The sequence below is a fragment of the Papilio machaon genome, chromosome 20, assembly GCF_912999745.1.
Source record: "Papilio machaon chromosome 20, ilPapMach1.1, whole genome shotgun sequence".
NCBI classification, from domain to species: domain Eukaryota; kingdom Metazoa; phylum Arthropoda; class Insecta; order Lepidoptera; family Papilionidae; genus Papilio; species Papilio machaon.
In genome coordinates this window covers 4,133,571-4,186,995 of record NC_060005.1, presented here as the reverse complement: position 1 = coordinate 4,186,995, position 53,425 = coordinate 4,133,571, and the positions used below count along the sequence as shown (strand labels likewise).

Below are 53,425 nucleotides of genomic sequence, written 5' to 3'. Positions count from 1 at the left end.
AGCATTTTGTTAACGAGGAACGAGTGGGCTATATTTTATACGGATACTTTAAAACAGTGTTTCTATATGCGACATCGCTTCACTGTACAAACATAATAAAGCTTAAAAGCGATGCATAAACCTCTGTGTAGAAAGTGAAGCGCTTTGGATAGACACGAAAAACTTTTGATTGCGTTTTTTGTACCTTTGTATCTGCGAGGAGGGAACATGTGCTGAAAAACATAAAATTAAACTACACTTCTGTGTGGAAATATTTGTTCCACAGCTTAATTTGAGTCTGGTGTAGATGGAACCTCAAATAGCTTCGTTTTTGATTGTCGTAGTACAAATTAGAAATGACACAAATATTAGATAGAATTGTTCTTTAATGATTGTTACCACGGGAATTAAAAAAAAACAATAAACTCGATTATTTAACCAATGAATCGTTATTTTTAGATTTGTACTTAAAGAATGCAAGGTTTAACATAAAATTAAATTTTACTCACGAAAATCTCACGAATTTTTTTCAAATCATGTCAAACATTGACTATACCGATAAAAATATATATTAAACTAGTCGTCACCCGCGACTCTGTCCGCGCGGATTTAAAAAAAAAACTTATTTAGTAGCCTATGTGTTCTTCCAGATTATGTTCTACATCTATGCCCTGAGATCCATTCTCCCTGAAATTTGGCAGCGGTGCTAGAGATACCTACAAACAAACATCCATCCAAACACTCGCATTCATAATACTAGTAAGATATGTTCTGTTTAATATTACCTTTTACGTCGTAAATTATCTTGTTCATGGAACAAGACAAGGATAATATTGTAATTACGCGTTTAACAAAGTGATTAAATTGTACAAAACGGGGCGAGTACCTTAATTACTCCCTCAAGTGTGTCGTCGGCATATTATTAACGTAGGTTGAACCAAAGAGGATGTTTTCAAATACCGTAAAAACTGGCAATTTTTTTTAATTAAAAAAATAAAATATGAAAGCAAAGCTTTGATAATTACTCCTTGGTAATAACTCATTAACTCATCAATCTAGGACATTGCTTGAACTGAAAATAAAATAGTGTAATGAAATATTTTGCAGACTTTAGCCAGTCTAGTGAGCTAAGCGGAACTAGCTGAGACCAACAATAACTTAATTAAACACTTCCATCGGGGGCTTGCTTTAAACTCAGTTTTACTTTTAGCAGCGTAATTATTTTTACAATAAAATACAAAGTGGCATAATATTATTTTAAATTTTACAACAGTCGCTTAGCACTGATATCCCAAAACTTACCCTAAGGTATTCTCTTAGTGATCTCTTCTAAATTTTTCTGGGTAAAAATCAAACATTTTTTATATTACGACGCTGCGATCGATTTTTCTTGTTTGTAAAGTGTGTTTAGGTTTAAAACCTAATCAATAATAAAACTAAATTAAGTTTATCGAAAAGTAAATTTGGTTACTTTACGTAGCCTACTATAGTTCTGTCAGGAAATATACAAAACTTTTTTAAATTAGGCACAGAAAATGTCATAAAAACAGAGTTACCGCAGGTCCAAGTATACCTCCTACGAAAAATTAAACATGCTGTATAATGTCATTTCACTGTCATCTTTACTATCTTACTAATATTATAAATGAGATTGTTTAGATGGTTGGATGGAAGTTTGTTTGAAGGTATCTCCGGAACGGCTCAGCGGATCTTGATGAAATTTGACACAGATATAGAACATAGTATGTTAGAGCACATAGGCTACGTATTACTTTTTTTAATTCCGTGCGGAGTCGCGGGAGACAGCTAGGTTGCCATAAAACCATAAAAGTCATAAATATTGTTTTGAATTTCTAGTCCAAAACAATTCCATAGGCTTCTTTTTAACAAAACTAATTAATTATCATAAGATCCGTCCAAATGGATCCATTTAATTAATATTTTATTCAAAAATATTACTTAGATATTCATTTTATTCTCATTTTATTTTTATTTTATTTTATGTTCACTTTGATTTCCTTACCGAGAATTATTTGGCACGAAATATGTATGTACTTTAAATCATTTAACTGGATCCGTTCTCATTGTTTTTTCTTGCCTTTACCTTTTCTAAAATATTTACTTATAAATATTTTAATAAAATGTTTATGTAAATAGTTTCAATTTAAAATAGCTTGAGCTAATTTCATATATAAAAGAAATTTATAAAAATTTCGCGTAACTTATAAAATATACCCATAGATAAAAAGGCATAAGGAAAAAAGTTTTCGAGCCGTAGATCTTATCTGAAATGGGCAACGGACTAAAAATGTCTTGAAGATTTATTCAAATACTCCAAGACTTAAGTTATGATCATGCTTTATGTTATGATGAATGACTTCACAGAATTCGAGGGAATTTTATTTACTTTTAATTTTAATATACTCGTAGTAGTTATTGGAGACAATTTCTTAAATTTAAATTGTGACTAGCTGTCGCCCGCGACTCCGTCCCCGCGGAAATTAAAAACATAATAAGTAGCCTATGTGTTCTTTCAGACTATGATCTACATCTATGCTAAATTTCATCGAGATCCGTTGAGCCGTTCTCGAGATACCTTCAAACAAACATCCATCCATTCATCCATCCATCCAAACATTCGCCTTTATAATATTAGTATCATGTGTGAATATATAATTTATCAAAAGGTCAGGTTTATTTATTCTAAGATTTAATCCATTTTTTCATCTTTAGTAAAATAATCGGAATACAACAATTTCATGAAATGATTGGCTATATCATTATATATTTTATTTCAATTGACCACTTCATTAAGTGGTCAATTCCAAAATGTAGCTACGGCATTTATATCAATTCACTAAATACACTCGTCAGACTAGTGAAAACGAGGTCTAAGTCATCAGCCGCAATCAAGAGCACTCCAGGCGGGTGCGAATTAAATCCAGACAGATTTCCACTAAAGCGGCTAGAACATTCATTAGAACGGGAAGACAGTGTGCCGTAGTTATGGCGATATACTCTTCCACTGCCTAAAGGCTTAGCCAATGAATCGTTATGAAAGATGTAGAGACGTAATATAAAATATGAGAGATTTTTCTAAATGAACTTATGCACACACTTAACCCATTTGCGTTTCAAGCTTTTTATGTTGAAGCTACGCTCATTCATTGCATACTAATTAATGAACAAATTAGGGTAAAATTATTCAAAATTAAATATTTTTTATGACAATGTACAGTTCAAGTGGCCGGGATATTTTTCTCGCCTATGGAGGTTTCTCGCTTATCCAGATTCGATTGTATACCTTGGGTTTCGATTACAATGACACATTTTATTATACATATGTAGTCTCATAGACATGCCATAAAATAATTTCGACTTATTATTCGCGTTCGCTCCTCATGACTTTATACTTTTCCCTAGTGTATAGTGATTTGTTTTAATCAGTGATGTGTCCAAAAAATTACGTTGCGTGCCATTAGTTCGCCAACCCTGTTCGAGCTGAATTCAAAATTTTGAAATCTTCCCAATATAATAAATACGAACGTTTACACGGATGGCAGGATGGATAAATGTTTGTTAGAAGGTATCTCTGAGACGGCTCAACGGATCTTGATTAAATTTGGCACAGATGTAGAACATAGCTTGCGAGAACACATAGGCAACTTACTTTTTTATTTTTGCATAGACGGAGTCATGGGCGACAGCCAGAGAATCATTTCAAAAGCATATTTCGTAAAAATGAAAAACAAAACTGATATTTCCTTTTACTTTTAAATTGAATTAAGTCAAAGTCAGGGGCATTAATTGTATAGATATATTTTTGAATACTTTTTAATTAAAAGTTAGAGTACTTCTGAGTTTTCATTCATCATATTGCGAATATAAATACAGTCTAAGAAAATTTACGAGAACATTTCGCGTATATAAACTCTCAAATATTACTCAAGTGGATAATTTTGCATATTTCTAATTAATTTTATTGAAAATGAAAGGAATTATTCGTGTATTTCGTTTATGAGAATTTTGTATAATATTTATAACTGTGTAAGCATTCTTATTTAAGGTTATGTTGAAGTAATCTTACTAATATTATAAATGCGAATGTTTAGATGGATGGATGTTTGTTTGAAGATATCTCCGAAACGGCTCAACGGATTTTGATGAAATTTGGCACAGATATAGAACATCGTCTGGAAGAACACATAGATATTATTTAGCTTGTTTAGCATTATAAACTAGAACCTTAGAATTCAACAGATAAAAGGATGGTTTTGTGGAAACGTATGGTAGAGTGAAATTGCTTGTTGGATCGGTTGGTCATAATGATCGCTAACCTCAACTAAATGGCGACAAACGAAGAAGTCGTTGTATATTGTTTGCGAAGCTATTTTGATAAAAGTTCAAAATCTGTTGTGTTAGTAGAGCTGGGAAAGTAATCCGTCCTTTGTCCGCATTCCAACGACCACTTTGACCCGAACTTTTCTTATCTAAACTATTCGCTGGACACGTCCTTTCAGAAAACTTTTTTGATATAGGTACGTAAAGTGCCGTCGATTACTTCATAAGAATATTGAAAGAATAATCTCCTATTTGTCAAATCACATTACTTTTGTAAACAAATTTGTCATAACCATTTAGATTTAGTTATACAGCCTTTTTATAGCTTGTTTATGATTTATTTTATATTTAATAAGAATTCAGTAAGCGCACACTAAGTATTACAATGTAAAATGCTCCGTAAAATTAAATGTATTCCTCGATGCGACACTACCGCCACAGCTATTCCCTGCGGCGGAAACTCATTCCGCTTATCGGACAACTTCATAACATTAATCTAAATGTAGTTTAAAATTTTGGGGGCTAGTAAATTTAATGAGTTTTAAAATCTCCTAGACGAAAAAAATAGCAGAAAACATATTCCACCAAATTTCTTCATGTTTTTTTATATTCTCTCTCCGCTTCGTTAACAATAATAGATAACATCTAAAGCCAAATCTTTGATTAAGTTTTTATTGTGTTTGTATATATTACTTTATTACTACGATACTTTGCTACAACCCAGCTTGTATTACAAATCCGAAATGACGTCAAACGTGTAAAAGTCACAGTGTAAGTAGAAAGAATTATTAAAATGTGACGAAGTACTTTTACTTATATTTGGTTATATTAATAAGAACTTATTTCTGTTTACATAAAAGATTATAATATTCTGTTTATGTAATAGTTTCAGTATATAAATAGATAGCACTAGAAGATTAGTTCAGGGCGTAACAGGCGGGCGTTATTCAAGTCGTTAACCGGGCAAATGCATTGTGTAGAGCGTGTCGAGTCGGTGGAGAAACGCGTCGGACAGTGTTGGTGCCCAAGTAAATTACATTTATCTATGTGAACACAGTTTTGGCAAAGGCTCGGCTTCTCTAGTTAGCATAATTAGATAATTACTACAAACGGAGTTGACACTACAATGTTGGATCTGTTTTACTATTTAAACTGAATACCTAGTTCTTATTGTCTTTTATCTTTACTACTTACTTTACTTTAATCTTTACTTTAAAAATGTTTCTGATGTTATTTGAAATTGAAATTATGTTGGTGTTTCTTACTAGACTTTACTTTTTTCATACCTGAAGTTTAAATAGCGAGGTAGAGTGAGTGCTACTCGATTTGTATTCCCCCCTGGAGTGTCGTTGTTTTTTATGATTTTGGAAGTCTTAGTCCCTTTTAAATCGTACAATGATATATAACATGCTAACTGCCATACTCAGGACTGTTTAATGGTTACTTAAAGCGTATTTTAAAGTAGATCTGTCATACAAAATTACAACTCTAAGGAACGAGCACCATTTTTACTAAATAATATAACTAACTTATAAATGTTTTCGTCATCATCAGCTCACTGTACGTCCCTTAGTGGGATCGTAGCCTACTATAAGTTAGAGGTGACTAGACCATAGTCAACTTAGTAAACATATTCAACTTTTACTAGATTGTATGTATTAACTACTTGATTTACTACTACTAGTGGACTATTAAGGCGATCACACGCAGTAGTTAATCGTGCTGAGCGTGGTTAAATCTGTGAAACGGTTGGAGCTGGCGACGCGCCACGGCTCCTCAATAACGCCCCCCACTTTAAACTTATTGAGCTATAAAAATACGCCGTCAATTCTTATTCAATTGCGATTTCTTTAAATCTTTCTTCTCATATTCATGCCACTTTATCCCTGTGTGAATGTGCTTAACCAATCTGGTCAATTTTATCTGTCATATGATGTTAATTGGACAAAATGAATCTACGGGATTTTATTAAAAAAACATAGCATAGCTTCCTAATTAGTGTCGGCTTAAAAATTAAGATCTTCTACGAAATAAAAGTAGTATGAATATTGAACAAAAATATATATATACATTGGTGATTTATTAAGATCATTTAGAATTAAATAGCAAAAAAAAAAAATAGAAACATAAATTCGCGCGAGAAGGTTTGCTATCGCCAGTACAACTTTGGGTCCTTCAAAAAGCGCGTACCTTTTCCACAAAGGTCAGCAACGCATCTGCAGTTCCTGTAATCTTGCGGATGTCCATGGACATTTATTTTAGATTCATCTCTCATTTTAATATGAATAGTTTCTTCAACAAAATAAACGTTAAGTTGGCATTAATGAATGAAATAGTTATAAAGAACAAATTAAATAACTCAAGTAATTTTATTTACAAGAGTTGGTGCTCATTATCGCGGAATCGTAGCTTCATAGTATTTAACCTGACAAGTGGCTCATTAAAATTGAATTAATATTAAATTAATAAAAAAGATTGAAAAAAATCTAAGTGGCATGACATTTAGACAGTAAGTTAAGTAAAGGTTAGTAATTTTTGCTACGCTTTATTTTACACTCAACTTCTAGTAGTAAAGATTTGTATATTACTAGCTGTCGCCCACGACTTTGTCCGCGCGGCATTAAAAAAAAGTTTTAAAGTAGCCTATGTGTTCTTCCAGACTATGTTCTACAACCGTACCAAATTTCATCAAGATCCGTTGAGCCGTTCTGTAGATACCTTCAAACAAACATCCATTCATCCATTCATCGATCCATCCATCCGTCCATCCATCCATCTATCTAAACATTCGCATTTATAATATCAGTAAGATTAACTATCAATTTTAATTAAACAATTAAAATTCAAAATATTTTTTTTTTCTCCACAAAAGCCATGTATACCTATAGTATTTGACGTTACCGTGTTTACTTAATTTCCTCGTTGGTTTGAAACGAGGTATACGCAATTACACATCTGTGCTCTGTCATGTATAATTGAGAGAGGTTATAATGTGAGAAATTGTCGGGTTAACGTGCCCAGTGAAACACTTTGAATGAATAAACCAACATGTTGTTTTATTTCAGTTTTAAACATTTGAGTTGAGAGAAAATTAAAGAAAATTCGAAAATTCTAATCGTGCAATTCCATTACTGTAATACTCATACAAGAATAAGCGGGATAAAAATATGTTTAATAAAATATTTTTGTAGTGGAAACCAACGGTAATTGAAATTCTAACAATTCAAAAATCATCGAGTTTATTGAGACTTAATTCGTTGTTATCAGTTGTCTGTTCAACTGTCTGTGAAAATCAAAGTGGTTTTCGAAAACGCGTTTCGACGTTTCAATGCTGGAGGACGCGCTGAGCGCTTGTCTTATCTTATTAGACCGACACAGAAGGGATTTCGAACCTGCCTAATGCTGTTTTAGAAATTAATTTATCTTTGTTTTACTTTACATAGTATTAGGACGAGAAGGATGAGCAATATTTTTATCTGTTCTCACTATTTTGTGGGACCAAAGCAAACCAAGTTTGTGGGACTACAATTGTGATTGACTGTAGTCCCACAAACTTGATTAGCCGGCGATAGCGGCGCTGTTATCACGGTCAGATCTATCGGAAAAGACGCTTACGCGTAGAATATGATACGCAAATCAATATATGACAATGCCAACTCTCAGTATTCTAATAATCACTATAAAAGTGAGACTTTATACAGTCTCATTTATAAAGTGATAAAAGTGAGACATTAGTCACACTTTTAGAGTATCGCAGATACGTCTGTCGCACTATATTCAATTTAATATTCATTGCGAGAAGATTTAAAATTCGTAAGCGTAGATAAAAAGAAAAGCTTTAGCTCCCACAGCACGTCGCCTGTCTGAATGTGACCGGACAGCGGACCGCAAATTGAATTTATTTGATTTTAAATCTTATCCGTTTTGGCAAGATGAACGGAAGCATTGAACGAAGAATTGTTAAGCGTTTTAGATTCAACATTTAAAAAAAATATAAGAGTACATGTATTTATCATGAGTTTCATTGTCGTAACATATATCCAGTATATATTATTGTTCAGCATTGTTAAAGATTTACAAGTCTTATTTTTTAATTCTTCTTTTACAGGTCTTAATTTTGAAATAATTCTGTTTCCTTAAAAATAAGACCTTAATAATTGAAAAAATGACCTCAAGTCAGATTTTCTTTAAATAATAAAGTCAGGATAAAGATCATAACCTCAAAGTAATGGTGGCAATAAACTTGTAACAGGAAAGCTTTATGTAAATTGAGCGGACCCTGGCTTTTAAGTTTTATGACATAATCCTTCCACCTCGGCTTCATAGCATCTTCAATAACGGGACAATAATTTATAACTTCAATGTATATAAATCGAGTCTATTAAAGCATGAATAATATACAGCCAAGTAGACCTACACCTAGTCCTAGATGTGGGGGCTTTGTTACTCTACGTTTCTCTAAAATAACTTTCCTTGTAATGTTTCTAGGACGGCTATTTTATAGTGTGAAATTGTGACTACTTTTATTACCTTGATCGTTTTAAAGCGTAATTTTGAATAATTTAACTATTATGTTATATTTAATTTTACAACATTCCTCCCAAGTAGGGTTGGCGAGAGGCAGGCGGCCAGTCGTAAAAAATTAAGCCAATACTTTAAGGTTTATAAAACCTTGTGTGCCGATCCCACGTCAATGGAATGAAGCGAGGGAGATGATGATTGCTTTAGAGGTGAAATAGCAAACCATACTATGCATTGATACTTTTATAAAATAGTGAAAAATAAATATACCTAATCAAGTATAACTTTTCTAATACGTAGTATTTTTTAAGTCAATTTAAGATCATTAGTAGGTATGTATAATATAATTAATAATGATACTGAATAGATTTAATCACGGATATAAAATCAGAAATTATTTTGATGGACTCAGTAACGAGTCCGTTAACGATATTTAATTTCATTCTCAGAAATATTAAATTAATACATTTGTAGCAATGATTACACAGAAATGTAATTGGCACAAAAGTTTATTAATAATCAAAGTTATTAATTAAGCTTTTCAAATTAATTATTTAAAATTCGATGAGTAATGTCTGTTGACAACTGTAATAATAATAAAAAATACGAGTAAGTACTATATCAACAATAAGTAACTGTGTACAATAACAACTGTGAATTTGTAAAGGTGATTTCATTAGTCAATATGAACAGTGTCTTGGCAATAGTTCAATATCTCGTTTACATAATAAAGCAGTAATTTTACATAAATACTATATACAGTCATCGGCATCCAAAGTGTATTATGTAACTATTATTCTTGTAGTTTTACTCCAGAACGTCTCAACGGATCTTAATGAGGTTTGGCATGGTTGTAGAACATAGTCTGGAAGAATACATAGGCTACTTCTAGAGATTTTTAATGACGTGCGGACAGAGTCGCGGGCGACAGCTGGTCGTTTATAAATTGGGAGCTAAAAATGTTATTACAGCTTAATGCAATTCGCAAATAGTAAAAATCTTACTTGGCAGTAGGGAAACATACAGGAATTACGAGTGGAACGTATCTCGAGCGATTTGTCAGACTTATGTTCGTAGGGTGTGCTCAGGTGTTACTTCATTGGCCTCATATTTTATCAAAAGATATTATAATGACATACAATTTGGGAAACTAATTCTATCTATGCATATATGTACTCACAGTGTACATATACATATGTAGGTTTATATTTCAGAACGAAAAATAAGTTGGCCGAAAGTTCATTAAATTAAAAATAAAATATAAGATAAAAATAGTATAAAAGGGGTTTTGACAAAACAAAAGGAATGTCAAATTATTATGATTGTTGTAATGTTATAAATAGAAGATTATGAAGACGGAACGACGATGTAAAATATAAAGAATTAGTGAATAATTAATAAGAAGTTTTACGATGACGATATTTTTTTAAATTTTTTTTTATAAGAGAAGGGGGCAAACGAGCAGCGGGAACACCAAGGTGTTCATCGACGCCCATGGACATCTGCAATACCAGAGGGATCGCAAATGCGTTGCCGGCCTTTAAGAAGGTGATACGCTCGCTTCTTGAAGGACCCTAAGTCGTAGCGGTTTGGAAATACCGCCGAATACTGATACTGGCTGAGGCAACCAGGGGTAATACGAGCCACCCCCTACAAATATATTTGATATTTATATGTTTAACTTAAAAAGTGTACAACTATTATGTTTGCCTTATGTAATCATGGATTCTATTCAAAACATGATAAGTTATAGTGGAGTTTTATCATAAGAAATATAATATCTTTTTTATTTTTCTTGGCATAGTATTGCATGCCAAGTTCTCCAAGTTTAACTTACCTTTTCTAAAAAAATAGAGAAATAGTAACGTTACTTTTAAACATGTTTTAATTTTAATTGCTTTTTTAAATGTAATACATTTAACTGGGTAAAGAGCGTACAGGCGCTTTGAGTTGAATCCAACGAAAAGAATATTTAAACATGAAAAGAAAATTTAAAAAATGCAGTTAAAAATATTTAGCACTCATCAAAAAACTTTGAAATGTACCTGTCTTTAAAAAAAACTGAAGCAGGGTATTTTTTACTCGTTTTAGGACGGATCGTCGCGTCGATAAAAAATTCGAGATTTTTTAGATTTAACTATAATTTGGGATAAAAATGTGAATGTTTTATTAAAATTTACTATAAAATTTACTGAATGTCTCAAGTTAATAAAATATTTAAAAACATATAACAAATGTTGGTTTACGCGTTTATCAAAAATAAAACCCAACCGCCAGATCCTAAGTACTTTAGTGGAAGCGAGTAAATCCTCCTTTTGCGGGAGCATTTTCACGTCATGAATGTTTTCTTATTATTTTGTTTACTGCAAAAATTGAATAAAAATATCATTTTCAATAAGTTTTTAGAGGTATTTTTTAAAAGTACGAAGACTGGTACACATAAACGTAACATAGTGCTTTTTCTTTTTTTACAACACGTCCTGTGTTTGTGTTCGGGCAATGGTATCCAAAGGTATAAGTGTATTCGCAGATGTTTCGTACACATATTTGCAATATTTTACTGTGTTACTTCTTACTAATATTATGAATGCGATAGATTGGATAGATAAAAGTAACTACGGCCGATCAGATCTGGACAAAAATTTTTATTACAAATATATTACAAACTGGAATGACAAAGGTTATCTTTAATCCAGGGAAAATTTAGGCTTTTTGTGTAATAAATTACTTTTGCTTTTCAAAATTAGTCTGTAGCAAAACAAATAGGTACTTTTTAATTCCACGCAGACGTAGTTGCAGACAGCAGCTAGTTTTATCTATATATAGTTAGCCGTAAGTTAAAAAAATCACAATGTATGCTGTGACTAATTAGTGGAATATTCTCACCATTTCTCTAGCATTATAATATAGTGTTCAAGCACGCAGGTGTTTATAAATTTTGTGCATTATCTCCGTCGAGGAGTTTGAGGGATAATGTTGTAATTACGCCCGAAAGAGGAGGTGATTAAATTTTACCGAGTAAGCTAAGAGCCTTTATTACCTTGAAAAGTAAGTCACAATACGCTGCATTATTAACATTTCATTAAGCGTGACACTTAATAAAGATATTATGTTTTGTGCGTAAAATGTAACGTTTTTTTTTTCATGCATATATTTCGATATATATTAGTATATACAAAAAGCTGCCTAACTATAATCCAATTCAATTAAAATATGAAATTATTACAGACATGTCTAAACAATTTTATTTTTATAACTCTGTAATTACAGATATATTAAAAACAGACATGACACTGAAACTTTCCAAAATAAATTTATAGACAATAAATTACAAGATTGGACATAACAATTACATATGTAAACTAGCTGTCGCCCGCAACTCCGTCCGCGCAGTTAAAAAAAAAATGGGGGGGGGGGGTTATGAAAAAAAGATTTTGGCCGATTCTCATACCTACTGAATATGCTCACAAAATTTCATGAGAATCGGTCAAGCCGTTTCGGAGGAGTACGGTGACGAAAACTGTGACGCGAGAATTTTATATATTAGATAGAATTTCTCGTTTCCATTGAATTCGACTAAACATTATTTAGTTGTTTTGTATTCCATCCCTATATAATACAAGGGTATATATGGTAGGAATAAATGCTTGGCAGCAATTGTTATCCTTCACCGTAGAAAAAGAGATGACAACTTATTATTCATTTAACTAATGAATTATCAAAATCATCGACTTTTAACAGTGGTAGATCCCGCAACAACAATATTTGTTGGGTGCCCGAATAGACTGGGTCGACCGATGAAATATCACGACCACATAGAAGACAGGCGTGAATTGGAAGTAATTCCGTGTTTCGTCTGATGAGTGTGGTGCCGGAGGCCTAATTTTAGTCCACGTTCCCTTCCCCCCCCCTTTTTTATAATGAAAAGGATGAGAAGGGGAAGTGGATTTAACGGAAAAGGGTTTGTATGCGTCCCCTTCTCAATCGATTAAAGGTCGGTACACATGTGCAATTGCGGATGTCTATGGACAGCGGTCGCTTTGCTATTTAGGCGGACTCAGGTGATCGCTTGCTCGTTTGTCACCTTATGATATAAAAAAGTCAACTTGCTTTCCTCCTTATGGAGGGTCGGCACAGTATGTACTACTCTTTTATACAATTCTATCAGACGTCATATATGTATTCAGTCCCTTCTTACGCATATCTTGTTGAAAATAATCTATCCATGCTTTCTTTGGTCTCCCTATGGAGCCAACCAAATTCAATTTCATTAAATTGAATCAAAGAAATATATTAACATGAAAAAAGGAAATATCGGAGAGCCAGACATATTATATTAGCAATGCAAAAACAACTTGAATTAATAACTTCGCACCCGACGAATAACAAAGAGCCAAAACAGAGGTCTCATTGAAACGCTTTCTAGAATTAACATTATTTTTTAAGAGTACTTTAATAAAGGCAAAGTTAAAATAGAAGAGGTGATTTGGACGTCGAAAATTATAGTCATCCATTCCAATGTCGTGTCGATAATATCAATGTCAATGTCGTGTCCCATATTCTGTGAGTTTGTCGTGTTCTGAACTGTCATATTCTGTATTTAAACATACTGTGATCCTTTAATTCTCTTCGAAGATTTCATATAATGTAAATAACTATAAACAACATGGTGTTGCGGATGTTCATGGGTGTCGTTGATCACATCGGTGTTCCCGCCGCTTGTTTGCCTCCTTCTCATATATAACACTAACACACAAAAAAAACTCTTATGAGACTGTAATGACTATAGATTCTTTCTTTGTGACAGTGTGACAGGGCTATATTTTTTCACCGAAGTTGGAATTAATTTGAACCTTTTTGGAATATTCACAATTTTTTTTAAATATTATTTTTTCATAATGGAATAGAAACTAAATCATCACCAGAATCGAATAATTAAAGAAAATAAAACGTTATTAATGTGATTGAATTGTATTAAACTAACAGATAGTAAACAATAGCAACAGCAATCGTTTTAACTGATTGGAGACATTCTTTTGTTATTATTAAAAAAATATACGAGTATATTCGTAATATAATATAGTAGTTTTTTCTTTCCGTGTCTGTGAGAATAAATAAAAAAGTGGGCGCGTCGTAAACGCTGTAAAATTATACGTCTTTATCTAAACAAATACATATTATACATAATATTCTTTAATTCTTACAAAACTTTGGTAAACCGTTTTTTTTTTATATCATAAGGTGGCAAACGAGCAAACGGCCACCTTGATTCGCCGAAATAGCGAGGCGACCGTTGCCCATAGACATCCGCAAATGCAGATGCGTTGCCTACCTTTAATCAACAGAGAAGGGGACGCACAGAAAGAGGATATTTCTGCTTCTTATGCGTCCCCTCTTCCGACAAATCCCCTTCCCCTTCCTATCCTTTCCTAATAGGAAAAGGGTGGGAAGGGAAATATGACTAAAATTAGGCCTCCGGTACCACACTCATCAGACGAAACGCGGAATTGCTTCCACTTCACGCCTGTCTTCTGTGTGGTTGTGGTATTTCACTGGTCGAACCGGCCAATTCGTGCACCCAACAAATATTGTTGTTGCAGGATCTACCACTTTTAACCGTTACCGTGTCAATAACACGAAACCAGCATGCAACCCAAAAAAAAATTCGTTTGTGTTTAGTTTGTGTGTAGTCGTATATATGTGTGTAGTAGGAATAAAAAGTTTAATTTAAAAACTAAAATATTTGTTCCATATTTTTAGAATCTTAGGACACAGCTTTTTTAGACGTTAGAATGTCTTTCTAAAGTTTAATAAAAATCTATCCAGTGGTTTAGGAAAGCATAAGGAAAAACCAACATTTTTACATTATAATTAAAACATAATGCTTTTGGAAAATAATTTCAATAAGTACATAATGTTGTATTTTATTAAATTAATTCTGTGACAAAATACGAATTCCCTGAAGTAGCTAATCGTATTCAATTAAACACATTTTATTCGAAGCTTTGTCGTTCCATCATTTTAATTATGTTTTGATTTACATACATATTACGAGTACGAGTACTGTTTTGTTTAATTAAATAGGAGAAATTGTTATTAATTAATCTAGAAAAGAATAAATATAACTCAAAATTATTACATTTCAATCGTCTATCGTATCTATTAGTATAATGTACTTTTAATAAAACAAGCTGTCGCCCGCGACTCTATCCGCGCGGCATTAAAAAAAACTATAAGTAGCATATGTGTTCTTCCAGACTATATTCTATAACCATGCCAAATTTTATCAAGATCCGTTGAGCTGTTCTGGAGATACCTTCAAACAGACATCCATCCAACATTCGCATTTATAATATAAGTAAGATAACGGTTGCAGTACTTGAATAAGTTAAAAAGCTGTGTAGGCTTTTGTTTTCATTGCAAAAACTTTTAATAAGCGGTTTTAACAGATACTAAAATTGTATACAGCTTTGTCCGTGGAAATTTTCGTTAAGTTTTAAAACGGCGCTGCGTTTGAATGTTGTTTCTGCGTTATTTTTTTAATTTCCCTTTTTTGTGTTAGTTGTTACATACGTAAGCTACACGTTTACGGATTTAAAACCTTTCATATTTTTAACTCTGCTTTTAATACGACACACACTAGATTACTCTAAATAATATTCCCGGTTTTTTAAATATATAAATATTCATGTTACTGGTCTACGCTTAACTTTTTCATTATTACGAACGTCTAGCAGTCTCCTACGACTTTGTCCGCGAGTTCTACCGAACGACACTAACATAAATAATGTTAGATTTCATTTTTCTATTTCTTTTTTATATTATAACCGGCCACGTGATTCGCCGAAGCTAAGCGACCACTGCCCATAGACATCTGCAGTTACAGATATGTTGCCTACCTTTAATCGACGCATGCACAGACAAAAGAGAATATTACACTTTTCTATAGATCACGTCACTGCCCCTTCCTATCCATTCTTTATAAGATAATGGTAGGAATGATAAGGGACCTATAATTACGCTTCCGGCAGTACACTCATCGGACGAAGCGCGGAATTGGTTCCACTTCACGCCTGTCTTCTACTTGGTCGTGGCATTGCACCGGGTGAGGCCCATTTGTGCAACAGATGTTATTGTTGCTGGCGTCTACCATTGTTTGTAACTTGTAACACTATTTTAAGACGTAAACTGAGATCAACCAAAAGATGTGATGTGATAATAGAATGAGTGCTTAAATAAATCAATAATTCGGAATTTGCGATATATTTAATAAGGAAAATCTGATTTGGTTTTCAGGCGATACACTCCGCTTCTGGAAATAAAAAAAAAACTCTTTAAATAATCATCTTATGTTATCATTAACAAGCCGAAAATTTTGCTCTACTATATCTTATAGTCAAAGATGGCCAACAAGTAAGTGGCCATGTAATGTCGCTTAAATAGCGAATGATAAATATAATTTAGCTTACCCGCTTTTTATTAATTTATCATTTCCAAAATTCAAAGTAGATCCATAACACATATCAAGTGTGAACTGCAAAAGCGACGCGCATTGGTAGCCGACCAAATTATCAAACATGAGTGAACTAGCAAAGACTTTCGAAGCTCGTTCATGACTGCAAATATCTGTGAGACAGCCAGGTTGATCGAAACCACCATTCGCGTAGAAATCAGTTCTACCGACGGCTTCGAGGATTCCAAAAAATCCAGCATTTGTATGAAGGGCCTCGACGTATATTGCGTCAGTTTCACTCAAGCGCTTGCTATTCAAACTCCATAAAGGACCAGCCGGATCTAGACCTAATAACAAGTGGTATAGAGTTTAAATTCAAATCCATAATTGAAGACAATAGTACAGTCAACTTTTGATAAAAGTCCAGCAAAGCTGCCATAGGAGCTGATGCATTAACAACAATTTAAGCCTCTTATTGTTCGTTCTATGCTTATAGTAATGTGGAACGATGTGGACTTGTGTATATAATTAACTGTGAGCGTTCTGGCTCCTAGACTAAAAGCCACACACACAAACACACACGCACACACACACACGCGAAATAACATTCAATTGTTTTACTATGATAACTCATGTGTCGGGATTTATTGTCATGACCTTTTGGTGTCTACATTTCTACATCAATTTAACAACGACAACCAAAAACATTGGAAAAAACCTCGATTACATTAAGTTTTTCAAATCTAATTGTTGATGTTGATCTTTAATTATCTACATGTATTTTAGACTTGTAGACCTCTTCAATACGTCCCTATCAGAATTCATATAAGAATTCAGTTCCTTGTTCATAATCCTGGTTCACACAATCCTTTGTATAGTTTCTGCGGCCTTTTTTCCCATCTATATACAATGACAAAAAATTCTTGTTTATGTGCCTATCATATATATTATATATATTATCCTCTTATGATTTTATACGTTTAAGAAATGAAGAAATGTAGTAATTTTAAATTTTGAAACAAAAATAAGGAATACATATTTGATTTTTTTATGTTCTTTTTAACGACTAATATCCTCTCGTGATAAGTAAAAATATTTCTAGAGTTGAATTGATTCTTAGAAGTCTTGATATTTCTCTGCAGAACGCTAACAATGAACGTGTATTTCTCTTTTGTTGAGTGTTCTCAGTTATAGGTACAATTACGTAGCTTTACTTTTTATAAGAGAGAGAGTGGCAAAGGATACGCCAACTAAGAAAAATAATGTTTTCTTAAGAAACTTTTTTTTTTTAGTAAAAATTTTAACATTAAATTTATCTCAAATACGAACTCCAGTAGTAGATATTGATTCTTAGGGTGAAGATTATTACATAACCTAAAATGTTAGCAATGGTTAACCATTACCATTGTTGTGAAAATGACCAAATTTCGGAATATTTTGCCTTAACCTTATATTTAAGAACAAATTAAAAAAAAAACAATGAAAACGCAAAATCCTTGTTAATAGTAACAATTTACCTGTTATTCGACCAACTTGTCCTCCTAGTTCTTTCCCAGCATTTCCGACAACATGGGCACCCAAACTATGTCCTACTAAATGTAGTGAACTTATGGAAACATTAGTGACAGAAGTCAAAAATGATAAGAATTTGCCCAAATATCTGCCAACTCTAGGAACGGCTTCTACCGAGGTTATGTAATCCTTGCCGGCGACTTTACCCCAGTCTAACACTATGACATTGTAGTCCCCTATCATTGTGAACGCTGAAAATAGTTTTAAACTGTATTATTTGAAATATATGTTACTATTTTTTTTTTCAATGTGGATTTTGACAAACGTAATACTTTAAAGTATTGTATAATTTGTCTCTGCTCTAAATTCTACTTATTAACCGACAAGGATATCTTACCCGGTGAGTATAAATCAAAACTAAACTATAACAGGTCACTAGCGCCACTTGTCAATTTTAAAAGAGTGTCACAAGATCCTTGGACCGTAACTCTCTTGTATTATTTTTCTTTTGTGGCAATTTCTGTGTCTATGTATTATATATGTTGTATAAATGTGTTAGTATTAACCGTGATAGCAGCGGTTTAGTCACCGGGTCAGATATCCTTGTTTAACTATACATTCATACATTGATCGAAAATTTCGCTTATAATTAAAAAAAAAAATTAAATATTAACCACCGCGTAATGCAATATTAATATTAGAGTCTCGATTTCCCGTCCAGCCGTGTACTATCACTACAGTTGGATTGCTTGTATTGAAGTTAGAATCTGTTATAGAGCTGATATCGTCCATTATTAACTCTTCGTATTGAGGATTTGCCCTGAAAAAATACATTTTAGTTCCAGTGAAAAATTAAATTTATCGGCAAATCTTCCAATTTACATGGATGGATAATGACTGATAACATACAAAGTAATTAAATTTTTCTACTAAATGCTTATGCTATAGGACTTTTTTGCATTTTTAATATCCCACTACTTAAGTTTGGTCGTTTCTAAAACATAAAGTTGGGTATCTCTTAATTGTTTTCATGATAATTACTAATTTATTATTTTACTTACCGAGTATACAAATAGTATTTATTGGTAAATTTTCCAATATTGAATAGCCATTTTGAATTAGGTTTAGCTGTACTGTTAAAAACGTGCACCGTGCCTTTCTCGTCCGGGAATTTTATTATTCCAAATTCATTGTTTGCTGTTCCGTTAAATAATTTCAAAAAGTCGAAATTTCCGAATGCTAAAAATAATTTATTATTCAACCAAGCGTTAGTACTGTATTCAATTTTATTGAAAACCGATTATTTTGAAATAAGAAATAAAAAAAAATAGTTTATAGTTTTTTTACTCTAAACGTTTTGTATATTTTTCAGTTAACATGAGATTAGTATATTGGTATGTTATGAGGATTTCCAAGTTGCATCTGTATTACAGACAGTACCGGTATTGGGTATTGTGCGATTAGGTGACCGCCCAGGGCACTGGACAGAAAGGAATACCACAGGTCTGTGAATTACACAGTCTCAGTTAACCTCGCCCAAGGCATGGAAAATAAGAGGGCGCAATAGAAATCTCGCCCACGTTACATACAGCAAAAACCATTATTGGATAGACACAATAAGAAGTAAAATTAATGCACGGTATGTAAATTTTATATGGAGATATGATGGAACAAAGCAGTATTGAGATAGAATGTAGATACAAGAGAAGAGTATCTGGATTGATTATTTAAAACAGGAAATGTGTAAGATAAAAGTGAATTCAGATATAATAGATAGATATTTCACAGACATATGCACATGATCAGAACGTACTGTTCTCTGTTGGCAATATGACCAGGGTATGAATATTAATTACTAGGATCTAATACCCGATGATGAATGTTTATAGTTTAATATAAAAATATACTAGAATACATATTTACAACGTTATAAATTATCTATTGAAAAGTATCCAATAACTATGGAAAGTGTATCGTAAAACGTAATGAATTCCTGGACGCTGCGCCGCACTGCCTTTATTCCCCGCGGCTTGTGGCGGCGGGAACTCATTCCGCTTATCGGACAACTTCATAACATTAATCTGAATGTAGTTGACAATTTTTGGTTGTTGCATAAGTTAACAATGTCTTTATTAGCATTCACAATTGCAGTGGCTGTAAACATTTTTTCTCTTTATTCTCGTCTAAATGTGGGGGAGTTCAGAAAGTACCGGTGCGTTCCTTTGGAGATCCCGGGACTCTCACCAGTTGCACTTAAGGGTGGCCACCGGGGGAGGTTTTTGTGAGTCAATTCTCACATAACTCTGCCTCCCCGAAAAAAAAAGTTGGGGAATAAGAAGCATTTGTTTTATAAAAGAAATTACAAAATAACTAATTAATAAAAAAATTGCGATTAGAATGACATCTAATGCTTCTATGGATTAAATTAGAATGGATTTAGGGCATCCACACACGGACTACTTGAAACAGCCAATACCAAGAGTTTTAAGCGGTCAGCGTACGGCCGGTAATATTTTTAAGCGTCGACTATAAACTAACCGTTAGGAACTATCGGTACTTGAAGCGGTCCGTGTATGGCAGCCCATGAAAAACATTATCCTCCAATCAGTATGTCAAAAAACACTAGAGTTTGTTTTAACGTTTCACAAAACAAGAAATTATGAAACAGTTTCAAGATCATATTTTATTTTGGCGGCACGTTGTTGTTACAATTTGTATGTGTTACTCACCCGCGCTGCACGTATGTAAACAGAGCAAATAAGTAATGAAATGTTTCATGACGGATGCTTGCATTTGTCCAGATTCGCAGGTGGCCCTCGCGGCGATTTGTCACAGCCGTACGTGCCACTGCTGTCGCCGGTACAAATTGCTCTTCACCCGTTTATATATCTTATTATCTATTTATATTGTTATTTTCATACTTATACCTTCAGTACATCAAAGATTATTTGTACACAAGCAGAATAAAAGTATGGACTAAAATCAATAATTAAATTATTCAAACTTTCGTGAGACATTATCATTAACTTATATAGGAACGGCTAAAAAACTCACGTATATATATCCGGTGTCGGCAACGACAAGTTTCGAGCCCATCGGGGGCCCTTCATCAGGGTGAGTGGGACTGGTATTATTTCGCGGACGCGGCCCGTCGTTCACGATGGGCTCGAAACTAATCGGTGCCGACACCGGATATATATACGTGAGTTTTTTAGCCGTTTATATGTAAGTTAAAATCAATAATAACACAAAAAGGTTACATTGTTAGGAAAACGCATCATATGACACTCTTCACTATTCATATCAGTTAAGCAGTTCGGGTTACTCAAGAGGTCAGAAGTAAACAGATGTAATTTAACATTCATACCTGCGAAAAACAATATCCTATTAGTCATAATTATGAAATAATTTCAACTGAAAATTCCATCATGTAAAACAGAAGGAAAAATTTCCACATTCAGAGTAGTTTAATTAAATAATTCTGAGTGTGCTGGTTAAGATATAGCATCATCATCATCATCATCATCATCATCATCAACAGCCTTTATCTGCCCATTGCTGGGCATAGGCCTTTCCCAATGCCTTCCACAGATATAGCATATAGTTAATATATTTTAAGTTAGAATGTAGTGTGCAGTTTAGATCACTCTTCACGCTGGAGGCCTAATTTAAGTCCACGTTCCTATCCTTTTCTAACAAGGATATGATAGGAAGAGAAATTGGAATTAGCGAAGGCGTCCCCTACGCACGGGGAATTATCCTCTAACTGTGCGTCCCCTCCTCCGTCGATTAAAAGTATGCAACGTATCTGCAATTGCGTATGTCTATAGGCAGCGGTCCCTTCGCTATTTGGGCGCATTCAGGTGGCCACGTGCACAATTGCCAACTTATAATATAATAAAGACATATAAGGGCAGAGGTCACTTCGCTATATCGGCAAATTCAATGGGCACTTGCTCTTTTGCCACCTTATGATATAAAATATCTTTAACATATTGATAGAAGAAGCTATTTTTATAAATCACCCTCTATTACTATGAGAATCTTTGCCTTATTGCGTGCATTATCTATATGTAATGACACTGTTGCGTTATTGAAATGAAAATCTCCGTATTAACTGTAAATAAGGTTTTCTTCCTTAACTCAAATACAATTACATTGTTGAAGTTATAATAGAAGCAATTGAATGGGAAAGGATCGCTTTGTTACTTGTGGTTATTTCCGGGTAAAATAATATTATTTTTATTAAACTAGGTATTTAAAATATTATCATATAAATTATATTAATTAATTAAAATCAAATCAAACGCAAGTTTTATTCTTTTTTTTTTCGGGACAAATACAGAACTCAAATATTTTGTACAAGGTATTTTAATATAAATAAGAAGTTATGAATAGAGCAAAATTAATAGCAATCTACTAATATTACTACGTTACTAAAATTATAAATGCGAATGTTTAGATGTATGTATGGATGTTTGTTTGAAGGTATCTCCGGAACGTCTTAACGGATCTTGATGAAATTTGGCACATATGTAGAACATATTATGGAAGAACATATAGGCTTATTAAGTTTTTTTATTCCGCCCGAACGGAGTCGCAGGTGAAAGCTAGTTTATAATAAAAATGATTACGTATTTATTTCAATAGAAATAAACAAATTGAGAAAAGATATAAATTGAGTTTGAATCATTGGAATATATTTGATATTTCGCTTTATTACTTATTTCTCAATTGCCAGAAATTCTTTCTTAGCAAAAAAAAACTACTTCGGATTTATTATTATAAATAGATCAAAAAATAGAAATATAATATAGTATATGCTCTTAAAACCTGACTTTATTCAACATATATAATTTAGTTCCTTATACAATACGTTATGGAACAATAGTTGTATAAATTCCATTACACAATGTAGCAGATATTATTTACACAGTAGCGTCTAGAGAGTTACTTAAATGAAACAAAACACGAACGTTGCCAATTGTCCCCTTTAATCACAACTTAAACGATATTAGCATCGGTTGCCACTGCCTAAAGACTCATATAAAAACATACAGCCATCCCTTTCTTATTCTTTAAAATAACCGAGATAGCAATATGTTTTTATTTGATTATTTTGTCAGTGGAAACCGAAGGTAAGAGGAAGGAACAACGAAACTGTGAAAACAAACTATTGTTTCCCCGTTACTATTGTGCCATCATAATGTGGAATTAGAAGATAGTATTCATGCTTATTTGTGTTAATCACGAGGGCTTGGTATTGAATTAATTTTGTTGATATGACGACCTCGAATCATCTATATGTATCTATATATATAAAAATGAATTGCTGTTCGTTAGTCTCACTAAAACTCGAGAACGGCTGAACGGATTTATCTTATCTTAGTCTCTTATCTTAGTCGGAAATGTTCGTGGAGGTCTAGGGAAGGTTTAAAAGGCGAGAAAAAATTCATACCACTATTAGGTTTTATTTTCCTGCGCGCGGACGGAGTCGCGGGCGACAGCTAGTATATAATATTTTTGGGTCCTACATATGAAAATGATATACGATATATCTAGGTACAATATGTACCTGAATAAAAAATGTTTTGTATTAATAAACCATTAATAAAAAATGAATACAATGAAGTTAATCTTTGAATATTAAGTTTTGTATGAACTTGGAAAAATTATTTTTTGTTTTAAAATCCGACTTGTATGCTAATATTTTTCGAGATGGGAGTATGTTTTATTTGTTAGATTGTATGTACGTTATCCGTATCCCATTGTGACCTGTAGCCTAAACGGTTGAAATAATTTTAAGGAGTGAGGTCATTTGATTGTTATACAAGTTTATTGTTTATATTATATATATATTTGTAGCTATTTTTTAAAAATGTAATAAAATTTTCCGTCCGTCCATGTTTCTGGATCAATTTTCAATTTTGTACGATGATATGAAATCGTTTATCAGACTTATAACGCCGGGGAAAAAGCCATTTATTTAAAAGTTTTCCAGATCTAACAGCAAGTCACGACTTTGCTTAATTTATTTTACATGGTTACGAAATATGAAATTATAATGAAACTTCCTATTTTTAATATAATCATTTTTTTAGAACAATCGTGTTACATAATACGTCTTTAATATCTTAAAACTTTAAATAATAACAGTTAGAAAAATCTTATATTTTTCATTATAAGGCTCTGGTTAAAAGATTGAACTTGTTAAAATAATATTGGTAAGCTTGAGGTAGTTTCAGAAACGTTTAAGGTAATTAAGTTATCGTGTTAACCTCGTAGGTAGTCTGAACTGTTGCCAAAATAATATCCACCTCACACGGGTACTCATAAAATACATACTATGAAAATATCTTACATTGGTAGCCATTTTAACACATTTTGACTTAGTTTCCATCGCTGAAACATCGGTATAAAAACATATTATTTTTTTTATAACTGCTATGTAACGTGTACCAGTTAAAAAGAAATAAATTCTATTTTCATCGTATACAGAGAACGAGCGATACTTTTAATTAAAGTTTAATTTTTGCCCCTTGTTCTAAAATATCAATTTTATTTTTTTACTTGGCTCTAATACTTATTTTTAAGTCAACAGTTTTGTTTAGTTGCTAATGTATAAGTAAATGATAACTAATTGTCCATTAATGTAGGTTTCCACTGTCGGTACTTAAACCAATTTTTCACCTGTACTTCACCAATTTTTCATCTTAGTTTTTTTTTTACAGAATGAAAGTCATTTCATTATGTATTTCTTTAAAAACTTTCAGAAAAGGATATCGCATCCATAAGTGTTATTTGAGCGAGGTCATTAAAAAATAGCTGGAATCATTTTACATAATCTTTCTACTAATACTGCCACTATTTAGATAGCAAAAACTTATATACGATTCCATTGCTCACTTCAAATATGTAACCAATTTGCTTTACTCAATATTTCCATCGAATTGCTACGTGACTATATTAAAGTTTCTAAATGGGCAATTAAATTAGCATCAAGTTGCTATTACGCAGTTGCTTGGAAGTCTCTAAAATATACTTAGTACTATTAGAAAAGTCATCTTATTCAGTGCCCATTGCATTTCGTATTAGAAATTAAAAAGAAAAATGTATATTACAAACTTTTTCACTAACGCACATGAATAAATTGGATAAGGTATTTTTAATTTGAGTGGAGTGGTAATCAAAAGGGACTGTTATGATGTAGTTTCGTGGTCATTTTTTTTAAATAAACAGACTTACTGCTAGAAAATTTATTTGTTAAAATACACACTGTGAAATGTTACAACCTGTTACAGACTACTAATCGACTGGTCGCTCTGCCTTACTATAACATCGGCGATAACGTACATACATAGAAGCGATGGGAGCTATCGCTGATGTTGGGGTTTGCACGTACATTTGATTGTTCATAACAGGACACATTCTTAGGGCGGCCAGTTTTAATTGGTCTGCGTTAGCAGTTGAAATTTGTCATACACGGACCGCAGTTTGTTGACGTCACTAAAAGCGCTGTAAATGAAATTAGACGACCGCTTGGAGCTATTAGAACCGACTCCTTTATAGTCCGTGTGTGATGACCTTAAGCTTTGATAATAATTGATATTATCATTGCAGCTTAATTACTGTTATGTAGTTGACAACCGTTACAAAGCATCTGTTATCGAGTACCTACGTCAATGTTATCTTATTAATAGGGCAGTGTTTGATAGAAGAATAATACTTTTCGATACACTGGTACTATCAGTTATGACGTGGCTTAGATTATTAAATACTTAATCGACATTCTTATATAGGTAATGTACTGCTACTATGTCTTGATGCAAAGAAAAAGTTTCGTTAGGAATGTAATTTTTTAATTCTAAGGTCACTAAACTTCTCTGGTGTTATTAGGACATTCCTATCAATGTTTCAAATTCCGATGGTGTAGGAACGTAGGGCAGAAACATAAAAATTCTGGTTTAAAAATCTTGAACTCAACTCTATTTGAGAATAAAACATTTTGATAGTAGAAAAAAGAATTTTAAGACCTTTACAAAGATGTGATTATGTTTTGAAAAAATTTAATACATGTATTTTCAAAGACTTTAATATACGTAGAAAATTTTCAACGTATTGTGTTGCACTTGAAAGGGATCTGATTCCAAGCTTAGAATATAATATCTTGCTAATATTATAAATATGAAAATTAGGAAAAGGGATTAAAGTCTGAAATAGCTTATATGTCAATTTTTTTTATTAATTTCTCGCGGACACACTTGCGGGTAACTCTAGTCATAAATGGATATGAAAATATATTAATGTCAAAAAGTATAATGTATACTGAAATTCGTGTAAAAGATTTTACTTTATTTATTTCCCCAGATCTTCAATTTATGTAAGTTTTTTTAATGTATTTTACATTAACGAGGAATATTTCTAAGCTTTTACGCATTTTTTTTTTAATTTATAAAAACGAACTAAACTGACGTCAATATTTTGTATAAATGAACTTACAACGGAACGGGAACTCAATATCAACTGTGGGCCAGCATTAATAGTTGTGACAATCGCCTTAGTATAGTCATTACTCAATTATATCAAAATTAGCATGTATTTTTTTGCGTACTTTATGCCCAATACTGCACAAATTTGAATACAAATTTTATATGGGCATGATGTCGATGGTGACAAATGTTTGTGCGGGCTTAACACTGTACTCTTAAAGTATCTGTCGATAGTGGTAAAGTTAAAACAACAAATTTGGTAAATGTGAGTATAATGACCAAATCTAAACACATTTTAATTTAAGGAACAATGTGTTATGTTTTGCTAATTGATTCATTAAAGTAACATTTACAAAATGTTTTAATGGCAACATTAACACGATAATTGTGTACACAAATTTAAACAATATTATTTTCTAAATTCCCATAATGACGTATAAAGCAAAAAAGTTTACAAGAACATTGTACGTGTCCCAGCAAACAGTTTAGATGAGAAAAGTTCGCGCCGAAGCGGACGGCAAAATACGGTGCGGGGACAAATTGCTTTACTAACACAACAGATTGCGAACTTTTGTTCGACGGAATGGCACAAAAACTGAGTTAAATCGTGCGTACCGTGTTATTGCAGATCCTAAATTATATTTCAATACTTCCTTGCCCAAAAAATCATTTTATAGCTAAAATCTACTATTGTCAAAGGTTCCATCTTTTGCAGAGATATGAGTAATGAAGTTTTAATGAGTGAAGTAGTAAACATTGTAAAAAAAAGTCGGGGCGTCAAGTCGTTATATATAAATCCTTTAAATTAAAACATGTTAAAGACTTTTGTTCCTTAAACGAAAAATGAAAACCGCAAAAGAGGACATAGTCGTAGACGTAGACGTAGCCGTAGACGTAACCGTAGACGTAGACGTAGACGTGGACGTGGACGTGGACGTAGACGTACACGAAGGTGTTTATAATATAAGAAATAATATTACAATATTGTAATTTTTAAATTAAAGTTATTAAAAATATTTATCATGTCAAATCAAAGCAGCTTGTGGTCTAATGATATAATTAATTACATTATCACAACTGTTATCTAAATTCTTGAAGATTATATATCTAGTTATCATTTTTTTATATTAATCGCTCTTATCGTATTATTTGCGACACGACAGATTACTGCATAAATAATTGTGCAAAATAAGATTGAGTACGCGGGTATTAAAATATATTTTAAGAATATGTTAAACTAAAAAACAAATAATACCTAGGAGTGAATAGTTATTTTCAACAATTTAACAAGTTGCAGTGGCGTAATGTATCATAAATAGACAAAAGAGGTTTAACGAAAAATGTATAACTTAAATATATTATTTTCCAATCCACACATGAGTCAGGGTATCATGAAATCAAATCATTTGTGCAACAGATTATGATTTTTTTTTAACTTATTTAACAAATCCATTAAGTAGATCTAAATGAAATTAGAATAGATTAGATTTTTGATATTGAACAGGTCGATAGCGTATCTACGGTAGCTGGTTGATAGCAATCTATCTTGATAAACGACCGCACGACCGTATAAAACGTAAATCTAACCTTTCCGGCATTTTACTAGCTCATACAAGAACGTTTGCAATGAAGTTGTGGTTTATACTGTCGTTATTTATAAGCGGTGAGACACTATTCTATTGTTCATTTATAATAAAACTAACTGTCGCCGCGGCTCCGTCCGCGCGGAATTAAAAGAAACTTAATAAGTAGCCTATGTGTTCTTCCAGGCTGTGTATGTGTGCATAGCATACTATGTTATGTTCTATGTTCTGCTGTGCTATATTCTACATCAGTGCCGAATTTCATCAAGATCTGTTGAGCCGTTCCGGAGATACCTTCAAACCAACATCCATCCATCTAAACATTCGCATTTATAATGTTAGTTTATAGTTTAATATTAGTAAGAAGTAAGATATACTTCAAAAAGAAAATTTTAATTCAAGAAATTGGCAGTAAATAAATATTATTATCAAAGCATCATCTTTTAAGTTTTGAATAGCTCAGATGTAAAAAAAACACAATTGTAATAATTTATGTAATAAATAATCGTAATAAATTATTGTTTTAGGTTACGTCGCTTTGCCGTCGCCAGTGTATAATGAAGCACCTTATCAACGTTATTTAAACTTTCCCGACGCGGAAGGTATACTTCAAACAATTGATTTAGAAGTACAACCAGATTTTCAGCTGCTAAATGAAATTGAAAATGATTCCGCGAACAACCTCTATTCATTATTCACGCGGTATGGAACTTACAATATTCCAGTAACGGTGGAATAGCGAAAATGTACTTTATGCATATAAAGTCCGCGCACACTGTTTTGAGTGCACAGTTTTAACTTTGAGAAAAATAACACATACAGATGCAATTTTAAAAGATTCGCTCATTATTTATGCATACGAAGTTCATCAGTTCTTACTCGTATATTCTTGGCTTGCTTATATTTTTCAATCTCCCAGGTATGTAAAATACCTAATTAGTTACACTATTTTCCATTTTAGTGCAAACCCCACAAGCCCTCAAACGTTGGTCATGGACGATGCAGAATCAATAACTGCATCAAACTTCAATCCCGAACGTCCGACGGTCGTCATCGTTCACGGATGGGTCAGCAATCAAAATACTGGAATCAACACTGTTTTAAGAGACGGTATTTATATTTTAAATATTTTTTATATTCAACAATGTAAGGCCGAAAAAATTGTTCCTTGAGAACAATACGAAAATTAATTTTATCGTTAAATTACGTCATTTTTGTTTTTAGCGCATCTCGAAAAAGCGGATTGCAACGTGATCGTATTAGACTGGGAGAAACTCGCCAGTTCTGATTATGTCACAGCTTCGTTCGGCGTGCCCGCAGTGGGACAAGGCTTAGGGAGATTTTTGGCATTTTTGAACTCCGTCACGGAGGCACCTTATTCGTCTATGCATCTGGTTGGCTTCAATCTCGGTGCCCACATCGTAGGTAACGCTGGAAAGGAACTAGGTGGACAGATCGCTCGGATCACAGGTTAGTCTATTTTATTATGTTACTCTATTTGAAACCATTACTTAATTAAATATGAGATCAACTTAATTATGATAAGAAACAAAAATACATCAATATTTTCACCTCAGCATCAAATTCTGACTTTTAGTATAGATGTACAAAGCTTCAATAATTGGTATACACCCTTGGTTTCAAAAATGTCTATGCACGTCTTATGCTTCGGAACATGAATACACATGTTATTGTCGGATATTCACGTATTTTTGAAAGCGACTTACACAAATTGCTAAGCTTTGTAAATGGATACATATTCACGTAACTGACTGTACTGATGATCAATAACATTAGGCAATTCGCTACTAGTTTGATTCTATATCTTGAAAAACATTTGACCAAACTGATGTTAACGGAAATTACTTTGTTTAATATTTCAGGCTTAGATCCTTCGGGCCCACTTTGGACTGGTAATCAGAATCGTTTGAATGCTTCCGACGCTGTTTATGTAGAGGTTATCCATACTGATGGACCTTCTGGTGTTAACCCTACCTATGGATTAGGTATCGGTATCCCGATCGGTACTGCCGACTTCTTCCCTAATGGTGGTTATTCCCAACCTGGTTGTTTGACCAGTATTTGTGACCACAATCGATCGTGGGAACTGTACCGTGCTAGCGTAACCTACAACCATCTAATTGGACGCAAATGCGTCAATATGGTGCAAATGTTAATGAACATATGCCGAGGAACTAGTTTCCACATGGGTAATGACAACTTGACAAAGTCTGAGTAAGTAGATCCTATTCATTTAAATATTTTTGAACATAAAACTTATTTAAAATGATATGAAATCTAAATTAAATTTTCTTTACAGATCTGGAATATTCCGCCTGGACACAGGATGGAGATATCCGTATTAAATTTACCACTAAACCAGTCTCACTAACATAAAGAAATTAATCAAACGATTTTCGTGTTTTTTATTTTGCTTCATTTCCAACAAAATTTTGCGAAGTTGACCTTAAAAATGATCAAGTAGAGCAAAAAAAAAAAAATTATAAATATGACATCTAGTACTGGTTATTAAAAACCATGATATGATACCAAGCGTCGAATGGTTTGATCCTCTGGGGTATCTTTGAATCAGGTGTACTGTGTTCATATCAAAGTTCTTTTGAGGTATTAAGCGTGCTCCCAAGCGATCTTAGAGCTTGGCTGACTTCCAGCGTGGAAACATAATGAAATATCGACATCAATGATCCCGTACGGCCTTTTAACATTAGTTTCTCTTAGACATGTAATGTACCTTTGTACATCTATGAATGTGACTTTGTACGTCAATCGCAGTGTAAGCATAATACCTACTCCAGTTGTACAATAGACAAGTATTGTTATAGTCTCAGAATTGCGTTTACACCGTTCGTGAAGATAATCTAATGAATAGGTATAACTCTTTTCTAATATCTCAGCGGCTCAAGGTAATCGGCGCGTTATGCAGTGCCGTCCCCCGCATCCCACTACACCCCACTATACCTAAAATTGTTTTCTGCATATCGAAGTGCGTTTTTACGCGAAGTTAAGCCGCCAAGATCTCTGAAAACATTTATACGTAGTTAAACCTACAATAAAAGATAATTCAAGAATATGCAAAAAATATTAAGCCTTTATTTATCAGTCGTAGTTATAATATGCAATTAGAATGGATGTTTTCTGCCGGTACTGAGACGATAGAGGCCAGATCTGAAATAAAAAAAGAAATTACTTGATAAACGTTGTTTTCGATGTCGTGAAAAACGATTGTTCCACGGGGTATTACTTCGTAGAGACATTTGAGATTAAACACAGATGAGTGGCAAGACAATCCATGTGTAACTACGAAATGTTTTCTAAATAGTTACGATACTTACCCAGATTTCGTTAAAATATCGTTGCCCATATTCAATTTTGAACCAGTGCATGAATTAGAGTTGACTTGATCCATGTTGGAGCATCGCTGACCGACTAGATGGTTGTAGGTGACAGTTGCAGCGAACAGTTCCCAAGAACGATTGTGATCACAAATACCAGTCCCACATCCTGGTTGTGATTTTCCACCGTTGGGGAAGAAATCGGCATTACCACATGCAGCTCCGATACCCAGTCCTGCGGTACCTCCATCTGTGTGTATACCCTCGACATAAACAGCGTCACTAGCTCTTAGGCGGTTTGAGTTGTTACTCCACAAAGGTCCAGCTGGGTCCAATCCTAAAAGTAAGCAGGTATGTATAATATTTTTTGATAGCACAAAATATTTTATGGTTCGGAACACATTTATTAAAACACATATGTACATTTTTCAAATACTAATCATTTGAACTAGTCAATTGATATCGTTGTTATTGTTACTTGCATCAATTTCACATAACAGAATAGAAGGATATGCGTCCTACGTACCAGTAACACGAGCTGCTCTTCCTCCAATTTCCCTGCCAGCGTTTCCGACAACATGTCCTCCTAAACTGAATCCAATTAAGTGCATGGTGTTATAAGGTGCTCCTGTCTCACGGTTGAGGAAAGCCAGGAACTGTCCCAGCCCACGGCCCACTGCAGGCACTCCCTTCACTGCGGTAGCGTAGTCTGAAGTTGCTAGTTTTCTCCACTCCATGATGATTACGTTAACGTCACTTTTTGCTAAGTAAGCTATAAAATAACAATGAAAATATTTTTCAATCACAGAAATGTCACAGTTTTCAACTAGAAGTGAGTAAAAATGGGAAATAAGTTATGAAAGGTATATATTAACTTACCATCACGAATTACATCATTTAAGCTAGATTTTTGGTTGCTCAGCCAACCGTGGACGACGACAACGGTGGGTAACCGTCCATTGAAGTTAGATGACGTAACTGAATTGGCATTGTTAATAACTAATGTTTGCGCGTTTTTGGGATTCCGTCTGTGAACATTAAATAATAACCAAAAATAGTTAAATAATAAAAAAGATAGTTACCAGGAATTCATAGAAGGAAAGAAAAGGAGCGTTTTACTTTCTCGGCTAGTTTAGCAAGGTAAGCCAATATTGATTTTGTTATGAACATGGATTGTACATACCTGGTATAAAGAAGATAACGGTTGTTATCTGGGTTTCTGTTAATCTCTTCTAGAAGTCCCCAGTCGGGTTCAGCTTCTAGATCCACTGTGTGCATTACACCGTCTCCATCGGGGAATTCAATGAATCGAGGATACGACTTTTCCTCTTGTAGCATTGGCACTGCTGCCACGTAGGCTGAAAAATTTAGATTGCTTATAATATTCCGTCCACCGACATCACAACGAGAATAAATTAATTTCTCCATCACGCTACATTATTTTGTTAATCTGAAGTTTTCTTCTCTAATTGTTACTAGCGATCGTCCGGGACTACCGAAAAAAAATAAAAAAGTTGGCTACAATATAACCCGCGCACATCAGCTACCTTCCAGTGATAGTGCCGTCAAACAGACAGACAAACATTTTAAAACATTGGTTTTTCGTTATAAGTAAAGCGTCACGTTCACAAAATGTGACTTTTTTATTTCGATATTACAAACAGACACAACAATTTTATCGTATACTAATACAATTTAGGCATAAAATAGCAAGTAGACGACATTTGCTTCCGACATTTGACTAACATTACAATCACGACCCCACAGAAGACAGGCGTAAAGTGGAAGTAATTCCGCGTTTCGTCTGATGAGTGTGGTGCCGGAGGCCTAATTTTAGTCCTCTTTCCCTTCTTAACCCTTTTCTTTAAGGAAAGGATGGGAAGCGGAGGTGGATTTGATGGAGGAGGAGATGCATAGGAAGGTTAAATATTCTTTTTATGTGTGTCTTCTCCTTCGTCGATTGAGGGTAGGCAACGCATCTGCAATTGCAAATGTCTATGGGCAGCGGTCGCTTCGCCATTTCGGCGTATTCATGTGGCCGCTTGATCGTTTGCCACCTTGTAACATAAAAAAAATCACACAAATATTTGACTACATACCAGTAAAACTAAGAGCGATCAGAAATATCAACCTCATGATTATAAAATTCACCGTTGTCTACATAAATTCTGCAATGGTTCTCTTTATATAAAATGACGACATGAGATTAAATCTAATCTCAGGACTATCTGTTTTGCAAAATATTAATTCGTCTTAATAACTGATATTATATGTTGTTCTACCACTTAGCTTGTACAGTCAGCTGCATAAATATAGTTGCAGTCAAGATATCCAAATATATAGTAACACGTAAAGTGATATAAGTACAACCAAAGTCGTCAAATTAATTGAAGCATCCACTCTGCGCAAAAATATCGGAGCGTACACATCGTCAAATATATGAGTACATTCAAAGTGCCCATAATTATAGTAACAGACATAGCGTCAGTAGTATCTAAGCATCCAAAGTATGCAAAAATATAGTAACATTAGACGAAATTGAACTCTATCTCTATTTCTTTGAGATACACTTTGAAATATACTACTTCTGTTAAACTAATTTGACATTTTATATCAAAACATTTTTCTGCTATTTACTACAAGTTTACGTCCCGCATGACAGATACTAGATAGATAAGCAATATCAAATTTTAGTTTGTCACCATATATGCCAGTTTGGCCTTACGGCTTAACTGTTCGCTGTAATACGCAGTTTTGGCAATTCGAATCCCAATCTTTATTTTTTTTTTACATTTTTTAAGGTTTTTTATATAAATATATCGCAACAATTATTGGGTACTATTTGACATCTTTAAAAATTAAGTAACCACAATATTCCTTGTCCCTTTTTTAACCGTCCGAGACATTATTAGCATGTTTTTTTATTGTTCACGTTTGTAATTGTAAGTTTCGTCATTTAATTCCGCGCGGAGTAAGTCACAGGCGACATCTAATACGTGTAATAAATCTATGCTTGGAAAATTCTAGTGCAACCGGACTGAAGATACCTAACAGTAAGAGAAAAATATTTTGATACAAATTGTCAATTAATTTAACAGAAGTTGTATACTTTCAAAGTGTATCTCAAAGAAATAGAGATAGAGTTCAATTTCGTCTAATGTTACTATATTTTTGCATACTTTGGATGCTTAGATACTATTGAGGCTATGTCTGTCACTATAGTAATGGGCACTTTGAATGTACTCATATATTTGACGATGTGTACACTCCGATATTTTTGCGCAGAGTGGATGCTTCAATTAATTTGACGACTTTGGTTGTACTTATATAATTGATCACTTTAGATGTTACTATATATTTGGATATCTTGACTGCCATTACATTTATGCAGCTGACTGTACATAAGATATACTAAATTATTTTACGAATATCTTATTTACCACTAATTGAGTAATGCAATGATAAAGCGTAACGTATATACTTTTAATAGATAATATAAGTACATACCTAAAAACACGATTTGACCTTTGAAATTCAGTCTTTTCCTCTTTCATCGCAGAATATTTTCTTTCACTTTTTAAGGATGGTCTACTTTCGTCTGATGAGTGTCTGTTCCGGATACCTAATTTTAATCCTCTTTCATTTCCCACCCTTTTCTTATAAGTTAATGATGGGAAAAGGAAATGGATTTAATGGAGTAGGGGATGCATGCATAGAAAGGGGAAAAATATTCCCTTTCTGTGCGTCTCCTCTTCCGTCGATTAAAGGTGGGCAACGCAAGCAGTTTTGGATGTCAATGGGCAGCGATCGCTTCGCTATTTCGGTTTTTAAACTTAAACCTATTTTTAAACTTAGTTCATTTACTGAATCAAGTGCTACAGGCCGCGTTCTTAATTTCATTTCTTGTCCGCATCTGCTATTTTTGGACGGTCTAACAGTGGTAAATCCCGCAACAGTAATATTTGCTGGGTGCACGAATGGGCCGGGTCGACCGGAGCAAGACCACACAGTAGACAGGCGTGAAGTGGAAGCAATTCCGAGTTTCTTCTGATGAGTGTGGTACCGGAGGCCTAATTTTAGCCCTCTTTCTCATCCCACCATTTTCTTATTAGGAAAGGATGGGAAGGGGAAGCGGATTTGGCGGAAGAAGGGACGCATAGGAAGGGGAAATATCCTCTTTAAGTACGTCCTCTTTTCCATTGATTAATAGTAACCAACGCATTTACATTAGGGGAGCAACGGTCGCCTCGCTATTTCGGCGAATTAAGGCGGGCGGGCGTTTGCTCGTTTGCCACCTTTTGGTATAAAAAAAAAAAAACAGGTAACGTGGGTATTTTAGTCCGGTCAATTATGGCCTCCTGATTTTGAACAGTGAGATTGTCTGTCTGTTTGACAGTGTGATTGTGAAATTTTGAAAATGATATTAAGGCTTTGATAACATAATACAGTAACTATTGGGTATGAGTGTCTCAAGAGAGTTCTCGAGTTAGTTTATACTTGAAGGGGTATAAGCGCACTCAGTACTCGCTCTTGTGGTTGCAGTGCAAACAACTTGCATCAGTCTCTTTTATAATCGTTAACATAATATTTTGCTGTAAAATTGACTTTTGCTGAGCAGTTATATTAATATTAAATTAAAACTGATTTTTATATCATTAAATAAATCCATGATGACATTTCCGTTACTTTTTTGAAATTGTGAAATCATTTCGTTAATTTATATATGTATATATATAACACATTTATCTGGGTTGTTGCGTTTCCTGTGTTGTTGAATTCCTAAATGTCTTCCAGATCCGTTGAGCAATTACGGAGTAATGTATCTAAATCTTCGCATTTAAAACTTTAGTAGGATGAGCATACATTGTTCAGTATTTTGTAAATTCTTATGACAAGAGCATACGAAAAGATCACAATAATGACACCAGCATTTATAGCATAATTATTATTTTTATTTTGATTCAACTAGTATGGATGATTTCTGCCTGTGTTCACACGATATAGTCCGGATCTGGAAATAAATACGGTATTTAGAAATACACTTTCATATTAAAATATTAGCTTCATGATATTATAGGTTATTAGTTAGGATTTATTAAAGTCTTTTAACTTATGATTTACACGACAATAGTTAAATGGCGGGATAGGCCGTTAGATAGGCAGACAGTCCGTTTTTATACCACTAGGCCCATCAAATATGCTTTGCTTTTCAATCTCTTTAAATTAAAATTAGCATGTTTTAAAGGTCTATGATTCTCGGATACTTAACATCAGGCGAGTAGCTTGATTGCTCACTACTATATATCACAATAAAAACTTACCCAGATTTGTTTATAATATCATTTCCCATATTCAATCTTGAACCAGTGCACGAATTAGAGTCGACTTGGTTCATGTTGTTGCATCGCTGACCGACTAGATGATTGTATGTGACCGTCGCAGCAAATAATTCCCAAGAACGATTGTGGTCACAGATACCAGTTACACATCCTGGCTGTGATTTTCCTCCGTTAGGGAAGAAGTCGGCATTACCACATGCACTTCCGATACCCAGTCCTGCGGTACCTCCGTCAGTATGTATACCCTCAACATAAACACCGTCGCTGGCTCTAAGACGGTCGTTATTGTTGTTCCACAGTGGACCAGCGGGATCCAGACCTGAAGCATGAACAAGGAAACATAAAGAGAACTAATTTAAAATGAAACTGGTACAAATAGATAAGGTCTTTTATGGATAGATAGAGACAGAATCATGTTGCGTTATTGTTATTGTAACAAAGAAAAAATACTTGATTACGGTTATTTCATCGTGACTTGTCAATTTATATCTTTAAAGCAGATCAGATTAGACAAGTAAAGGATTAGAACGATATGCATCTGCTTACCGGTAATACGGGCAGCTCTGCCTCCGATTTCTCTTCCAGCATTTCCAACGAGATGCCCTCCCAAACTGAATCCAATCAAGTGCATCGTGTTGAAGGGAGCACCAACTGCACGATTGAGGAATGCCAGGAACTGTCCGAGACCGCGACCCACTGCTGGCACTCCTCTTACAGCGGTAACGTAGTCAGAAAGCGCCAGTCTTCTCCATTCCATGACGATTATATTAACATCGCTCTTAGCCAAATAAGCTGTGAACATAATATATTTATAATTGGTTAGACAAAACAGCAAACAAAGGTGTGGTACCTACTTGGCTTGTGTCACTCATGAGATCTAAAATTCTAGCCTTAGTTCAACTCAAACTTTGTAATTTGTGGACATATAATATCTTCTTTGGTTTAGATTTTTGACTATAAAATAAAAAAGGTTCTAAAAAGATGCAAGTTGTAAGTTTGTTATAAAAAGAAATACTATTACGAGTACGTTTTAGATTATTTGTTTGTCTTACCGTCTCTAATTACATCATTCAAGCTTGACTTCTGGTTGCTCAGCCAGCCGTGGACGATGACTACAGTGGGGACACGTGCATTGAAGTTCGATGAAGTAACAGAATTGGCATTATTAATTACCAATACTTGTGCGTTTTTGGGGTTTCGTCTGAAATAGAACAATGTATCACTATACTGAATACAAACTATCTAAAAGAAGTTTTCTCGTCTATTTTAATAAGCTAAGTATTTTGTAACATTATTTGATTTTGAGTTGTAAGAACAAGATAATTAAGTTAAACACAACGCTTTAACAAGGGTTTGAAGTGTTTACGCAAACAAACAGCCGGTAGTTATACCAAATTATTGTGTTATTAGGTGAAAACCAAAAAAATACTGATATACAAATAAGAATATTTTTTATTAAGGTCCAGTCATAGTTCAAAGTAAAATGGATAAAACTTTTTCATTTTTAAAACAAAACATTCTCGTAATCCTAACTAATAAAATTAGTAAGGGCTCATAATAGCATAAAGTTGAAAGCATTTTCGTAAAGTGATCAAAATGAAATGCCATATGTAATACTAATTGAAGGACACAATGATATCAACTCTACAAGTATTTAATGTGAAAGATAACGATAGTTTTTTACAATAATCTTTGTTGTAATTTGTCATAAGTCAAAGTTATTTGGTGATATGATAAGAATTATCTAATAATTACGAGCAGCGATACCAGATATGAATGAGTTTGCAGAAGCGGAAAAGAATTACGTTTTGAAATACCAACATATACTAGAATTGATTGTTGTACGTACTAAATGTATAGTAAAACCCACTACGCACGCTTAGTTTTAACTATAAAACCGAACTTGTACAGTTAAAACCGACGTATAAAGGCTAAACTGGGAACAGTTTAACTTTTTTTATATCGTAAGGTGGCAGACGAGCAAGCGGCTACCTGAATAAGCCGAAATAGCGAAGTAACCGCTGCAAATAGACCGATGTTGCATATCATTAATTGATGGACGTGCACTCTTCCATAAAATCCACTTTCCCTTCCTATTCTTTCCTTAAACGAGATAAGAATAGGGTGGAAAGGGAAAGGGTGTTAAAATTAGGTTGGCACGCACACACATCAGATAAAACGCGGAATCGCTTCTAATTCACGCCCGTCTTCTGTATGATCGTGGTATTTCACCAGTCGACCCAGCCATTTCGTGCAACAGGTGTCGTTGTTGCTGGCGTATTGTTGATCTTACGGATTATTAAAAATAAATAATATAATATGGTGTGCTGTCCTTCTAGATGAGGTGAGCTTGTATTCAATTTTTAACAATGCCACCTGCAGGTCAAGAACTATTGCAAGTGTTGAACTGGTCCGAGATTAGAAGGGACTGCGAAAGGTAACCGTTGTTTTTGGACGCTAAGGTTTCTAAAACCAAAATCCCTATATAGAACACTCTTATTATCTTTGGTTTCAGAAACCAGTTTAGTTATCTTTTTTAGTATATTGTGTATTTTAGTTTTACTTCTTACCTGGTGTAAAGAAGATATCGGTTGTTGGCAGGATTTCTATTAATCTCTTCTAAAAGTTCCATGTCTGGTTCAGCTTCCAGATCTATTGTATGCATTACACCGTCACCATCGGGGAATTCAATGAACCGAGGATAAGCCTTTTCCTCTTTTGAAATCGGTACAGCTGCTGCGATAGCTGGAACATTTTTAATTGCGAATTTGACATAATTATCTGTGTGCTTTTTTACGTTTGTTCCTTAAAGAACTTATGTAAAATAGAAATACAAATTTTAATTTGAATTTTACAAAATACCCACACTTTGTTGTGATTTAATTTCGTTACAAAATCTCTGAACTCCAAGCGAACAAGTCAACATCAGTTGCAAGACAATAACAATATACTGCTTGAATAAAGTGAGAAAATCATACAATATTAAATAATGAGATTAAATTAAGCACTCATCTTTCAACGCGTATTTTATCGATTTATTTATATTGGTTTAAATCAGAAGTGAAGTAAATATTTATATTGGTTTAATCATTATAATGGGATTGTGGACATTATATGACAAAAATGAAATCAAAAGACAAATAACAATTTTAGGATTACGTACCAGCAAAGCTAAGAGCCAATAACAATATCAACCTCATGTTGACGAAACCCACTATTAGTCTGCGTTGTTTTCTAGAAGTTTTCTTTTTATATTAAGAAAAACATGAGATTTAATCTTATCTAAAATTTATTATCATTGATAATCCATACATTAATTTTATTTAGCTTGACTTAAGAGATTTACATAATTACAAATTTTAGATTTATGTCTTATCTACAAATAACTATAAATTTATGAAATATTAAATAGAATGGTATTATATTATATATCGCTATTACTTTGTCAAAATCGCGTTCGTGTTCACAATTATTATCCACTTATCTATACTCAAAACAAAATAAGGGCCACTAGTTTAAGTACACTTTAGTAAACTGAAAGTAACTGATTAGTAGCATTATATTGATATTTCGAACTCTTTGGTGTTTGATCTCTTATATGCTGGTATTCGGGTTCCTAATTTGAAAAGTATTGGCCATCATTTTAAGAAAAACGAAGTGGATGTTATTCTCATGTTTTTCATCGATTGTCTTCTGGTTTCGGTTATTTTAGGAAAAAAGTTTTACTTCTTTAATTTTAATCATCTCCCGTTAACTATACCACCAGTACGAACCCACATTGATACAATTACGGTAACCATAGCCATAGCTATGATTCAAGAATGACGTTCTCAGTGTTACGTGGGTTTGCTCTTTGCTCGCTTCCAAGAGACTGGCAGTGTTGCCAGAAGACCCGGTTCAGGTAGCGTTTGTGTAACAACGGCGCACGAGGATCGGTACGTCCAACTAAGTGCTCGTCGTGATCTTACAGTAACAGCCCGTAAATTAATCAGAGCGGTTTTCGGTCCTGCATCCACGAAGTTTCCGTGGTCCCGACGTAATGGTTTGGGGTTGAATTAGTATACACGGTAAAACCGACCTCACCAATTTAAATGCGGGTACCGTAACTGCAGAACGTTACATCGAGGGCGTCGTCAGGTCTCAAGTGATACCATTTGCTCAGCGAGAGGGGCCTGAATTCATCCTGATGCAAGACAATGCCCGTGCACACACAGCTCGATCAACCCAAACTGTCCTAGAAGGGTCTCATATTGAGGTATTACCATGGCCAGCTAACAGTCCGGATTTAAATGCGATCGACCAATTGTGGGACTAATTGAAACGAAGAGTTAGAGAGAATTAGCAAGGGGTCTACAACCAACAGCAACTGATTGACGCTTTAAAACGTTAATGAGATTCCAGAAGAAAACGTGAAGAATTTGATCCAGAGTATGCACATTAGGCTTAAGAATTATATTTCTAAGAGAATAGGACATACTCTTTACTCGAAAGTCGAAACAAAAGTGGCAAGAACAGTATTTTGTCTTTTTCCGGTGATTTAATTTGTTCGTGTTTTTCATTCAAAATGGCTAATTTGGTTGTGAACATAAAAAAAACAATTCATGATTATTATTTTAAACAATTGTTAGCCTATATTATTGTTTTGTAGTTACATAAGTTAAACAATGTAATGACTTTATTGTTTTTGAATTTTGAGTAGTATATGTAAATAAAAATCAATGTTTTTGTCACATAAAGTATTACTGTTATGACCTAAGTTTAACAAATACTTTTTGGTTGATATTTTAAGGTAGCAACCGAGCAAGCGGCCACCGTAGCGACTGCTGTCATAGATATCTGCAATCGCTGATACGTGGCCTACCTTTGATCGACAAACGAAGTGACGCACAGGAAAAGAACATTTCCACTTCTAATGTATTCCCTTGTACTTCGTCAAAAAACTTCCCTTTCTATTCTTTCCTTATAAGAAAAGAGGGGGAAGGGAAAGAGGACTTATATTAGGGCTCTGGCACACACACTCTTCAGACACTTGTCTTCTGTGTGGTCATGGTATTTCACCAGTCGAGCTTGGCCGGCTGTTGTTGTTGGCTCTACCACTGTCAAAATTACTAATAATAAAAGTCCAAAAAGATATGTGATGATGATGATTATGTGTATTTCGAGCATTTACCAACATTACCTTAGCAAATCATAAAATAAACTTCAAATACGGGGTAAATGTTGACAAATAGCCGATTATAATAATTTTTAAGAACAAAATAGTTCTTATAAATGAAATAAATTAAGAATATTTAATTCTATTTAAAAAAATTATATACATTTCATGATTTCAAAAACATACCGTCATTTATTTGAATTATATAAATCTTGACATATACCAAGATCGTAATAACTTTTTTGTTCTACAATAACTAATTAGTGAATCTTAGGATTTAGGATACGTGTTTAGTTATTAACATTTTTTTATTTTATGCTTTCTCAAACCACTCAACAGATTTTGATAAAATTTTGTTAGAGACACCAGAGAAAGTTTGTAGCAGTATTATATTTTATATTACACATACAGTATTAAATATTGTGAGAACTATCCCTAATATTATACCAAGAAGCGAAATTTGGTAGGATCAATGGAAAATATTAATTAAAACTACAAAGATTGTGAATATTCCAGCATTTATTTTGTAATTACATCAAATTTATTCATTGAAACCTTAGAAAGGATGACTTCTGCCTGTGTTCACGCGATACAATCCGGATCTGAAAAAAAAAATGTTTTAAAATATGACTCATCCTGCTAACCTACTGCTGCTAAGTTTACGAATTATTTTCCACATAGTTAATGCACTTACCCGGATTTAGTTAAAATGTCGTTGCCCATGTTCAATCTAGAGCCAGTACAAGTATTCAAAGAAACTTGTAATGTGCTGGAGCATTGCCGACCGACAAGGTGATTGTTGGTGACAGTCGCAGCGAACAGTTCACAAGCACGATTGTGATTGCACAAACTAGTTACACAGCCCGGTTGTGAGTTGCCACCATTAGGGAAGAAGTCGGCATTAGCAACAGCTGATCCAATACCCAGACCTGCGGTTCCACCGTCAGTATGTATAGCTTCGACATAAACACCGTCACTGGGTCTCAGACGGTTTGAGTTGGTATTCCATAGTGGTCCAGCAGGGTCCAATCCTGATTTTTGAAACAGAGCAAATATTAAGATAGATAACAGAACATAACACCAAATTTTAGCATGAAATTGCAAAGACTTTTATTCCTAGTTGGATAGAGGTAGAAACATAATTGATTCTGTTTCAACAAAGCATAGTTACAAATTGAGATATAGATAGAGTAAATCTTTAATGGATTTTGTGTGCCATAATGTGTTATTTAATATACACACCAGTAACACGAGCTGCTCTTCCTCCAATTTCTCTGCCAGCGTTTCCAACAACATGAGCACCCAAACTGAATCCAACTAAGTGCATTGTGTTGAATGGTGCGCCTGTCACCCGGTTGAGGAAAGTCAGGAACTGTCCTAGCCCGCGGCCCACCGCAGGCACTCCCCTTACCGCGGTAGCATAATCAGAAGATGCTAGTCGCCTCCAATCCATGACAATCACATTAACATCGCTCTTCTTCAAGCATGCTGTAAATTAAATAAAACATTTGGATGTGCGCTTGGCGCGTTCTCATGACAGTATTGTAAGGATCTTTAGTGAATCGGTAATCTTTGTAAATAGAACGGTACGACAGACCTCAAGGTACCATCGTCATCATCTGGATGGCTAGCATTCCACAACGGTGCGATTCTCGTGAGCGCCACATACAACTGCGTTGTGGAATTGTCTGTCGTATGCGGTATTTCCAAACCAGTACGACTTAGGGTCCTTCAAAGATTGTATATCTATCTAAAAAGTCGGTAACGCATCTGCAGTTCCTATGGTGTTGCAGATATACATGTGCGTCGATGACCTCATCGGTGTACCTGACGCTCTTTAACCCCATGTTCTCTTGTAAAACATTGATAAATATTTACATGTGGTATATATTTACTTACCGTCTCTTATTACCGTATTCGTACTAGTTAATTGATTGCTTAGCCAACCGTGAACGACAACAATGGTGGGGAGGCGTGCGTTGAAGTTCGATGACGTAACAGAGTTGGCATCGTTAATAACTAATGTCTGTGAAACTCTGGAGTTGCGTCTGTAAAATGCAACAATAAATGTATTACTTACCATTGAATCGATTGACATGTTTTTTTTTTATAAAAACGTAGTCTGATTATAATTGTTAAGTTTGATTATGACATTGTTTACATGCCTAGTATAAAGAAGATAACGGTTATTGGCAGGATTTCTGTTAATCTCTTCCAGAAGTTCCATGTCTGGTTCTGCTTCCAGATCCACCGTGTGCATTACACCGTCTCCATCGGGGAATTCAATGAACCGAGGATATGTCTTTTCCTCATTTGAAATAGGTACAGCTGCTGCTAAAGCTGAAATGTGAATTTTGGTTATGTCATGTCAGTGTGATCTTTGATTCATTAGTCCATCATGACTGTGTTTAATTTTGTAATTTTTGCTTTAGTAGTCCAAGGAACGTTTTTCGTAAGGAAGGTAAGGAAGATTCAAACGGATTACCAATTTTAAGGTTAAAATTTTCATCGCTTGGTGAATAGTGGGTATGGTGATGCTATTACATGATTTTTTTCATATGAAATGATGTTTGAAACAATTATTTGAGTACTTACCAGCAAAACCAAGCAAAAACAGCAATAACTTCATAATGACAAAACACAATTAATGTGCTATATTTTTGCTGGAAAATTCCTTTTATATATTTAGAAAAAACGGATTAAATCTTATCTTGAAATTGCTATCGTTCAATTTAAAACATTAATAATATTTTGTGTAGATAATGCTCATATTTGCTTGTAATTATGATATGTATTATATTTTCTTTTTTTTTTATTAGAGAAGGGGGCAAACTAGCAGCGGGAACACCAAGGTGTTCATCGACGCCCATGGACATCTGCAATACCAGAGGAATCGCAGATGCGTTGCAGGCCTTTGAGATGGTGATACGCTCGCTTCTTGATTCTGATTTACAGAAGGTAAATGTACCAATAAATGACAAGTTGGAAAACTGATACTTTGTTTATAACTTTTAATCTAATGCTGGTAGAAACTTTTGTTAAAGCAAAAAATTTATCCCGCCTTTTTGGTAAAAAAAATCACATTATTTTTTTGCTCTATTTATTTATTAATTGATAACGTTTTCAGTCAGTGTACCAATAGTTGACAAGGTGATAATTCTTGTTTTTGCGAATTTAATATACGATTACAAGAAAATTTAATATTTATGAAATTTAAAGTCACGTTTTTTTTTATATAAATGAGAATATTATTTAAAATATATCTCTTTTGTTTAATTGCAGGTTTCCAGTATTCAGTTTCAAAATCAGAGTTAGCATCGAATAATATCCTCAATGCCCTGCTCGTAGGTCTGACTGTATTAGTATACAAGTATAGTAATCTACCAGCAACATAATAAATAACATGAGATATTATTGATTTTAATATTTGATACGAAAAACAGATAACTCTCCTAATATTTTATGTGTAAATGGCATTAACAAAATTATTGCATATTTATTATAAGGAACCAAAATCAAAATTATCAATTATGGCTCGCTATCAATTATTGGTACATTTACCTCAAATAAATGTTATCTGACAAAAACAATATACTTACTGTAATCCTATTTTGGTTTGATTGTTTACACCCATTGTAGGTATTATAAAAAAAAACAGATATCTATTGTACCAAGATGTTAATTTTTAAGCAATATTAAGCACTTAATCTCTTAAAGAAATTTAAATTTAAATTTTTTAATAAAGATTAACAGCTCACTATACGTCCCCACTTATGGGGCTCGGAGCCTACCCCAAGTTAGGAGTGACTTGGTCATAGTCAACCACGCTGGCCTAGTGCGGGTTGGTTGACTACGTAGTAGGTTTTTTTTTTGTGGTTTGCCGTCTCTTCTCTTCTTCTCTACGTAGTAGGTTATAATATTATGACCTTATCATTTAATGTATAAATTCTTAGCTATACAGCGCTATACAGCTATATATCATTTACAGCGGCAATAGATTTTACTACGTTGAAATAAAGATGGCGTTGCGTTCCAAATATTTTTCTTTATTTAATTTATAATATTTGTAAGTGAGAATGATTTATAATACTATTACTAATGATATAATAAAAAAAATAAAAAAAATTTAATAAAACATATGCCGTTAATTTACTAAATTAATCTTGTTCATAGTTTTTTTTTATAATTAAATGAATTGGTGCCTTAAAAAGATTTGTTTTTTGATATATACTACAAATTTAATTTAAAGTATAAATAAATAATAATAAAATAAATAAAGAAGTAAAAAAGAAAAAAGTAATAAAAAATAACCATAAATGCGATGGTTTCATTCACTTTCTGTATATAATGTACGTAAAATTGTAAAATAAGTCCAAGATGTGCTTATAATCTGCAACAGAAAAATAAATTGTGTAATTAATTTTTGAACATGCCATATTTTAGAATTTAAAAAAAAACGTGGGTTCAAACGACCCAAAGTGGGCGCGATAACGCCCCCTTGGGGTAGTTTGAAACCTAGGAGAGGGGGCGAAAGTGGTCCAAAAAATGGGGGGCATTGAAATTAATTAAAGTAATGAAATTGTGGTTTTTAAGTTTTAGGGCTGAATGAAAATTAGTTCAAAAATCAAAGGGGGGCGGTGAAAGAAATAAGTTTGACAATCACTGCTCTAAGCTATCAACTTACAATATCGCACATCAAAGCTTGCTAATAATCTAGCATAGATAAGTTTGCATTGGGACAGATGCATTGTATACTAGAAGATATTATGTATTTATCGAATTGGGTCGGTAATTAATGTCTTCGTCTTCCTTTTTTATAATAAGTTATGCTGTTAGGATAATGTGTAAAAATCATTTATTAAATAAACTAACCTTGGTAAAGCATTTGTATGATATAACAGAGAATTTATACGCCGTTAAATATTTTTCCTTATTGGATCTAAAAAAAAAATCTTTAATAAACTTTAATTATTAAGAAGCAAATTACAAAAAAAAAAATGGTAAAAGCACCAAAGTCAGGTACAGAATAATATCAAGCATTTGAATACCGCCTCCAAACTAAAAAAAATTTGCATTAAGTTAGATAGTAAAAAAAATCCGCAAAGTACATAATTAACATAACACAATAAAGATAAGATATTTGAGGACAAGTGCAAGACTATGGAAAAAATATTCGTTTGCATTTTGATAAAAGTGTATAATTATAAAGAGGAAAGATTTGATTGCTTGTTTGTTTGCATTGAATAGAATCCGATTTTATAGAATTTACTGGAACGATTTAAAATATTCTATCACTGTATGGAAGCTACACTATTCCCGGGTGACAAAGGCTATATGTATTATTAGATTTCTTTTTATTGTAAAAAAAGCAAATAACAAAATGTATATTAAATAGTACCTAACAATTGCCCGAGGCAATGCGCGCCTTCGTCTCATATTTCTATTCTGAGTAAATCTTGGCAATTATATGTTAAAATCTTACAGCTGGCGTATTAATTCTATAAATATAACGAGCCTTATTGATGACGAAGAATTAAGGTCGTGAAATTCGTTTGAAGACACAAATTTATGTCTTTCGCGTTACGTTTCGCTTAAGTTTCAGTGCGCCATCTCGTCTGTGTGTTACAGACTTTACTTATAACTCAAACATATAATAAACATATAAACTATATAATTACGAAAGTATTTACCTTGTTATTATCAATAAAATGGTTTTCTTTGAAGATTTGTCCATACAATGCCAGTTAGAAAAATACGTCATTTCACCAACGCTTGCGCTCTGCATAAAAGTGAAAGCTTATTATTTATATTATTTCGTATTAGTGGTACTAATCACTAATTTTGTGTATTACTTATTAATAGAGATCGTCTACTGATTTAAATTTTACCACATATCATAACCAAAGATTATTTTTTATTTTTTCTAAATTTCGCTTTATCGAGTTCTTCTCCGCATTCATTTTAAAGTTTAAAGAACAATGCTCCACTTCTCGACGATTAAGCAACATAAAGATGTAAATTTGTTAGCAAAACGTTATCATGTTCATGTCTAGCTTGCAGTTCGTTGAGGCGGCAGCGAGGCGGAGGCGAATGGATGCCGCGACGATCGTGAGTCGGGGTGGTGTTGGTAGGGCAAGGACTAGAGCATAAAAGTGTGTAAAATAAAAAAAATAAAGAAGTGTAAAATTTAATGTTTATCTGTTCGCGCAATTTTCTTCAAAAGAACAAAAGTTTACCTTTCTCATCAGAGTTTCAACAAACAAACACATCATATACATTTGTAAAAGCACCGAAATTAGGAATAGAATAACCCCAAGTAATTGTATACCACCTCCAAACTATAAAAAAAAATTGACGTTTCGTTATACAGTAAAAAAATCCGCTAAAATGTACATAACTACCATGATATAATAAAGATAAGATATTTGAGGACATGTGCAAGACGATGGAAAAAATATTCGTGTGCATTCATTAATCCAAGATTAAAATATATGATAATAAAAAGGAAAGTTTTGATTGTACGCATTGAATATACTCTGAAATTACTGGAACTATTTGAAAACTTCTTTCATTGTATAGAAGCTAAACTTTTCTTGGGTAACATAAGCTATATATATTATTAGATTTCTTTTTGATTCCGGTCAGACAAAGTCGCGGGCAACTACTGGTCTATGATAAAAGTAAGGACAAAATAAATAGCACTAACCATATGGCTGACTTACCGTTAAAGTAAAACCCAGAGCGCATATTTCTAAAGAACCAACTAAAACATTAAAAAAATTCGGTGCCGTAAAAATATCTTCTAAATCTTCTGACAACCTAAAAATTTTAAATTACATTCTAAAACTTATATTTGCGAACATAATAAATTGAAAAGTTTTACAAGATTACATACTTGAGTAGATATTGATGTCTTTTCACAGAGTGTCCTAATAGATTCCCGTCTGTTAAATTTTGAAGATCGAACGATAGCAGTTTAAAATGATTGCAGACATGTGACGTTAATATGTAATATAATATATCAACAGCTGTGTAAAATAAAACGCACAGAAAACCTGTAAATTAAAAAAAATTGCAGTAAACACAAAGACGAAATTTCTGTCGAGATTGTTTTATCAACTCCTAGAACGTTCGAAGGCTGTGCTCATAAAATTAACCTACGATATAGTAGGACTGTTTGTTTAAATGGTTTGAATTTCGCAAAGAGTTTCCAGCCTCGGTAGAGGTACATTTGAAAAGTCATTGATAATTTTTTATCCAAATACTATAGGCTTCTCAAGCCGTAGACTCTGATTAAGACTTTTGCCAGAGGTGACTTAGGAGTGAAACTTCACTATTATCACGATAAAAAGGTTGAGACTAAATTGTTCAAAGAGAAGAAATATATATTGTTAAGTATAAGTTATTGATTCTTTCGTATCACACAACTTAAAATTTCAAGTCGAGGTTTGAATCTAAATTTTCGTGGCTTCGGATTTTCTAGGGTAGAGTAATTAATAAAAATATACAAACCAGATGTAATAGAGTACATGTAGACTAATATCCACTCGTACCATAAATCCATCGTAAACGGTAGTAATATCGCATAGGGCAACATAAAATTGACCTCAGAAGTTTTAAAATAATGGTAAATCATGATGAAGATAGTAGAAAAATTATACATCATAATTAGAAGCATATTAAGTATGAAATATGTTTTGATTAAGACATACAAAAACAATAAATCGTCTTTAACAATATTTTTCTTTTCATTATCGTTAATTATATTATCATAGAGATCTTTGAGAGAGATTACTAAATTGTTAATTTTATTTCTTTTAAGTGCGATGCAAACTATTTTCAAAATTGATAAAACACCAACAGAAAGACACGGAGCTAATTGGGTTAATTCGAGCAAATTTTTAGAAGAAACATTAGTCACACAGAAATTAATTTCCCCGATCGCCATTAAAAATACCAAAACCAAAAATATATAGAATCTAATACGAATATTATTTTTTCCGAAAGGTATCCCCAACAGCCAGTAAGAAGTATTAATCTGGATGAAAAATTCTTCGAACTTCGGTATATCCATTTTGAAAGTAATTAATTTTGGGCACAAGATCTTTGATGTAAGGAATATGGGACACTAGGTAAACACCTAATGGTATATATATATACGCTATGGTAAGTAGAGTAGTCTAGGTGTTTACCTAGCGCTCTAGGGTTGTCAAAAATATTCTATTTTTTTAATTTAATTTTTCAATTATTTAAAAATACTTTATATATCAATAAAAGATATGATATCTGTTTAAATAATTAATGTCCATATATTTTATCTCACGAAGTTATAATTTAGATGCCAACATATAGATAAAATATTCAAACATGATTGAATTTAAACAAGTACAAGCTAACATAAGGATAAGATAAGATTGCATAGCTCGTATATCAGTGAAACATTGTGGTATAATTACAAAAACAACAACATATCTTACCCTTGTAACCCAGAGACAGAGACCACGGATCTCCATTTGGAGCGGGCCTGACACACTTCTCTCGCTTCTTCTACATTCATACATCTACGAATGCAAGTTTGTTTTCCGTGCTCTTAATGCCCTTCTTCACTATAGCTAATTATAGTACTTATAGCAAAAGTACAACCAAATGCGAAATTAAATCGTAGTTTATTCTATAGTAGAATAATAAATCCATTGCCTCAAATCACTAGCCTTTATCGCTTCTTCCGTCTTACCTTTTTATTAGTTTTTTACTTCTGATATTTTTTGTGCAACCCTAGTATAATAGTAATGCTGTTTATATTTTAATGTGAGATATATCAGTGCCAATATTCAAGGTGGCAAAAGATGATAGACACGACGAACCATAATTTACTATTCCTTTTGCTGTCCACACGTTCACGGTGTGATATGTCATTTTAACGTATGAAATGTTTGTTATTTACTTTTATTAATTTACTCTATTATTTTATAAAATAAATGGACCTAGATATTTTTTTTTAACTCGGAAATTCAGAATAAATATCCGTTATACTGGCCCTTTCCATTTTTATATTTCGTAGCTATTAGGTTATAATACACGGTGCGTTTATGCACATTATTATTTGTAATTCACTTCTTCTTCTTCTTGAAGTGTCTCTTCGACTAGCGAAGGTTGGCGATCAGTTCTCCATATTTTCTTTTATCTCTTGCGAGGCGAAATAGTTGGGCGGCACTGGTAACCCCTGTCCACTCTCGGATGTTGCGCAACCAGGATTTTTTTCTGCCACCAACACTCCTTTTACCGGGGACTTTTCCCATCAAGATGAGTTGGAGGAGTTCGTATCTGTCGTGCCTGAACACGTGACCGAGGTAAGATACTTTTCTCATCTTGATGGTCTGCAAAAGTTGTAATTCACTAATCCATAGAAATGAATAATAATGAAGTTTTGGAAGAAAATACAAGACGATTATCAAGAATATACAGGTTGTATATAATGACAGTATCACTGAAGTATATGATGATCATATATACATATGTACCTAGCGATAATAGCCTAAAGTTTTGTTCTATTTATAATGTTTTAATTACTTATGCTTGTGTTGGTGTATTATTAGAAGTAATTTTGAAATAATTACCTATAATTAGATATTTTACAGTAATTTTTTATACATATCCTTCACAAGTAGGATTGGTGACTGGTAAAACTTTAAGGTTTATAGAACCTTCTGCGCCGACCCCACGTGAGTGGAATAAGTCGAGGGAGATGATGCTGAAATTCATAGATACTTCATTCATTAGTTCAAAATGAATTCCGATAACCTGATAAAGGATAATAAGTAGCTATATATAACATGGCTACAGAGCGTAATATTTTCGTTTGTTTGTGATGTGAAATCGCGCAGCTGTTGAAAGCCATTCGTCACAAATAATGTACACGAAGAAAGAAAGCAACACCTGTTCTTTGTGCATCCGTGATGATTTTTAATATAAATTACAGCGTAAGTATACATAACGAAATTTTTATTTATCACAAAACTATGCTGCATAGTATAAACTTTAAATTCTAAATATACAAATATGTACTTTAAAAAGAGTTTCATTTTTAAGGATCCATTTCCCGAGTACCACTGCTACTATATAGGAGCTTTTTCTATTTAATATATACGATCGTTTAGTTTATTTTTATTCAACACCGTACCCCGAAATGTTACAGTCGGGGTTATTGATTTGTTAAATAAAATTAATTATAAGTACAACTGTATATGAATCGTATCCTTGATATTATTTCGCGGACTATTTCGTGTAAAAATTAGTCACCTTATAAAACGCACCTTTTGACATTAAAAAAAAACATTTGGTAAGGCAAATCTTGTTCGGAATTTGTATTTTAATCTGTTGTAAAATATTAATTTACTAGCTCAGTTATAGTATAGGATTCAGTTATAAAATGTAGTTAGATTTCTTTTCAAAACATTTGTAAGAATAATATTATTTCTAGCATTTGGATATGCCTGGTAAAATTTCTCAAGAAAATACCGACTACAAAACTTGTAATGTGTATATGTAAGAATAGAAAAATACTGGGAGTCGTATTGGCTGAATCAGTTTTTATTAGGTATTTCCCCGAAATAATTATGTTGAAGAGCTGATAAAGTATTGAATTTCCTTTACATTTATGACCGGCTAAATTGGGAATGCACAAACTACAACTTTTAACTAATTTATATTTACATTTTTTTTTGTTACTTAAAAGTTTTTTGGGTATAAATCAAAGTTTTTAGATTTCAAAATAATTAAAATCTTTAAATCGTAGTTTTTCTAGTTAAGTAGAAATATTTGCATTATTAGGTGATATTTCCGTTAAAAAATACAAATCAATTGATATCTTATTCTAAAAAATCGTTAAGTTCTTTTAGATACAGGAGTGCACAAATTAACGGACAAATGTTCCATGAATGAACCTTCTGTATCAGGGAAATATAACTAAGGCATAATCTCTATTCATGTCTCTGTCCCAAACCAGAACTTATTTCTTCGCGAAAAGGGAAAAGGGAAAAAAGAGTGCGAGAAGTTTAATTAAACAAGTTCGGCAAGAATCGGGTGCGAGACTTTTGTAAACGGATAATCGAAATCTTTGAATCCACCTGTTAATGGATTCCTTGCCGAACGAGGTTAGAACTGACAGCTCTCAAGCAAATATAGAGCGGTGTGCTGCTGACATTTTCAATCATTCTTTAAAAGTTAGGAGAGATTGTAAGCGGTTTCCATATTTTAAATGTGAATATCTCACAAAATAAAATATTATGTAACTATAATTCATTTTAGTCGTATTATTTCAATGATAAGTACAAGTTCGTAATCTAGAGGGGTAGGTAAAGTTTACAGATTACACTTTGTCGGTATCCTGGTACATCTTTCTAACCTCTTTAACACACCTCTACAAAATGGTCTTCCCGCTTAGTCCATTTCAAAAACCTGTATAAAACATCGTAAAAATATTATCAAATTCGTAAAAAATATAACTTAGGTTACATTCTTACAAAGATTCTGCCACTCATCGTATCCAGCAACAAGATTTCTCATAAGTTCAAAAATAATCTAACTCGGAACTGTATTTAGTAAAATGAAAAATATTTTCGGGGTAATTGAGGAAAATCTTATAAAAAAGCAATTCTTGTACTTCGTCTATCTCGGAAAGCGTTCTAACAATTTGGAGGA

At 33.3% G+C, this 53,425-nt stretch overlaps 6 protein-coding genes across 8 annotated transcripts; 1 reads left to right on the top strand and 5 right to left on the bottom strand.

The window, feature by feature from the left end:
• Positions 1–16,306: 16,306 nt before the first annotated feature.
• LOC106712508 (pancreatic triacylglycerol lipase) lies at positions 16,307–20,683 on the bottom strand. Its single transcript, XM_014505105.2, has 5 exons — positions 20,536–20,683; positions 18,868–19,045; positions 18,481–18,626; positions 17,812–18,057; positions 16,307–16,641 (listed from the first exon to the last, which is right to left on the bottom strand). The coding sequence occupies exons 1-5, from the start codon at positions 20,597–20,599 to the stop codon at positions 16,307–16,309; spliced, it is 969 nt and encodes a 322-aa protein (XP_014360591.2). The 5' UTR covers positions 20,600–20,683.
• Positions 20,684–27,903: 7,220 nt separating this feature from the next.
• Positions 27,904–30,276, top strand: LOC106712512 (pancreatic lipase-related protein 2). The gene is made up of 6 exons (XM_045682903.1): positions 27,904–27,958; positions 28,406–28,580; positions 28,840–28,988; positions 29,103–29,348; positions 29,762–30,113; positions 30,199–30,276. Exons 1-6 carry the CDS (start codon positions 27,922–27,924, stop codon positions 30,242–30,244), a joined length of 1,005 nt encoding a protein of 334 aa, XP_045538859.1. The 5' UTR covers positions 27,904–27,921; the 3' UTR covers positions 30,245–30,276.
• A 709-nt stretch (positions 30,277–30,985) lies between these two features.
• LOC106712505 (pancreatic lipase-related protein 2) lies at positions 30,986–34,829 on the bottom strand. 3 transcript variants are annotated; one of them, XM_045682888.1, is made up of 6 exons: positions 34,739–34,829; positions 32,415–32,589; positions 32,111–32,259; positions 31,758–32,003; positions 31,232–31,568; positions 30,986–31,064 (listed from the first exon to the last, which is right to left on the bottom strand). In XM_045682888.1, exons 2-6 carry the CDS (start codon positions 32,567–32,569, stop codon positions 31,019–31,021), a joined length of 933 nt encoding a protein of 310 aa, XP_045538844.1. In that variant the 5' UTR covers positions 32,570–32,589; positions 34,739–34,829; the 3' UTR covers positions 30,986–31,018. The 3 variants fall into 3 exon arrangements, with proteins under 3 accessions (XP_045538844.1, XP_014360587.2, XP_045538842.1); XM_014505101.2 differs by lacking the exon at positions 34,739–34,829 and adding an exon at positions 33,331–33,491; XM_045682886.1 differs by lacking the exon at positions 34,739–34,829 and having other exon boundaries at positions 32,415–32,714.
• A 1,332-nt stretch (positions 34,830–36,161) lies between these two features.
• On the bottom strand, positions 36,162–39,791 carry LOC106712500 (pancreatic lipase-related protein 2). Its single transcript, XM_045682875.1, has 6 exons — positions 39,734–39,791; positions 39,141–39,315; positions 37,623–37,771; positions 37,117–37,362; positions 36,553–36,889; positions 36,162–36,242 (listed from the first exon to the last, which is right to left on the bottom strand). The coding sequence occupies exons 1-6, from the start codon at positions 39,768–39,770 to the stop codon at positions 36,197–36,199; spliced, it is 990 nt and encodes a 329-aa protein (XP_045538831.1). The 5' UTR covers positions 39,771–39,791; the 3' UTR covers positions 36,162–36,196.
• A 2,435-nt stretch (positions 39,792–42,226) lies between these two features.
• Positions 42,227–44,396, bottom strand: LOC106712504 (pancreatic lipase-related protein 2). The gene is made up of 6 exons (XM_014505100.2): positions 44,321–44,396; positions 43,891–44,065; positions 43,625–43,773; positions 42,968–43,213; positions 42,420–42,756; positions 42,227–42,327 (listed from the first exon to the last, which is right to left on the bottom strand). The coding sequence occupies exons 1-6, from the start codon at positions 44,352–44,354 to the stop codon at positions 42,282–42,284; spliced, it is 987 nt and encodes a 328-aa protein (XP_014360586.2). The 5' UTR covers positions 44,355–44,396; the 3' UTR covers positions 42,227–42,281.
• Positions 44,397–46,052: 1,656 nt separating this feature from the next.
• On the bottom strand, positions 46,053–49,808 carry LOC106712501 (odorant receptor 4-like). Its single transcript, XM_045682764.1, has 7 exons — positions 49,238–49,808; positions 48,621–48,780; positions 48,448–48,544; positions 47,962–48,063; positions 47,416–47,504; positions 46,598–46,664; positions 46,053–46,115 (listed from the first exon to the last, which is right to left on the bottom strand). The coding sequence occupies exons 1-7, from the start codon at positions 49,797–49,799 to the stop codon at positions 46,053–46,055; spliced, it is 1,140 nt and encodes a 379-aa protein (XP_045538720.1). The 5' UTR covers positions 49,800–49,808.
• Positions 49,809–53,425: the final 3,617 nt, after the last annotated feature.

Bases quoted from the DNA above. Each gene is read 5' to 3' on its own strand.
- LOC106712508 (XM_014505105.2), bottom strand. From the start codon at position 20,599: ATGCAAGCATCCGTCATGAAACATTTCATTACTTATTTGCTCTGTTTA. The intron at 18,627-18,867 runs GTAAGTAAAATA...GTATTTTTTCAG, and splicing joins AAATACTATTTGTATACTCG to GGCAAATCCTCAATACGAAG. The intron at 18,058-18,480 runs GTTAATATTTAA...AACTATTTTCAG, and splicing joins TAATATTGCATTACGCGGTG to CGTTCACAATGATAGGGGAC.
- LOC106712512 (XM_045682903.1), top strand. From the start codon at position 27,922: ATGAAGTTGTGGTTTATACTGTCGTTATTTATAAGCG. The intron at 29,349-29,761 runs GTTAGTCTATTT...TTAATATTTCAG, and splicing joins ACAGATCGCTCGGATCACAG to GCTTAGATCCTTCGGGCCCA. The intron at 30,114-30,198 runs GTAAGTAGATCC...TTTTCTTTACAG, and splicing joins GACAACTTGACAAAGTCTGA to ATCTGGAATATTCCGCCTGG.
- LOC106712505 (XM_045682886.1), bottom strand. From the start codon at position 32,659: ATGGAGAAATTAATTTATTCTCGTTGTGATGTCGGTGGACGGAATATT. The intron at 32,260-32,414 runs GTATGTACAATC...TAATGTTCACAG, and splicing joins CGTTATCTTCTTTATACCAG to ACGGAATCCCAAAAACGCGC. The intron at 32,004-32,110 runs GTAAGTTAATAT...GTTATTTTATAG, and splicing joins AAATGATGTAATTCGTGATG to CTTACTTAGCAAAAAGTGAC.
- LOC106712500 (XM_045682875.1), bottom strand. From the start codon at position 39,770: ATGAGGTTGATATTGTTATTGGCTCTTAGCTTTGCTG. The intron at 37,363-37,622 runs GTAAGACAAACA...TTATGTTCACAG, and splicing joins GAATGATGTAATTAGAGACG to CTTATTTGGCTAAGAGCGAT. The intron at 36,243-36,552 runs GTAAGTTTTTAT...ATTTATTTCCAG, and splicing joins GATATTATAAACAAATCTGG to ATCCGGACTATATCGTGTGA.
- LOC106712504 (XM_014505100.2), bottom strand. From the start codon at position 44,354: ATGAAGTTATTGCTGTTTTTGCTTGGTTTTGCTG. The intron at 44,066-44,320 runs GTAAGTACTCAA...TTCACATTTCAG, and splicing joins GTTTTTGCTTGGTTTTGCTG to CTTTAGCAGCAGCTGTACCT. The intron at 42,757-42,967 runs GTGTGTATATTA...TTCAAAAATCAG, and splicing joins AAGAGCAGCTCGTGTTACTG to GATTGGACCCTGCTGGACCA.
- LOC106712501 (XM_045682764.1), bottom strand. From the start codon at position 49,799: ATGGATATACCGAAGTTCGAAGAATTTTTCATCCAGATTAATACTTCT. The intron at 48,064-48,447 runs GTAAGTCAGCCA...TTTTTTTTATAG, and splicing joins CTCTGGGTTTTACTTTAACG to TTTGGAGGTGGTATACAATT. The intron at 47,505-47,961 runs GTAAACTTTTGT...ACTTTTATGCAG, and splicing joins TTGAAACTCTGATGAGAAAG to AGCGCAAGCGTTGGTGAAAT.